The following is a 72,089-nucleotide window of genomic DNA, read 5'->3' on the forward strand; positions in this document are numbered from 1 at the left end:
CGACATGCGTAACTCACATATTTTCGACTTCACGATACGACAGCTCTTCTCCGTTGACATGCGTAACTCACATATTTTCGACTTCACGATACGACAGCTGTTCCAGGGATAATTTCTAGAGTACCTCTCTCACGCTCATCATTTTCTCAATACATTTCTATCTATGATGACCTCCTCAAAAACTTTCCGGACCTTGCTCTACCATGCAACACTATGCGGCCACTTAAACAAAATGTAACACATCACATTGTAACGATTAGGACCGCCATTCTGTATTCGGGCTCGATGACTAGCTCCAAAACGTCTCAAGATAACCCGCCAAGAATTTGACCACATGTTAGACTTCGGCCTCGTGCGGCCATTAGTGAGCTCATGGTCGTTCCTCTCCACGTAGTGCTTAAAGTGACTGCAGGCGACTGGAGTCCAGGTGGGGATCAGCGTTCGTAAAAAAGAAAAATGTGGTCCAAGCCAATCACTACCCCGTACCATATTTCAAGGATCTCTGAAGCAAACTTCAGTTGATGCAAGTATTGCCGCGCGCGCAGCTGCCCAAGCAGCAGCGCACCCGTGGCCGAACGGTTATCGTGTTTGGCTCTTACACAACAAGCCGAAGTTCGATGCCTAGTACGGAGGCACCTTTTGTTATTTTTATAATTGTCGCGTCCTGCTAACTTCGAGAACTCTGTTGCATGTTCGAGGTCAGAATGTTCTACGCCATTTGTTCCGGAAGCCCGCGTGTGTACAAAAGGGGCTCCACGTGGCGATGTGGAGTCAGCCTCGCCCCAGCGTTCGATCCTACTGTTTCGCCGCCATCGACGCCTGCGGCGCTAGACTGGTATTACGTCGGTCTTTAAGGCCCCTGCTTGACGTCGTTGATGAATCAATTCGTCTAATAAAAAGTTCAACTGCGCCTAAATGACCCGCGTGGCTACCCGATTAAGAGTTCCCAATGAGGCCCAGTCGGCCTGGGTAAGGCGCTGAAACTGTGTGCGGTAAATAAGGCGAGGTTGGAATATCGCGCGGACCAACATCCAGGCAATCTAGCAACCCCCCCCCCCCCCCCCCTCCCGTTTCGAGACCCCACGGAAAATGTGCAGCATGCTGGAAGCTGACTTGCGGTTGGCGCGAAACCAAGGTGGCGCTGAGCCAAAGCTAGGCAGTAAAGTCCACGCCGAGCACGCGGAGTGTAGACACCTCCGTCAGCACTGGATCGGCGAGGGATCGTCTAAGAGGATTAGAAGGGAGCATGCGGCGGCCCCAACGATTAGGAATGGACATGAAGGCAGGCTTTTCGAGTGAGAGGGTGAGCCCTACCTAATTTCAGCAGATTACAGTAGAATCCAATGCCACTTGCAGGCTCCGTGTTCGACGTTCCACAGAGGGGTGAGTGGTCCGCACTGTTACATCATTTACGTATATCAGGAAGTGAACATCTGAGATATGCGAGTAGTCCTAAGCCAATGATACGAGTGCTATATTGAAAAGCCGTGGAACAAGGACATATCTTTGTGGCACCCCCCGCTTCAGTGTAAAGTGTCCAAAGCTTGCCCCGCCTAAGCACACCGTTAAGGAACGATGTTGAAAGAAGAGGTGGACGAAAGAGCAAATTTGGTCAGTTAGATGAAGCCGTTGAAGAATGGAAAGGATAGCCTCGCGGCTCACGTTGTCGTACGCCCGGTGTACATCCATGGCGAGCATCGTGCGTATGCGATCGAAGCGACCACCGATGAACACCGCAGATGAAAGATGGTCAAAGCTACCCTCAGTACCCATGTGAAGCCGGAATCCAATCTGTTCCAGGTTGTACCATCCAAAGTGCTCGAGCCACCAATTGTGGCGCGTGGCCACCATACGTTCAAGTATAGTTTGCATAGAATGGAGATAAGAGCGATGGTCCGGAGATTCGCAAGAAGGCCTGAGGGTTTGCCAGGATTGGGGATGGCTACTATCTCTGCATGTTTGATGTAGGTACATCTCCATAGATCCAGATCACATTGAGAGTGTCTAGAATCTATCTCAAAGCCTGACCGTCTATGTTCTTATTGGCTTCGTAGGGGACACCGTCCGGGCCGGGAGCAGTCCGCGCTGAGGCCTCGTCAATTGCTGAGAGTAGCTCAACCAAAGCCTGGATGACATCACGTTTGAAAACGTCTGGAACTCTTTCCACATTAAAGGAAGGGTGGAAATGTGAGTAAAAGGGGGAGGGGCGCAGTCAGAGCCCGTAAAGAAAGAACGTGCTGCTTCAGTCGCAAATTGTGGAGGGTCACGTCCGGAGGCAAGACACGCACTCAAGGCTGGATCGGGGGGGGGGGGGGGGGGGGGGAGGGGAGGGGCGCACTGCCCCCTTCATAGCGCAGTATGTACGCCACACCGAAGTCGTAGTTCTGGAAGGTCCAAGAGACGCACACCACTCAAGCCAACGGTTTCGAGACAGTCGCTTTTTGTGGCGCCGAGCCAAAGCAGTGAGACGGTGAAGTTCGGAAATAGCTGTGACGGAATACGGGTCGTCGGAGGCAGCAGCCCCCACCTAGTTAAGTTCATTCCATTGAAAGAGAAGGTGTAGCTTTGGTGCCGAGCGTGACTCATGTACTCAAGTACCTCTGGTAGCGGCAGAGAATACAGCCCAGATAAGTGAGAGAGGGTCTTCGGGTGGGGTGTCTTGTAAACTTGTATGCAAGGCAGTATTTAGCAGAGAGCCGAACATGTCCCAGTTCGTCACACAACACGGGCGGCGGAGGCACTACACGGGCGGCAGACCTAGGTGGAGGAGATAATGATTACTACCCCAACAGTTCGTTTTCCTTGATCCCAGCAGATGGGGACTTGGCCAAGCCACCAAGACAGTTCAGAAGAAGAGGGACAAGAATGCTGGTAAGCACCACGACATGTTGGCATGTTTGGGCGTTTAAGAGCGTGAATTGAGCGTCTACAAAAGTGTACATCACAAGTTGACCTCGTTGGTAGAGGAATAGCCCCAAGCCATATGGGGGGGCATTCAAGTGACCGGCCACCAATACTGGGCGGCAAGGATATACTTGCCAGAGATGGCGCAGCTAGCCTAGGCGGAGGCGAGCCACTCTTTCACTGTTGTCTCACCGAAAAGTATACTAAAATAACGTCCATGGTGAGGCAGGCGTACAAGAACGACGTGTCAAACAGAAAGCAAAAAGAGAGAGTTATTGAATAAATTTTGTTGCAAGATAAGATTATAATCGGCAAAGAAGCCGCAGATAAGATGAATCAGCGTTCCCTAAATGCAGGGAAGTACCCACTAGTACAGATAAAGAGTAGTGGCGAAAACCTGAGTATAGATAGGCTCATGGATTCCATAATGTTGATCCCGGTATCACCTTCAGAGATTGATGAAATCATAAAAAAATAAAAAAAATGAGTCGGCGGCAGGTGAAGATGGCATTAAGCCCCGACGTATTAAATATGTCGCGTCGATAATAACTCCGGTTCTGTCTAACATAGCAAATAAAGTGTTACAAAGCGGAATTTTCCCAAACAAACTTAAAATTGCCAGAATTCATCCTGTCTACAAAGGAGGGGGAGCAGACAACATAAACAACTATAGACCAATTTTTGTTTTATCGATATTTTCAAAAAATTTCGAAATTACTATTAAGAATAGGCTGGAATTATTTTTAATAAACACAAACTTATAACGTCTTCACAATATGAATTCCAAAAGCATAAATCTACGAAGCAAGCTCTTCTAGATATCAAAGACAAAATAATTGCAAACATTCAAAATAAATTATATACTCTTGGGAGCTTTTCCTGGACCTCAACAAAAACATTTGACACTGTGCAGCACGAAATAATATTGCATAAACTAGGTAGGTACGGTATACGTGTAATTGCACAAAAACTAGTAAAAAGTTATTTAACCGATCGATATCGATATGTAACTAATAATAAGATATTATTTTCCCACTTAAATATACAACATGGTGTTCCCCAGGGATTAATTCTAGGCACCTTATTATTTTTAATACATATAAATGATCTGACCAAAATATCTAGCCCGCAGGAAGTAATCATGTATACTGATAATTCTAACGTATTTTTTAGTGTAAAAACGAAACAAAATATTGAACTACCCGCAAACGCATATCTCTTAAAACCGTCACAATGAATAGCTTTAAGGAAATGAATTGCAATTAAACTCAGACAAAACAAAACACATAATTTTTAAACCAATAAATAAACGGGACGCCGATAGTATAAGCATAAAATTTGAACGCTTGAAACTGGAGCAAGTGAGCGAGCAAAAATGTCTTGGTGTTTGGTTCAGTGAGGAATTGTCATGGAGTACTCATATTACCAAGTTAAAAGGTGACCTGTCCAGAATTATAGGCACTTTGTATAAAATTAGAAATTTTATCCCGTGTTGGCTGCTTAAAAATATGTATCACTCTTTGTTTCTCTCAAAACTAAGCTGCGCAATTTCGGTCTTGGGGACAACAACGGCCTCAAACTATAATAAATTAATAGTCCTTCAAAACAAGATTCTACGTATGCTCGAGGAATACAAGGGGGATTAGAGGAATTCACGTATGAAACCCAAATATATTACATTCAACTGCCTCAATTAATCCACAGAAATAGAAGCTCGTTAACGCCAGAAAGTGAACTAACATCATTGCACGATATACGACGACCAAACGTAAAGTACCTATAATAGGAACAAATTATGGACGACAAACTTTAGCCTTCCAGACTGCTACAATTTTAAATCATGTGTTACTCGAATTAAACTTTGATGTATCAATATTCCAATTTAGGAGATTATAAAACAAATTTACTGTGCAGTGCTCTCACATTTTGTTAGATACTGCTCGTCTTTCTTGAAACTGCAATCATATTTTGTTAGCAATGATCTTTCCTTTCTCGTTACTTCGTCGTTTGTTCGATCTTATCAGTCCAGAAAAAAGTTATTGTATAAAAATGTTATTTGTATTTTGAAATTCTTCCTTTTGTAGCTTCATGTTTTTCGACATCATTTTGACAAATTATATCTTATATAAACTTGTGTAAAACTGTTGTGGTCTAGACCAGTGGTTCTCAACGAGTGATGTTTTGCGGACCCTTTGTATATAGCCGGATATGAGAGAGGACCCGGTTTGTGGTGAGGGGAAGGGAAAGGTATAGGTTAATTATGATATTGGTTAAATTAATGGATATAACCAAGGGCTAATGTGAAGTAGACTTCTCTTTTGACGTATACACTTGAAAACTCACCCGAAAACTGGAACGTTTCTTCTCAAGCTGAGAAAAGACCACTTTTATTGCCGGGATTGGCTGATGAGGTTGTGCTTTACGGACCCCTAGAATGCCTTCGCGGACCCCAAAGGATCCGTGGACCCCCATTTGAGAACTACTGGTCTAGACTATTGGATCATACCGCGTATATGTATCTAATACTTATCTGTTTTAGTATGTCTGGGCTATAAAACTGTATATTTGGCAGTATTATATTTTGCTGTTGAACTTATATGAATTTAACGTATATGTACTTGATATGTATGATGTATTATATGTATATGGTGTATTTTATATGTATGTTGATGCTCGATGCATACCAAGGGGAGGTTAAGGCCTTGCCAGGGACATGTGCCTTTATACTTAGACACCCTCTGCGGAACATGTATCCGCAGACACAGACAAAGAAAACAAGATTCTCCAACAATAGTGCAAGTTCTCAAGCTACACGATGACGAATTCTGGTAACCAAAGCCCAACCAAACCAAACCTACACGTCCACTTTCAACCTATAGGTCAAAATCTAAAAAAAAGAACGCGTCAAATTAATAAAAAAAAGAATTACGGTTGCAAAAAAGTTTGCACTCGTTTTTCTAGCACCACGGAAGGAACACTGACATAATTTTCTGAGGATGTGATTCTAATTGTTTCTTTAACTACGCGTTTGAACAAGTTCAACTCTTTGCTAACAATCACTGTTGAGGTTCACTCAGGAAAACAATTGTTGCATTCTTACAGATGTTTCCCTATTTCAGAGGTAGCAGCCTTTGACAACACTGCCCATTTGTGTTCTAATATTCTCTCGTTGACACAACGGCCAGTCTGCCCAACGCACGAGCCGCAAGCCAAGGGAATGTCATAACCGACAGACAGCTTTTTGGGGATCCACATACCATCTGCGTTTTGTCACACACCTCAGATACTCCCGAGAAAAGAGCCAGACGGCTGAGCAGAAAGTTAATTCTGAAAACTACTGTGACGACATACGCCGCCGCCAGGCACTTTAAATGTTAAGAAGCCGCATGAAAAAAAACAAAAAACGTTAGGTATTCCGAATGGTATGCCTTCTTCCTTTCTTCCCTCAAGCCCAAGCTAACCAAGAGTTTCTTTGCTACACTCACCAGAACTTCCGTGGGATAACCCGAACGAACTAACCGAGAAACCTGATACAAAATCGCGACGAAAATAATCCCTGGAGAAGGGGAACAAGAGGGACAAAGGACAAACACAAATCTCCAAACACACGTTTGGAGATTCATGTTTATCCTTTGCTCCTCTTGTTCCCCTTCTCCAGGGATTATTTTCGTCATTCTTGTCCAGCTCGCTTGCACCTTTGCATTTAATTGAATTATAACAAAATCGCATTACTTGAGAAATGCCTGAAGGACTTATCCAGGGCATTCGGAAGAAGGGGCGTCATCACACTTCTTTTAATAGTTATCTTACTGATCGTCAAAATAGTGTCCGTGCATTGAGCAGTCTATCAAAAGTTCTTGTATCCTCTTCCAGTGTCCCCCAAGGATCAAACCTGGGGCCACTTTTTTAAAATTATATATATCAATGACATCAACTTGTGCGTAAAGAATGCGCAGATGCCTTTAAATGCTGATGACATCAAACTTTTTATGAAAATTCAATCAGAAGATGACTGTGCTCTTTTGCGGGATGACATATTACGCATTTCTGAATAGGGGTCTGATAACTTTTTACTTGTTAACCCAGTTAAAACCAATGTAGTCACTGTATGTAGAAAACGCAAAAAACATTTCTTATCTGTACATACTTAGCAATTGTACCAATCGACATGTTGAACAAGTACGTGACCTTGGCGTTTATTTTGATAGCAGTCTTTCCTTTTCTAGTCATGTTAGCCAGATAGTTGCTTTAGCTTTTTTGAGTGATGGGAATGATGTCACGCGTGACGCATAATTTTTCAAATTCTTTATCCGTCGTCCGCTTGTTTTGCTCCTTGGTGCGAGTTAGACTTGAGTTTTGCAGTGCTGTATGGAATTCGCTGACTGCAGCTGACGCAGAGCGAATTGAAAGGATTTAAAAACGATCTGTTTGAATTTTTCATGTAGGTATTTTGGGAGGAGATGATATTAGGACTATGAGTACAGTCTTAGAGAACTTTCCTTGGGCAAATTTTTAAAGACGGACTGCTCGTAATGTTTTATTTTTACAGAAAGTTGTTCACGGCCATATATATAGTGAATTCGTGACGTCGCTGGGATTTCATGTGGCAGCTCGTGCTATGAGAGGAACGAGTGTATTTTATCCCTCTGTGCAAAAGCCATTGTCACCATTGGTGCGAATGGAAATTTGTGGTAATGAATAGCCGCCTCATGGTAATGTTTTTTTAGATTTTTTTAGTTTTTAGACGAGAGCTTGATTTATACCTTTTCTGCTATTGACCCACACCGTGTTTTGTAACAGTGGCGGACATCTTTATGGATTTTTCTTTTGTATTATGTTTTATGTGCCACCAGATTTTAACGTATTGGTTGTTTTGGGGCACGAATCAAATAAAACATTATTATTAATATTGACTGTTTTCAGTTGACAACTTCGGGACGGTAAGACAGGTTTTGGTCCATCTTTCTCATAGCAGACGCATACCCTGAAAAAAAAAAACTTTCAAGTACAAAAAGGGAAGAGGCCACTCACAGCTTCTCATAAGTAAAATAAAGTTCTAGAGCTTGGCCTTTTACAAAAGCCACCCACTCATTGGCATTTAGCCCCTCGAATACACAAATGATAAGGTTATCAACATACCTTCGTATGATCGCGCAACCAGGCGACATTGACTACAGTGTCGCAAGAACTTTTCAATCCAGAGCGGTATGATAAATCTCTGACAAAACTTGAGCCAACGACGACCCGATGCAAGCACCTTGTTTTTGAGTAATCATGCACCCATTAACTTCTACCTCCGTTTGCCTGAGATCCAGGCACAAACAATGGAAGCCAACTGCCTTTATCAATGGCCCTACACGACTGGAACCGTACTAAGTTGTCCTCTAACAAATCTGGTACCCTACGCATTAGCATCGACCTGTGTAAATAATAATACAAATCGTTTATCTCTACCGGGGGACGCCAACTCATAGTGCCTCGAATTGTGGTAGCCCAAGCTCTTTATCAATTCCTCAGAGCTCCTAAGCGCCAGTGGGTTATCATTATTGAGCACACTTATGCAGTTCTGAAGAAAATACGACAGGGCACGCTGCCACGTTTTATTCTCATAAACCACAGACATCAATGGGATGTGTGCTTTATGGTCCTTATGGTCCTTACCTTTTCCCCTGCGGAAAACAGATAATACATTTAGTGACCACGTGTCTTTCGTGGTGACAGGGGGTCGTCGGCTATGTAGGGAGGCTCTTGTGAATAAAACATTTAGCTGTGTCTATGACTGTTTTGTATACATCCTGTTCGTTTTTGTTTCCGTGTCTCCGGTTTTATTATATTGTCTGACATCCAACGAAAGATGCGTTGCAACCCGAGGTTGATAGTGGTGGGATAGTGATTGTTGCCACCTCGGTGCGTTTGTTTGCGATGTTCCTCATCCTGGTCATCACTTTTAAGGAGTCGTGCGTCGTGTTATATCCTGACTATTTATTTACATGTCTTACACGTTCATTTTAAGGACTGTCCTTGTGGAGCGTGATACGGCTGCCCTCTGACCACATGGGAGGGAGTGCTCGAGCCATTTTGGTGTTTCTTCTTCCTCTGCGGCCGTGTTACATGGGGTCGTCATATTGGCATACGCTTGTCAGAAACATATCAAGGAATAATAAGGTGGCGAACTGGGCCAGTTGGTTGACGTTACACAGGATGGGAAAAACAGCTAAAAAATGCGGACTACAAAGAAAAACAAACATGGCAGGACAATGTCGTACCCGACAGGACAGCATTGTCCTGTCGTGTTTGTTCTCCTTCGAAGTCCGCGTTTTCTGAGCTATCATTTATTAGGTTGCACTAAAAATCTTGATGAGAAGTAAAAATAATTATTTCACGTGTTCAGAATGGCACGTGACGTACGGAGTAGCACGATGAAAATTCAAGTATATCAGCCTACATGCTAACCTAAAACCGTGCAGTATTAAAGGTAAAATGATGTAAGTTAGATTAATATTACAGGAAATGCGTGGAGAAATAGAGCAATTGTAGCGTATAGTAGACATATATTACAGATTTTATTTACACCTCAGCAGTTTTATACAAATCTTAATAGTTCTTCAGAATGTTACGCTGAAGTAAGTCAGGTCAGTGTTATGTCGCGGTGTGTTCAGTACTTCGGCCCTCCCGAGGACGTGCAACCTAAGGGACCATATACGAGAATTATGCGTGCGTGGGTGATATATGTTGTTGTGTCCAGGAGCAGACACACGGAACGACGAGGAAGAAGCGAGCTCGAGCTGACCGACACGAGCCAGCGAGCCAGCCGAACGCTGCCGTCTGCCGATGCCGGAATTACTCTCATAGTAAATACTTTTTTCCATGAGTTTCGGTTTATTCGTAACGACTAAGATCCCTTCATTGCCTTAGATACATAACATATTTGTCTCACCATACGGTGTGAGTAGGTTAGGACAAGGTAGCTGACTCTGTAGGTACGTTTATTTGTTTTGCATTAGTTTGATTAAGGTTGTTTTCAGAATGAGTATAAAACAAGAAAATACCTGTGCGGGATTTGCAGCTACCCGATGACTTAAGAACAAGATAGCACTATTATTTCCCTTATTGGTTAATAAAAAAGGTGAAAATGTAAACAACATGCGGCTATTTTATTTGTGGCCTTACACATGGAAGCAAGTGTGAGGCGTGTTTAGAAACTTCAGTAGTTTTGCGAAGACAAAGAACATTCATAATATAGTTTTGATCTATTTTCTAGATCATTGCTCACTTTCGATTAGATACTTTGGGCATTTTTGAAAATCGTACACAAAGTATTTTGTTTTTCCCCAGCAAATTTCGTATAACAGTGTGCAGATGTATGGAACTTCATTGTGATCTTCCAGATAACTTGTTGGAACCCAGACTTGAAAACCTGTAAGTAATAAAGGCAAACTCTTAAGTCACCCTTGAGCTCATATGGCATTTCTTTTAAAATTTGGCGTTTTGCCGAGAAATATGATATTTCATAAGCTATCATATAACTTTCATAACGCTAACCACGACGAACGGTTAAGTCAGGCTCAAAACTCTGACACACGTTATGGTATAAAGGTGGTTTAATCAATTTCGGTGACGAAGGTTTTACTAAAGGTATGAACTGAAAACATACAAAAACGTCAAAGAGACGTAACAATCCAGCATATACAATTTAAGCTCTTGCGACTTTTCTTTTGTGGAAGCATTGGATGGTGAAGGATCTTTGGCAATTGATAACTGCCAAGTTCTGGACATATAACAGTTTGGAAGATCAAGGGACACTAGTTAAATGGACCTCCGGGCCGGCTAAATATGACTCTTGGAGTTCTCACCTCAAGCATCAGATGTGCGGGGCAGACAGATAAAAATTCATGCCAATTGTGCGGTTTTGATGAGATAAGATGTCTCCAGAACATAACGTCTTTTTGTATTTAACGGAAACTAAGAAATTTAATAATAATTCACGAATTTATGCTTTCACATTGTTCAGGGCGGTAGTCATGAGTCATGATCGACTGGATTTTCCGATTATAGGGGTATTAATTGGACGAACTTTTTTGGGGTCGTTGTTTGCAGCACTTACTCAGAGCTGATTCCATTTAGCGTGTGCCATGAATAACGATTATAGTTGGACAAAATGCACGTTGAACGTGCATAAAAGTACATTCAACCTCGTAAAAATATTTTTTTGCAACCGATAAATGGGAGCAAGTTCTGAGCACTGACGGTGAATAAATAATTCGTTGCTGACAAAGTCAATAAATGATTCTGCTGAGGACAGAAAATCTCACCCTGATATAATATCGGCGATGCAAGTGGGAAGGACCATAGACATTACGATGTAGCTATTTCCATCGATGCGGATCAAAAGTGCCGAATATCCAAGTGGCGACACAAAATCACCTTGACCCAATCGCATCAAGTATCCTTCTAAGGGCGGAGTTAGTACTACGTGCAAACGGCGATGTACGCGATCGCGAATGCAAGACTTGGCGGCTCCTGTGTATACTAAAGTGGTAAAGCATTGGTTTCTGTTTTCAAATATGATCGCATTTTGTTTCAAGTAGGGAACATTTTCTTCAAGTGATGATCGTACAGTGTGGTCTCCATTGTAGCTGTAGGCCGCTGTATTTAATGTGACTGTTGGGAAGGCCCAGGGACAGCGGCATTGAAAGGTGATACGGAACGGTGGCGTATTGGGTAAGGCGACAGTGTGCGGTTGCGGCGGAACAGCGGTGCGCACGTGCGACCACGAAAGCGACGGACACCTGAAGAATGATAACCGTTATTTGTGTTGGGTGGATAAGGGCCGTAGGAAAAGGTATCGATGTTGCAGCTGCGATTCGCGTTACGACGGTCAAAATATAAAGATTGCTTACCCAACATCTTTGAGTACATAAGGATACAGTAACGATCGTTGTATATAACTTGGGAGCGCGTTGAGGATAGTTCAGTGCTTGGGTCCTTTGCTAGAATTATATAAGAAAAACAACAACAGATGCCACCGTCATTTAATAAAATATAGTATACATGTTTAATTATTAGAAATAAACTATACTCGCGGTCAGCTTTCTGTGGCGATGCGGTCAATGCTAGGGGAGAGGGTCCATCAACCGCCGTACACGCGCTTTCCTCCTCGCATCCGATTGCCACAGAAAGTTGACCGCGAGTATAGTGGCTATCATATTAGAGTTTTCCGCGTTTTTATTATGTTTTCGGGGCGAATAAAATTACATATGAATATAACTAACGGCGGGAAAATCTGTGATAAAATAGGGGTTTGAAGTTTCAAACGGTGATTTATACCTTTTTACCACCATCTGGGTAGTTCAATACCGTGAATTTTAGCCGCTGTTTTGTTTGGTGAGCGGCCGCTTAGCGTTTGAGAACAAGCCAGTATGGGTATTACTTCCGTAAATAAAAGTTTATCTGATAGCAAAAGTCATACGTGGTCGGCATATGTAAAATCACTAAATACCAGCCGGTCGTTGCGTCGAAACAACCGGAAGAATAAGCCCACGCCACGCACCCAGTGTTTGGAAGCGAACAGCTTTTGAGTGGTAGCACTTGAGTTATTCCAATGGATAGTCTTCGACGTTAATAAGCCAGAAATCTGGCATCGAAGCAAGATGTCGACGCCTCTTGCTTTAAAACGTAACAGACGGCACCGTATTTACTATATTTGTTTAAGAGGGAGTGTTACCCGCAAACCCTATAGCTAATATATATTTTTTTCGAAAATGCTCCATCATTTTTACAAAATCGACACTCATATACTCCTAAATGTTTTGCTTAAGGAAATGTATACTTAATTGACGCTCTCAATAGTAGTTACTGAAGTCTAAGTTTGAATCTATCTCAAATTATTTCGTAGAATTGGTTGAATTTGCCGGTTATGGAACGAAATAAAATATTTCATATTAATTTTTGGAACCTTCCTAGAACAATATTATAGCACACACGCTTTCATATTCCTTTCTGCAAAAACATCATGCAATGTTAAAACTGTTTTTTTGCTAGATAAAACTTTTAGGTATAAAATAATTAAAAAAAAAAAAACGACAGCACGGGCTCCCTATAGGGAACTTGTTTAAGGCAATGCGAGACATTCAAGCATCTTCTTAACCCATTTACCGGAATAAAATCTAATAGTGTCATCCGAGATGGAATCCTTTCCGTCATGAAGTGTGGAGGCGACAACATGCCCGGTTATCCTGAAGGAAAGAAAATGACATCGAAGTACTTTTATTTGCCTTTGATCCCCATCGCAGTTTAGAAGTTACTTGGTGACACTGCTTCAAGAAAATATTGGAACTTAAGGTAACCTATTACAATCCCTTCTCCAAAAAACTGTGCTTAAAATATCGAAACAAAATAATATAAATGAGAATGCATACCAGCTTTTTAAAATCAGTGAATAACGCGAGTTGATGTTTTCTCAAATTGTGCTTTGTCGTCAGATTTCGAGTATAGTTGGCACAACATTCAAGCACTATACAGTATCACAAACTGCATACATCAGTGGAAGATAGGAGTGAGCAGTTGATCGATTAACCTACCGATTCATCAATTAATGCTTCAATCGGATTAAGCCCTTGAAACAGTTAATTGGTTAAATTTTTAAAAGAAATAAATGTACAAATTAAACACTTCACCCACGTAGACGTGGGCGAGGACACCTGTTTGAGGGCAAACTTTAGGTAAAAGTTTGACCTGAAGTAAACTGCAGTGGCGCGATATGTAACTCCAAACAAGTGGACAAGGTATTACGTGTCCCGGCAAGTTCAACGCCGTGCGAATTTCCGTTAAGTGCAGCGGAGACTATTGTGAACAATCAAAGGAGTTCGTTATCGCCGGAGATTTTCAACGAAGCTCTTTGCCTCCGCGGCTGAAGTGGTAATTTTTGAGTGTGGGTGTCTTTTTAATGTTCTAAACTACAGATTATTGTTGATTTAAAATTCAAAATGGTACATTGCGCTGTTTTTCAGTTATTGAATAAAGCAGTGGTTCTCAACCAATAATGTTTCGCGGACCCCTTGTGTATCGGTGGAGAGGATGGAGGACACCGTTCATGGTGAGGGGAAGGAAAGGGTAAATGTTAAGTATCATAATGATTTTATAAATCAATATAACTAAGTGACTGTGTGAAGTATACTTCTCTTATTGACATACACACGAGAAAACTTCTCAATTAAAAAAAAAATTATTGGCAGGTTGGACTGATGCGACAGGTTTTCGCAGACCCCTAGAATGCCTTCGCGGACCCCAATTTAAGAAGCAATGCACAAAAAAATTGTATATATAGAATTATGATATGTTTAAAACAATTAGACATGGAAAGGAGCGAAGCCAATAATCGATTAATGGATTGTTTTATGGGTTGAACATTTTTATCGACACCCAGACCTAGTTCAGGCTGATGTCAAGGTGTACGAGTAAGAGCACCTCCTAACCAAAACTCCATTTTGAAGTCCCACCTGTTACTACAAAATACCAATATTATAATTGATTACTATCTGACATCGTAGACTACCGCTTTGCTTGAAACGCATGAAGGGAAGTGAATATCTGTGAGATGGTGTAATTGGGCCTATGAATACCTAGGAGATGATATTGCCGCGCGCGCACGCCAAGTAGGCAGCGCGCACGTGGCCTAATGGTTATCGCGCCTGCCTCCCACGCGAAAAGCTAGGGTTCGAATCCTGGAGCGACATGTCTTTTGTTTATTCCTCTAATTTAGTGTTCTGGAGAATTCGAGAATCATGTTGCTTGTTCCAGGCCCGAATGTTCCACGCGTCGAAGTTTCTTCGCCGATTATTCCAGAAGACCACGCATGTACATAAGGGGCTCCGCGTGGCGAGCCGCCTCGCCCCAGCGCTCGATTCTGCTGACACGCCGACTTCGACGCCCGCGACGCTCTGCTTTCTTCTGTTTCCTTCTTTATTTTTGGCACAAGTTCGCCACATTAAACGTTTATTTATTTCTGTTTATTTCTTGTTTATTGGTCACGACTCACCACCCGTGACATTCTGGTGGAGGTGCGGGGTCGCGGGCGTCGAAGTCGGCGTGTCAGCAGAATCGAGCGCTGGGGCGAGACTGACTGCGGCTCGCCACGCGGAGCCCCTTATGTACATGCGTGGTCTTCTGGAATAATCGGCGAAGAAACTTCGACGCGTGGAACATTCGGGCCTGGAACAAGCAACATGATTCTCGAATTCTCCAGAACACTAAATTAGAGGAATAAACAAAAGACATGTCGCTCCAGGATTCGAACCCTAGCTTTTCGCGTGGGAGGCAGGCGCGATAACCATTAGGCCACGTGCGCGCTGCCTACTTGGCGAGCGCGCGCGGCAATATAATGCATAAAATAAAGAAGTAATTAAGGACTGCAGGCGAAATGTTTTGTCCAGAGACACAAAGATCGAGGAGCTTAAGTGTTGCACAATCTCAATTGCCTTAAACTCGCCATCAACAGCCACCAGCTTCCGTTTTAAACTTTCTGTAACATTTGGAAAGGGGCCCGTAATGTACAGGGTAGTTTTTCGTGTGAAACTGAATAATAAATGGCAGGCGCTTCTGTCAATGTATGTTAAAATACCTTGACAGAGGTAACCTTAACATACCTTAACTCCATCAAGGTATGTTAAAAATTCAAAGTTACCTAGACTGATCTCGACAGGAACTGCAAAATTGTAAAATGTCACACGCTTAACAACATACAACCTTCTAAAACGTATGTATGTCATGGAGACTTCTCGCTCCTCTCGTCCAACAACCTTCAACCTCCTTGGTTGCGTAATCATCAAAAGGAAGCTGCAAGACGACGGCGCGATAACTCGCCAAAATGAATGTTAATAATTAAAAAGCAATGGCACTTTAGGGTCGCGTGTTTTAATGTAGCATGCTCAAGTCCAAATAAGACCAAGCTATGTAAAATGGCGTATATTTGTTCATAAACTGCGTATTTAATGCGCAAAATACTTGTTTAAAATTCAATTTCACTTGGATGCCTTGTAAATGCTGTCATTGAGGTTGAACGTTAATAGCGCTTACTCTCCGCAAGATAAAATTGTTTTTTGGTTGTTGTCTGGACATTTATTGCGAGGACGATATAATTATTAAACGTTGCTGTAAACTTTCTGCGTTATTTATTCGTATTTTAGTTTTTTATCTGACGATTTTAAAACTTGATTCTTATGTGTGTCCAACTGGGTGCAGGCGACTTAGCAACAGACTGCACGAAAGCTTAAGTACAAATATTTTTTTTCTTCACAAAGCGTTGTTTTCGTATATAATACAAAATACCAATTCAAGAACTTTAAAGTCATGGCGCTACTGAAGAGACAGGCATCCTGGTCTATGCATATTTATGAACCGCTTTCACTGCGAAGGATGAAGTGACTAACAATTTTTTTGGTTAATTTGGTGATAAACGGCTTAAAAGGAAATTAGTCAGGAATGCGAGTAAAATGCTAAAATGCAAAGTTTCGTGATGGTATGTTCTCAGTACACTATGTTATGTGTGCTGACGACATGATTATTCTAAGCATTTTCTCTTTATTTTTAAAACTTTCGACGAACACATTTGTTGGTTTGAAAATATTATACTTATTGTTAAAAAAAACCATTTCAAAATGGTGCAAACAATTATTATGATATTAATATATAAGCTACTATAATTGATAAATAGTTGTACTTACCTTGTTACTTCCTTCTCTTCGCACTCATAATACTTGTAAGTCACTGTAGCTAACCAGGAACTCCTGTTAAGCTGAATATCTGTTGTATGTAAACATTTAGTCTCTGAGCCAGTTTGCGGCCGTTGAGATTGATATACCAAGGAAAACTTTGGGGGTTTGTGCGCGAGGACCTAGAAAAGTCGTTAGGATGTTTATTTGTTTCCTCGAGTACGGCAAGTAAAGATGCAAGCGCGACCACCCTCCCGCTGAGCATTTGGTAAACGTATTCTTGTGATCTAAGAAGTGCATGCTGCAAATCGGAAGGACAAGATAACTCGGGTTTGAAAGTGCAATTCGTGTAGTGTTTTTTTGTCCTTCAAACGCAAAATGTAGTAATTCAAGTCCAGTTTTTTTTTGTGTGTGTGCGTGTTTTGTCAATATGTGATGTGTGGGAACATTGACATGCAGGCATTGTTTTGAGTGTAGCCTAACCAACATAAAGAACTTTATGTGTTCACTTTTTTTGCAGAATGCGGAGAGACCAATCAAGGGGAAGAGTACAAGATGGCCCAGCTAATGACGAAGCTTAGAAGACAATTAGATCTGATAAAAAAAATCACAATGTGCACAGTGTCAATGCGCAAATCAAACGCCATGCTCGCTGGCCCAGCACACATCGCATGTTTTTGCTTTAATCGTTTTTTCTATTTTATTTTGTTTGCCGGCTTCCTTCTATTTCGCGCCATAATTGGCTGTCTCCGTGTTCTCCAGGAAAGTCAACTCGTAGATGTTTCAAAGTGTAGTCTCTGACAACTTCAAAAGATGCAGAGCATGGCGAGTCCCCGAGCAGTTTATTATCGCACCGCAGCCACTGAGATTGCCGGAATCCTCAAAAGAAAAGCGGAAGAGCGAATTACGAAAAAAGAAGCGTGAACATAATACCCTGCATTTTTTAAGCTGTCGGTGACTATAATTGACAACATATTTTTATGGTTACTAGCTTTATTATTCAAAACGTGCCCATCTAATCGTCCTTAGCACTACATACCTCGCAACTGGACCCATCAGCAGTGACGAAACGTTAAATTTAATTTTCCGTGCGGTGCGTACATTCTAGAAAAGCTGGTGAATTTACATTCCTCCAAGTCACAAAGACAACCAATCAGGAAAAATGCTAGAAATATGTCCGCAAAGGACGAAACTAAGATTGCGTTTAGACAAAAAAAAAAAAAATGCGCCGTGCACTGGGACAATGAGCGTGGCGTTTCATTTGCTCAATTGTCCCAGCGACGTTTCCTTTCTATTTTTAGTTCAATCTTATTCTGAGCATTGTCATTTGTCGGGATGCATTCCTCTCCACGGTTGGCCGCCTTCATGTTCTGCAGGAAAGTGAACGTATAAACTTGTTTTTATAGTCGCTGACGTCTTAAGAAAGGCAGGACGTGACAGTTCCTTAACATCTTATTTTCTATCCTCAGCCGAAGACTTTGGAGTATCAGCTAATAAAAACGCCAAAGAAAAGATCACGAAGAAGCTAAGACATAATCAGCCACGCCGTGGGTCTCTTAAGTTAATACCCATAGTCTGTGAGACACGCAGGACAGATATTTGGCCGGCGATTTTTGAAACATTTAATGATCCGTCAGTTTATTTTGTCAAAGACATCATGCCGATTAAGAATTGGGCTCTTTGATAAGATAAACAAAGGAAAACGCAAAAAAATATTCTAACTGCATGGATGCGGAATACAAAAAAATGTAAGCAGCAGCCCTCCCCCCTCCCTCCCCCCCCCCCCCCCCCCCCCAATATTGCAACTTTAGCAAAGTTTAATTTCTCTAGCAAAGACAAAAAGCTTCACCTTTTTAGTCAAGTTACTTATGAACGGGGTTCCGTGTTTTCGGCAAATATCGATAACTCCCCAAAAAGAACCTCCGAGCCGCTTTCATAAAAAGCGGCGAACACGTAATAACTATAAATTCGAGCTGCCCTTGAATATATATATATATAGATATATAGATATATTTCATTATAACAGAATTTTTGAAAAAAAGTCGTGAAAGCTACACTTATACGGTTTATGTGGGTGAGCTTCACGGCCAGAGGTTCATAGTATAGGGGCCCAATCGTAACGATCAATCGGCTAATTAACTAATATTTGTTAATTAACCTTTTAATTTGTGAAAATACACATCTGGTATCAATTAGAAACTTGCTGAGTGTCATTGAAAACCACTAAATTAACTCTTTCTAGAAAGGTATCACGTAGGGGCAGCGTTTTAGGCATTCCGTAAAAACGCTCAATTCGGACGGGTTGTTAGGTTTCAGTTTATTATGGGAGCGCATGCCTGCGCCCGCGGTCCTGTTCCCCAGTGACCGAGACGCGCAACACACGTGCGCGATCACGGCCTTCGAGATCCCGAAGCGCGCTCGCGAAGGCTTCTCCGACCGCGTCCCATTTGTTTCGCTCCTCAGCAGTACGAGCCGTAATGGCGCTAACTCCTTCGCTCGCCGCGAGGTGGTGATGTCCTTCTAGTCATCACAGAGTGCCAGACTTGGGAAGTAATGCGTTACAAGTAACAGATTACTTGTAATCCGTTCCTTTTTCAAGTATTGTTTTAATTGCCAGGTTACTTTTTTCGGAAGTAATTTGTAATGTAATTTCGTTGCAGAATGTTGTTAACGGATTACTTTAATTGCTCGTTAATTTAAAAAATGAGCCTAATACAGTAACTGGAGCAATACGAGCAGAACATTCAGCTGCATAAAGAGAGCAAGTTGAACAAAATAGGAAACATCAGTAAGGGGGAAATAGCCGAAAAGAAAACACGATATTTTATATGACCGGTCGCTAAGACCACTAGAAAAACGGGCAAGGCATGTACAAATATACGAAAGACAAAGATCGAGTAAGACAGCGCCTAGTAAGCTCTCGGTTGCCTTCCATAGTGTTTTTCTTCTTCTCCAGGGCAAGGGAAAGCTCTTCGTGTTTTTTCTTTTTTTTATCTTTTACAACGTTTCACTCTTTCCAACTTCTTCGACGTCTCCCGCCGCCTGCGCCGACATCAAACGCGGGTCCGTACCCTCTCGATTCGCGGGTTCACAACTCGCAGACGATCTAGCCTCGCGCGAGGGGGCCGAATTCTCTTCGTCTTTGATTTGCGCTACTATATTCTAGCACGCTTTTGAGGCACGGCTGAAAAGCGCACGGCGCGAGGCTAAGAGCATCGTCTTCGAGGGTGCAGACGATATTTCTTTAGGTCTACTTGTCTGGCCATGGTGGTCAAGTCCACTCCTCACTTTACAGTCGACTGTCAACATAAAAGGCGGGGGGGGGGAGGTTAGGCCCTTAGGATTGCCGACAGAGAGAGAGATCACGTAAACGTGGTATGATCCGCTATTGTTTTGTGAAACCGATGGCCACTGCTTCTCTCGCTCCCACGCCTCCCCCCTCCCCTCCCCCCTCCCCCTGGCCTCCACGAATATTGGTAATAAAGTGAGAACCGATGAGCGATCGATAACCCGCAACCGCCACTATTTCTTTGACTGGTCGAGTTTTCGGACATGGAGTGTTCGTCGTCTCCATGGCCATCTCTTAACGAGATGTTCAAAATTCAGGGCATTTAGAAGAATGGGAACCTAGAGTTTCAGTGCAAAGTTTGCTTGCCAAAAATACATATTGTCATCAGCAAGAAGAACAAACTCTCATTTACGGAAACACATCAAGGTAAGCTGGGACACCTGCATTCTGCATTGACTATACATTGTAACCTTAGAACCAAGTTTATCTTTTCTTGTGAATAACAGGGAGCTTCCGAATATCGCTTCCTTAGCTCCGAATCTGGTAGTGAAAGTAGACGCTGTTACTGAGCATGCGCACCGCTAGCTTTGTCTGCACAATTCCAGGGATTATTTCCGGATTTTCGTAAGCTAGTGGGATCCCAAGCAGCACGGATTTTGGCCAAGCAATGGCCAATGTCTGGCGATGGTCCTTTGGCCAGTGGCCATTCATTGGCCAATGCTTGGCCGATGGCTGATGGCCAGTGGCCATTGGCCAATGGCCAGATGAAGGCCAGTCAGCGGCCAGTCTCTGGCCACTGTCTGTCGACTTGGCCAAGGGCCATTACCAGCCATTGGCCGATGACTGGCCAACTCTGTGCTGCTTCGGATGGCGGGTGTGGTTGCAGCTTTCAGGTCTTGGTCAGCTTCCAGGTGAACGAAGTGCACCTACACTGTCTCTTAAATACAATATTTTATTTTTACAAGGACGACCATAATACGGGCGTATGAGAAATGAAAAGTAGTGGTTGCAAGAGATTTTCGAAAAATATCAGAATTGTGTCTACTATCTTCTGGATAACTGTACGGAAAAAGTAACGTGAAAGTAATTTGTAACGTAACAAGTAAAATAATCCGTTAGTTTCCATCGAAGTAATTTCTAACGATAATTCATTACATTCGAGGCTCGGTAATTTGTAATTGTAATCCATTACATTTCTTAAGTAGCGAGCAAAAGTCCGCAGAGCGGTGAACCATCAGCGTCGCAGGCAGAGTTCTACACTGGTACGGGCTAGCCCGCAAGCAACGGGCCGGCCCTGCCGGCGGGCCGGGCTCGCGCTTCACGTCTACATTCATGAAGGGCTCGGGCCGGGTACGGGCTTTGCATTCAAGTCTAGAAAGCAAGCCAAGCCGGCCCTTACACTTTTTTTTTTTTTTTAGCAGCATGTTGATTGGAAGCGCTTTCGGGGGTCCGGGAGAGGAACCACAGTGGGGGAGAAACAGATGCTGAAGCGTGTGTCCGTGTATATGTCTTTGAACGGTTCGGTGTGTGTGTGGCCAACGCTCTTCCAGTGGACTAGCGGCACGGCGTTCCATTCCGTCCCCGGAAGCGCCGCAAACATACCATCGCTTCTCCCCATGAACACGCACACATACGCGCCTAAACGATGCGCACACTTGCGGGCGTAAACCATCTGTAGCTACAAGTGCCTGCATCCCCAATATAGGTTGTATCTTACCGCCATAGTTTTTGTTCTAAACAAGCTTATAGTGCAAGCAAACAACAATATGACCAGCATAGTTTGCGTAATAAATATTAATAAAATATGAAAAGGACGGCACGAGGACTGCAGTTTTGTAGTATCCAACCTTGTACTCAGGATCAAAAATCTACATTAAACAACGTGCAGAGATGACAGAAAAAGTGCAGCATGGTTAGATTTTTTTAACCATGTGGTACTTTTTTTTATAATTTAATATTCTAAAATATGAAAAGGACGACCCTTTTTTATTTCGATAATATTTGTTACGTAAATTATGCTAGTCATAATGTTTATTTGCTTCTACTATAAGCTTGTTTAGAACAAAAATTATGGCGGTAAGATAGACCTATATCGGGGATGCAGGCACTTGTAGATACAGATGGTTTACGCCGGCAAACCTCGTTGAGTTCGGGTCCGTCGCCGACGGACCCGAACACAACAAGGTTCACAAGAAGAGCATTTTTATTGCAGCTCTATTTTGTGTTGATCCCTGACATAACCTCCAACGAACTTTCCGCGAGGCTGCTGGTTTGTTCGGAACCACACCCATTATCTTGTTTTCCTAGGATTCCACAATACGCGCGTATGTTTCCCGGAGGTTTGGGAATCCGATGCCCGCTCTTATTTTCTCGAACATAGGCACCGATAAACACAGATAGTTTGTCCCACACCGAAAATTTACACCGAAAATCACTGGACCTGTGAAATAAAGTATACCCAGAAAATACGGAACCCTAGCGATAACGCAAACAATTGATAGCTTTCATAAGCACACACTGGAAGGAAATAATTACCTCTAGGGCGTCAGGATATTTTCCGATGCGTTCGGCGAACCAGTGCGATCTGCAGGCTGGAGGCAGGGCACTTTGAGAGCGCACTCCTAAAGTCACCAAAAAGAGCAGCAAGAAGTGCCTCATATCTGTGTAGTAGTGCTTGAGGATATTACCAAATGCGTGGAGAGTCACTCTTTCCGTTGATTCAAACAAAGAGAAATAAATATACAAAAGAAGCAACGGCAGCTGCGCAGTTTCGTTTATATGTCTACAATAGAAATAGGGTGCTAGTTCGGCTTGCCGCCTGGCGCCATATTTATGCTCTTTTCTTGGAAACGGTATCTGGAAATGCGTTCGATTGACATCGACGAACACTCTATTTGATGTATAGCGTTCGGTATTTTCGGGGTTGCGCTTTTGGTACATTTGAGAGTAATTTTTTTTTTAAGTGTAATATTATCAGAAATTCGGCGTTCACCGAATTTTATTTCCGCTAAATTTCATATTCTTACTAAACTCGAAGCTTATCTGAGCTTACTTTCTAAGATGCAAAAAATATGCGAGCTCGTGAATGAAACAGATGATCTCCATAAACACAAATTATATGTGGTCCTAATTAGGCCCCATAACGTCTTAAAGGCCTATCTACAAAATCATTTTCCTCGGCATAGGAAAATCCTTTTTGCCACCCTTCCCATTTCCCTTGCTCCAACTACTATCTTGACGGCAAGGGGACTCCTTTTGTTGCTGCATCTTGGGGCTGGATGAGCGGGGATAAGCTCCCGGCATATCCGGCCCCAAAATGCAGCAACAAAAAGAGTCCCCCCGCCATCAAGATGGCAGTGAGAGAGGAAGAAATGAGAAAGGTGGCGAAGAGGATTTTCCTTCCTAGCGGAAAACCTTTTCGTAGGTCGGGCTTTAATTTAAACTACTGCAAACCACTCCAAAGCACATATTCTTCGCTTTACAGACTAACTTTCGAGGTTGTGAATGGACTAATTCGTCATCCCAGAAGAAATCAACGCTGAGACAAATAAATTCCTCAAGGCTTGCCTTAACTTTAATCACACGCAGCTGGTATTGGAACCGATGCGCGTTGCAAAAGGATCGGCACACATTTTAGACCTAATACTTACCAATCATCCTGACAGTCTCTCGTCCATTACTTTCCTCCGGAAAATCAGTGAGCATAAGGTCATTCATGCTGCTTTCGAGTTTTCCCCTTTAGTGCTCCAGACTTACCAGAAAATGCATACGCTTGTACGACAAAAGAAATTACCAGGCGATCGAAAATGAACTGAGCACCCATTCTGACAAAATATCAGAACTTGTAAATAATTTAAATCTAATTTTATTCGTGCCACCTGTGGTTTACCAAATTTCTCAACCGATTACCAAAAAAAAGGGGAAAACATTGTTTTGTGTTGCCAAGCTAAATGGAAAACCTTGCTGATAACCAGTTATCAAATTCCCTTCCAGTGTCATCCGGCGTCCCCAAGAATCGGTCCTTCGTCTCCTTCTGTTCCTCATATGCATCAACTATTTACCGCCTCATGCCTTCTTTCATATCCTGGCTTTTGCCGACGATTGCGTATTTTACCTTTCTGTTACTAACGTTTCAGACCAATAAGCCCTACGAGATGACATCAACAATGTTCAGGATTTGTGAAATTATTGCCTCATGACACGTAGCATCAGTAAATGCAAACTCAGGAGATTCCATCACAGCCGTAACCCGCTTCCATTCCCCTATACCATCTCATACCCCCGTGGAATTAGTAGAATCATATAATTACCTTGGTCCTACCTTGTGCAACAATTTATTCTGCCGCAAGCATTTTACTAACAACATATCATCCTGTAATAGATCTCCGGGTTTCCTGAAGTGTCATCTCCACCCCTCCCCACAGCGCGTAAAATTGCACGTCGTATTCAAATCGCTTATCTGATCAAAGCTAGAATACACGTCTGCCATCTGAAGCCCACATTAAACATATCTAATCAACGCACTCGAAGCTGTTTAAAATCGCGTTACTTGGTTCATTCATTTTCATAGTCACACAATATCAGCATATCATCCTTAAGAGCGAAACCAGAGATCCCGCCTCTCTCCAGTCGTCGCCGCATCACAAAGCTCTCTTTCCTTAGTAAGCTTTCATCCTCCGCCTTGTCAACCAACCTATATTTAACGACGGTGCACTGCATATCGCCGAGCACTGGTCGATCCCTCTAAGGTTCTGGCCCATGTACCCACACTACTACATCTTCTGCTTCATTTTTTTCCCCCGAGCAGCTCTGGACCGCAACAGTCTTTGTGACGACACTGCTGCAACTACCCCGCCCATCAACATTATACATGTTTAGCATAATTTGTTTAACTTAACACTAACACACATGTTTTAAGTATTGCTATATGGTAGCTGCATTTTTTAAAAGAAATGGCGAATATCAGCTTTTTAGGATATTTTTAACGCGTCTGCACCCTCAAAGCACTTGGAAATGCGTAAAAAACACATTAAATATTGCATAAGAACTTGTGAACCAACCAGAAACAGGGTTCATTTTGCAGCCTGATTTCAAACCTTTTTAAAGAGATATTAAATAGACAGCTTTACGGGAGACCCTTCGCAGATTTTTCGACTCCGTCTCCTGTCGTCGCCGCTGCGGAAAAACCCTTATTCCTTTCTGGGCGCGAGACAAGGAAAGTCGGGTTTTCCCCCGTCGGCCACCCCAACATCCCGCCAGTAACGATGCGACGAAAGAAGTGTCTTCCGTGTCGTCTGCTTGAAAGACTTGTTTTCAAACATTACTCGCGTTGTGTGAAATTCCACTTTGGCTGTATCCAGTTGCTACGCGTAATGTTGGATGATTTGAGAAAATTCTACCGCGCTTATCGGATTACTTCACGGATCACCGAGCACTGGTGGTGGCCGTTAGTGCTATCCACGACGCTAACCACGACGGCTATGAGAATTAACCATGTTGCACCTCCTTCCTCAGCACCATTCCACCCTTAGCGCGGCCGTACTACAGCGATTGCTCTCGTTCCTTCGCCTCTTGTTGGCGATAATATAACTTTTTTTATTGTATTTTACCTCTTGTGGGTTGTTTTCCACAAAACATAAAGTGTCGTCACTTTTTTTTATTAAAATTATATTAAAAAAAAGGTCATTGCAAAATTATCTTGGGATATGTACTTTTATATCACCAATAACACATACACTTCTTTAGACTGAATCCGTAAGCGTCGATTTCAGGTCTGGATCGCTTGGCATGGAATGCCCCGTCTGTTACATGGAAAGGGTGCATGGAAGCAGATGAATACAAAATAATATTACGTACAATTATTTCTAATAGTCGAATTTAACGATACAGATGTCCGGCACAACGCCTTTCAGGCTCCTGTATCCAGGGTACCGCCATGTTGATGAGCTAGGTCCGCCAATTTTGCCGCTTGTTGACACGCAGGCACTTAGTTAAATGGGTCGGTGTTGGTGTCGGGGAAACGCTGACGTATGGCGAGGGGCTCCATTGAAGAGAGAACCAGTCATAAGGACCGGTGACGTATTTGGTTCACTTTTTTATTTGTGAGGTATAAAAGAACAGTCAAACATACAAGGTAAGGACTACAATACAGTACACATTCAGCGACATCTACTTAAAATTAAGGGGCTGAAATAGCACAAACATTCAACATATTATCTAGCACTGAACAAAATGAATTCGCAGCACTCGAAATCTAATAGTTATCAAAAATATTATAACTACTATTTATCATTCCAAATCACACATATTCAGAAGGGCGCTCTCAAATTCATCTAAACAGTCCAATGACAAAATATTTTGTGGGAGATTATTTCAGTATTTTACAGTTCTAGAGAAAAAAAGGAAACTTATAAGCGTCAATATTACACTTGGGCGCTTCAAACTGATTAGCGCTAATGTATCTGAATTATCTCGATGCGCGATGTCAATATATTCAACCGTACTCCAAATTGTTTGCTTTCAGAGTCGTCCCGGCGGCACCAATTGGGGTCAGTTTGGACGCCGACGGGTCGACATCCTGGTCGTCGGCTCCACTTAACTCCGAACGAAGACGGGCATGTATTTAAATCGAGTGCAGTCCGATGGCCATTTATGTTTCCTATCACTCCGGCGGACGCGGGCAATCGCAACGTAAAATAACTTGACCGAGCTGGAATGCATTGCCTCCGCACATAGAACGACATAAGGTGAAAGTTCACAGCGTCCGGCGATATTTCGAGCCGGAAGCGGATCACGAACCCTGCTTTAGCAACTGCTTCCGCTGAATTTCGGTAATTGTAATCTGTGCTCCATTAATGTTCAGCTGTGCTGCGTTTAACCGACCACACCTGTCATATCGGATCACTTCAGAAGTTGTTTTCTATATCCACAGCAGCTTCATGATATGCTCTTTCAAGGCACTTTATTGAGTCTTTTTCCATGACGTCAATCGACAATGTTTTTTTAAAGAATTGAACCGGTGTTATGTTGTTAAATGTCAGTGCAATGAAACTGGATGCAGCCCAGCTCATTCACTCTGAATATATTAACTGTTAAATCAAAATTGATCCAACGAAATCGAAACTTTTAGGGACGGAGAAAAGCCGGCGGAGGCGGGGTCCTGATATTGTCACAGATAAAGGGGGACAAGACAATAAATAATGCTATAAAAGCGTTCGTCGTCTTTCATGTGGGCGCCGGAGAATACCGATCGCTTGTACGGTGACCATTTTCGCGATGAGAACTGTATTATGCGACCCATTGTGCTCAGGATTCTGGGGCTTCCTACTTAGAATATTCGGTTGCTGCTAGGGGTTGTGTCGAATATTTTTTCCAAGAAAAGAAAAGCAAAAGGGTTTAGCGAAACGCACGAAAAGCGAAGCAAACTGGTAAGTGAACACGCTGTTAATGAAACACCTAATTCCGCATAAGTTGACCAGTCATTATTAAATGCGAGGTATTTCTCCTTGACCCCGACCACTTCACATTTTGTCGGGCGGATGGTCGGTCTGTCGAATGGTTCGTACGGTTCTATCCCGAATCGCCTGTCAGTCGACATGTACGAGGGTGACTACTCCTCCTCGCTGACATCTTCCGGGTGCCCTTGGTGGTCGAAATCCTCGTCGCTCTCGAGTTCAAAGATCATGGCGGAACGCACCGCGGACTACAAGGGCGGAGATGAATACGTCACGACGGTCATTGTGCAGCTGTGCAGTACTCCGCCACGCCGAGACGCGAGATTGTAACACGCGAAAGCCACCGCGTGGTGGCGCTCGTAATCTCGCCATCCTTTGGCTGTGCTGAGGAGACTGACGTCACGATTGCGGTTGAGCGCCCTCGACGCATCGCACGCCTTGATGGCCAATTCGGAAGCGCTCGCTGGAACTGGACCCTTGAAACGAAAAATATGGCCACCCGCTGAAAATACGAACGTGCGATTGTCATTTACGGATATCATAGGCGATAGTTCACCCATTTCGGAAAGGTTTCCGTATATTTTGACTTTCGTTTCTGTACCCCTTTACGGCAAGTGTTTTTCTCTATAACAAGAATAAACGACAGTGCAATAATTTTTGCGGATTCGATATATTTTATTTTGATATTGGTGTTCCCTTGACAGCCTTTCTGGTGTAAAAGAAACGAAGTGCCCATTAAATAAGTATACTTTATGTATTTTGTGTCATTTTTGCAATGCCGACAAGAAGCCAAACATATACCTTAATGCAGAATGTGCAGAATATTTCTGCCTTGATATTGCGTCGCATTTCTTCACCTAAGATAGGCCTTATATTACCCTCAGATGTTTTCCCGTAGCGTACTAGGGAGAGGAAAAAAGGATTTACAGAGTATAAATAAATCAAATAGCCAAACACACACACACACAAAAAAAACTACCTAGAGTGTCATTTTTTTATTCCTTTTCTTTATATGAAGACGTTGAGGGCACTCCTTCCAGTTATACAAAACCTGCCTTGACTCATCTGTGGCCAGATCATACACAAGAGTGCACAACCAAGGAACTTCTCGGGCATCCTTTAAATGAATACTTGACGCCCACATTTGAATACCTGCAATGCATGAACAAGTAACATGTATACGTTGCTAAGCGATTAAAGACAAACCGAAGTTTATAAAGTTCCATAGACGCCGCAAAATATGCAATCCAGCTTACTTCTGAAAGAAAAAACTGTAGGCTATAATTACTGACACGATTAAAACAGCACGGATACTCTTTGGCATGGCCACGGTGGGAGAAACACATTTAGGTGATGACTCTGGCCGCTCTTCGCGCGGGGAGCGAGTGACCAGTTCGTGCTCGGAACTAGCCTCGAACCAGGAGTAGTTAGTACCGCGCCGCCGCGCAGGGCGCTGCGGTGTGGGGTCCCCTAGAGTTCCTGTATATGCTACCTACGGTAGCAGAGTTGCGCATTCAGCCTCGGCGCGTGGCCGTAGCGCCGGCTTTCCCGCACGAGCTGGATGCTTTGCTCCTCACGTGACTAAATTTGGCGAATAGCGGCGCCGCCGCGCGCGCCGCCGCGCATGGAAAACAGGAGAGGAGGAAAAGGAGGCGGAAAGCAGGGAAACATACGCCGGGGCAAGAGAAACGTCGGCGGAGCGACCGTAAAGGCGGCTTTCTTGCACGCCAACGGATGCTTTGCTCCTCACGTGATGGATCTCGGCGAATAGCGGCGTGGCGGCGCGGGGAAAACAAATGCGCAGCTCTGGCTCCCGTAGGGAGCCTATTCGCGACTCCAGCGACCTATAGGGGGCGCCACCAGCAAACAAACATGGCGGCTGAGTCCAGGTCCCGTCGGCTCGGCCGGGCCGCCTGAACAGGTGGCGCGTTCAATTTAACAGATTTTATTTTGTTTAATGCCCAATTTTATAGGTGTCTGAACTGAGACGGTTAAGTGTAGCCGGCCCAGATAAACTTGCAAAGCATAGTTTTGTTTTGCCGGTGTTTTTTGTTCTTTTCATGTCAAACTTTCGTTTCGGAGATTTCGTTCAAAACCGAAACTATGGGCTCCGGAGAGGCGGTAATATACTAATCAGTTTTGATCATCTAAGGAAAGCGGCAATGACAACAGAATTGTTCCATAGAAAGTAACTTTTCAACTAACTCGCATGCCTCTACCATGCGACTTATCTGTCCGCGAAATCGAGCTTTTGTGCGTATCCGCGTTTAAGAAACAGCTCCAGTCGTCTGCTCGGTCAACAACACAGGCTGCAGGAAAATTACGAAAATTAAGCAAGCGCTTCTTGAGTCAAGCACCATGTTAACCCGCTGGCGCCCCACTAAGCAGCTGATACTCGTATTTCAATCCAGATTTTAGCGAGAAGTCATTTTGACGAGCGGGTTATGTATTACATTACGTAGTATGTCCCCCTAAGGTGATATAAGTATATCTTCGGGTTGAAATATGAGCTTAGTTGACTAGCTATTAGGTGAGCTGCTGAATAAAAGTATATTTGAGAGACAGAGAGATACTACTCAAACTTAGCCAAATGGTTCTATAGCTGGCAGCACGGAGACAAACTGAAGAGAGTCTTCATCGAACATTCACGCAGAAACTCTCTGCATTTAACTTTGCTTCGAATCCTGAACGGAAAAAAATTAGTATTTTTTGTGGCCGGTCAACCTGACCAATGTAGACGTATAATGCTGCTGGCTTCGACGTCCTCGTAATATAAATATTGGAGGCGCGATAGGTCAAAATGCCGTGACAGCATCTTATGTCGCGAGACTCGTCCCCCACCTTTTGAAAACAGATGATTTCCCTCATTCATCATTTGCAGCGAGCAGGCTTTCCTGAATCAAGTAATTGCGAAATCAGCCAAACACCTTCAGTATGGTCCAGAGGCTTTTTCGCCGAAAAGCAGCCAAGATGAATAGCCAACGCCCCGACCGGCGTGAGTGGCTCAATCTTGAAGCTAACCGAACACAACCAAACTCAAGAAAAGCAGCTATCGAACCTTCCCATTCACTTGACTGCAACATTGATGTTTCCTCCAGTGCAATGCCTCGTTTTTCATCCTCAGTTCACTGTTCTACATCCTTATAAAGAAGCCACTTATCAGTTACCAAGTAGTCGTCACTTTGAATGTGATTCGAGACAGAACAAGAAACCAAAACGTTTTTCCGTGATTCCTCCCCATCCAAGAAATCGAAAGCACGCGACCGTGTGTTGTGGAGTAAACGGGCTTTCAAACACGTGATGGAAGGAAACAATCTACTGAGGCCTCACCACACTAATGATCACTCAGGCAAAGTTAAGAAATATTCGGAACTTCGTCAAATTACATTAATTGTTCGCCACCGCGCCGACTACACGTCTCCGCGAAAGCCACCAGAGACGCGGAGGGGCGCGGAGCGACCTGGACCGGCTGGTTCCTGGTTTTCCCGCTTGGTGGCGTCCGTTTTGCTGGAGTCGCGAATACACGTTTGCAAGTCCGGTCTCAGGGCGCCGCCATCTTCCTCAGTGGGGTGCGCTCTCGGGAGCGGCCATAATCCGATTACGACGCCTTAGCAAGGCTTCGTAGTCGGATTATGACTGGTCCAAGCGCACCCCAGACCGGCAAGATGGCAGCGCCCTGAAGCCGGACTTGCAAACGTGTATACAGGAACTCTAGGGTCCCCCTTCGGCGGTCAGGGTGTCGGCGGCGTGGCGTGCTCGCCTTTTTCGCGGTGTGGTGGTGTGCGGCCAGTGGCTGGCCTCGTATTTTGCTTTGGTGCTGTGCCGATCACAGGTGCCGCCATCGTGCAATTTTTTTTCTATATAAATGTCTGACTCGTCTGGAAGGCTTGGACCTTTCAATAATCAATCTGGTTCTCGTGAATACTTAACTGGGCCCATTTCGTCTGGCAGACCCGGGCAACACGTTCTTACAATCACCCACAAACGAGTTCCATGCGTGTTGTTGTGTTTGCCACCGTAATATATCAGTCGGTGGCGAGCGTTACTCTCACTGACAACAAATTTGGTGGGAATAATCCCAGATGACGACTTGCAACGGAAATTACGAGAATTCATCGGTGGAAACAACAGAACATGTTAGACCGTTGGAAAAGAACGCTAACCTCACATAACAACCGCAACAAAATGGCGGCCACTCGCAAAAATGGCAATTTCTCAAGTCTCCACAACGATGGAAATGACTAAATTTGGCAAGAAAACCACCAGCCTGGCAACACTCGCAACATGTCCAAATTGTCTAAATATTTAGTTGAAACCTACTAATTGTATTTAGGCGAGAATTTAGGAGTCATAACTGCATAATCGAAAAACGGCAAAATCAGGAAAAAAATAATTTACAATTCACTTACGAGGATGTTTCGAAAAGTACAATGCCTGTGCATTCATAACCACTTTATAAGACGACTTGTAATAGTATGCTTTGTATATATTATGCGCAGGATAATTTTTCTCTAAGGATCTTTTTCTCCATGTTGACGAACTGAATTCTGGATGATGTAATGAATTTGGGGAGTGTCAGGCGTTGGGTTTTAATGTCCAGAAGGGAAGAAAGCAAAATCGTCGACAAGCAAATGAGTGGCGTCAACTTAAATCTGTGGTGCAGGGTATATGAGGTGTTTCAAAGAGGACACTTTTATAAATATGAAGATATGTGTATTGTCTACATCTTTGCATTATTTAAAATAAAAATCCAGATAAACAGGCTAGCGGTGAACTTGTTCGGTTATGCATTAAAGCAGTCACACAAGCATGCATAAAAAAAAAAGCGAATAGTCGGGCACGTATATAAATAAAAAAAAGTTCTGGAAACGGCGTAGGTCGACCTAGTGATAGTGTGACCATATGCCTCAAGGTAGAAAACGGGACATCCTAGCAAGGGGGGGGGGGGGGGGGGGGGGGGTGGAGGAGGAGGGGGAGGGGGAGGGTATTAAAGTTTGAGATTGGGAGAAAACATTTAATGAAATTTTACATGCGTGCTATGTCTGCATGATTGTACATCCGTGCTATATCCAGTAACTCGGAAAAATATTTCTACACACGCGCCTTCGCGAGAGAAAAAGTGTGGGCAATAACAGTTCTACATTTTACTCTCTGGGTAAATATTTTAAAGTACCTACGGTTATTTTTGTAAAATATACTTGTAACGAGTTTCGGGATGTTTCTACTCGCTTGGTGCAAATTTCAGAACTGTGTACTCCGGCGAAAACGGGACATGATTCTATATTGATATAAAAGGACGGGACGGCAGAAATGGACCTCAAGAGCGGGACTGCCCCGGCCGAAACGGGATGTTTGGTCACCCTACCTAGTGACGTTGACTTCGGTTTAAGAAATCAGATTCACAGGCACCAATCGCGGCGGTGCACTGGTTCGGTTAGGAATTAGAGCAGTCTCATTAAACTGCGAACACGCCACTAACCGGGAAAGTCTCAAATTCGTCACACAAATATGCATTAAAAAAAAGAAAAAAACACTTTGGATATGGCGAGAGTCGACCTACTGACGTTGACTTCAATTTCAAAAGTTAGGCCTAGAGGAATGCGAATATTTTCGCCCAGATTAACGTATTTCGCGACTACAACCGGGATCAGCAGTTGCGATATTTTTTTCCCCCAGGTGTACAAAAATGAGGACTAGGTCCAGATGTATCGGCCGGGCTGCCCCATGGCGCCCATTCACAAGTGCGATCCCACTACTGCAGGACGCGGGAGCTTTTGCCTGCTGCGTTTCCGCCCTGGGCCGGTTCGCTCCTCCTTAGGCGACCTGGTCGCCCCGGGGTCACCTGGGGTCACCATATCGACGCCCAGCTTAGCGCGGACACCCGATCAACATAGGTCGCCAGGGGACAGAACTCCCAGCCTCAACCCGTCCGTCTAGCCCAGGCCTCCAAGCTGGATTACAGGGGCACGCCACAACCCCCAGCCGTCTGCTCTCCTTACTCAGGCGGCTTTTCTTTCTAACACTGCCTACTTCGAGGAATATTATCTGCTTGTCGAGTTTACGGCGTTCCTAGACTTATGATGCGTGATTTTATAGTTTTTTTTCGTTCGTGTTATTCGTTTCGCTCGCCTGCGCTACTGTAAAGAAGATGGGAAGCGAAACCGAATCAACAGCGAATGATTTGTGACACTTACGTTAGATGGCGCCACGTCCCAGACCTGATAGGTAGAGGACCTACATTTAAGAGGGGAGGCAGCTTAACTCGGGGAAACCATAGAGGGGAAACTGTTTGCAACCTAAAAGGCGGACAACTTGGGAGCCCTCCTTGTTGTGAGCCTTGCGAGCAGATTGGTCGCAAGTACGAATACGTTGCGTTGTCGCGTGGCGAAGATCAAAGCGGGTGGAGAGGTAGAGACGCTAGCAGACGATCATTGGCGGTCGTCACCTCCTCGCAGATCGTAATCTAAGCGCGCCACACCGTCCGACCACGTGACCCCGAGCCAGCAGTTGGAAACACTCTAGGCGCACCAAGAAAATATGGAGTTCATCTTTGGTGAACTCGTACTATTTGAGAGTGTTGGTGCTTTTTAAACGTTTAGAATGTGGAGACACATAAAGAACGATACAGACAGGACAATCTTTTACCGAAATCCCGAAGCGCGCGCGCTTCGGGATTGCGGGCTTGTCCGGCCGTTCCATTCGACTCGCTCGTCGCACGCCTAGAGGTGACGCCGTCCGCCCAGTCATAACTCATAACAAAGCGGCGAGCCGTCAGCGGCCCCCGGGCCACGGGCCGGGCTCGCGCTTCACGGCTATATTTGTGGAGTGCCCAGGCCGGGTACGGGCCCTGCATTTAAATCTACAACGCGGGCCAAGCCAGGACCATTATTATTAAAAATGTTTTTCTTTTTTTTTAGCGGCATGCGATTCGGGGCCTGGGGCTGGGAGAGGAACCAAGGTGGGGGAGAAACAGATGCTGAGGCATGTGTGTGTGCGTGCATGTTTTTGTACGGTTCGGTGTGTATGCAGCGAATGCTCTTGTAAAGGACGAGCGGCGCGGCGTTCCTTTTCGTCCCCGGCAGCGACTGAATTATACCTTCGCTTCTCCTCATCAACAACCACGAATACGCGCCTACACAAAGTGCACCCCGGCCAGCGTAAATCATCTGTACGTGCGAGTGCGTGCATCCGCAATATGGGCGAAGAAGTTCCCCCGAAGGGTGCTTTTCCTGAACAATGTCTCGCAGACCGCCACAAAAGACGGCAAAATTGTTTTTTTTAAATTTTGTTTTCGGTTGTGCGCAGCGAGAGTGCGCAATTCAGTACTTTGTCCGTGCATTGTCCAAACCCGTCGCGATGTTTCCCTTCCTTCTCAACTGTGAAAGATGGTTTTGTTTACTGCTGCTTGTCATTTTTGTTTTTCCGTTCTTCTGCGCGAATTTGGTTGCAGAAAAGGACGTCAGGGGTGATTTTTCTTAGCAAGCTGCCCAGGCCTTCAGATTAACCTGTCGTAATAGCAGCAAAAAAAAAAAAAAAGGATGCTTCCAGCATTGACTACTGGGTACCTTAATCAAATTATGTGTAGCAGTGGCAAGCGAGTTTTCCATGCGGCGCGTTTCGTGAGCTATTCATATTGGAGTAAAATGTAGCAGCAGCTGGCTCTTGAAAATTAGCGTCGGGCCTGGCCAGGCCGGCTGTCGGAATGCCTAAAGAGTTGACAGCACTGATTTTTGCCATATTTAGAGGTGCCCCCTCCTAGCGTGCCCAACAAGAGATGACCATGCGGCACAAACTTCGAAGAGAGTAATATAGAAATTTGTACGGCCATTCCTAAACATAGGCACGACTGTGAGAAACAGGGCAGCCTATCGAGAAAAACTGTGTTCGAGGCCACTGCATCGAAAAAGTACTCCGCATCTAATCTCAAACTTCAAGGTTTGGAATCTGTAAATAAAGCAGGGTGAAAGTTGGAATAACATAAACAAACAGGTCGGAACATGGTTAGAATATATAAATAAACAAGAATTATTTTTTTTAGATCTCATTGTCTCTTTGCATAACAAGTTACATCACAAAGTTCTAGCTATATAACGGGATGTGATGGTTTGTGCTACATGGTGCCAAAAACTAGACGGTTACTAGAAGACTATCTACCTGCTGTATTAGTATACTTTCAAATATGACGAAGTTCATAAAAAAAATGGCAAAATCATTGCGAGGCGGTCGTATCTTACCACCATAGTTTTTACCGTAAGCGTGCATATAGTACAAACAAACAACAATATGACCTGCATAATTCACGTAATAACTAATAACAAAATATGAAAAGAAGAAAGACACGATGACTGCACTTTTGCAGTTCCAAACGTTGTGCTTAGGATCGAAAAACTACGTAAAACAACTGCAAATATAAAAAAAAGGTACAGCATGATTGTTTCTATTGAGGAGCGAACCTTTTTTTTTTAGTTTCATTTGCTCTACAAGAGATGACCATGAGGCAAAAAATTCTGGGATTGTGATAGAGAAGTTTCTTCAGCCATTCCAGGTCGACATAGACACGATTATGACAGACAGGGTAGCGTATCAAAAGAAACTGCTTGAAGCCATTGCATCGCAAAGTACTTCGCGTCTAACTTAAAAATTCTAGGCTTGGAATCTGTAAATATACCTGGTTGGATGAACGAATAAGTCAGGTTCGAACGAGGTTAAAATTTATAAATAAATCAGATGACTTCTTATTTAAGATCGCATTGTCTGTTTTCATATTAATTAAGTTACATCACAAAATGGGATACGGTAATCTGTGCTACATGCGCCAGAAACTAGACGTTTACAGTCAACGCCCAACCTTTTGAATCAGAACCTACAATTATCAAGAAGTTTATAAAAAAAAAATGGCGAAATCATTGCGATGTGGTCGTATCTCACCACCATCATTTTTTCCCTAAAGTCCGTGTCACACTGCATATATATCATACAAAAGACAGTCTGCAAACACTTTCGAACGCGAGTCATCACGAGATCTGAGCTTTAAACCCCGCATGGCAATGAGTTCCAGGAGACACTTGACACCGGCGTTCGAACCTCGGATATCGTTGTGACTGATATCTGCAGACTGTCTTTTGTATGATGTATAAGCAGTGGGACTCGCGCTTAGACGTGCGTCTAGTAAAACAAACACCACAATATGACCCGCATAAATTCCGTAACAAATATTAAAAATATTAAAAGGAGGACTACTCGGACTGCACTATATAGCATCCAACGTCGTGCTCAGGCTCAAAAAGCTACGTAAAACAACATTCGGAGGTAATAAAAAAAGTACAGCATAATAAGATTTTGGGGGGGAATTTTATTTTTTTTAATGTAAGGAGCTAAATTTTGTCTCGAGTTTTGCACGCGCTACGGATTGCAGTCAAATATATCAAAAGCCGCGCTTGTAGCTTGCAGGAACATGTCCAGATGAATTACCCCGCTTGCTGCGCGACATGAAAATTTGAACCACGTGGTTAGAGCATGTAGGTGACGACACAGGAGCAATGTTGCCCCTCCGCCGGCAAGGTTTTGGTTTCGGTTTGTGGTAAGTTTTAAATAATGATGTCGCGAAAAGTATGACACTTTATTTTTGAAATAAAGAACGTAGAATCGTTTATTACTTCCCCGAAATATATAATCAACAATTGACTGAAATTTCTTGGAATTGACAGGTGTTGCCCCTTAAGACGATGGAAACAATATAAATAAATATTGTCAAATGGTTGGGGGAAATTTGCTTTCGTTCTTCTAACTTCGGCATCACACTTTGCAAAGTATGTATACGTCTGCATTTCCGAAGAGCACTACGAAAGACAACGCTTGTTTAGAAAATCACATGCAATAAATTTGGTGAAAAAGGTAGCAAAAAAAAAAGACGCTTTAAGATAAAAAAAAAATGGTTGGCGTTGTGTCACTGAGAATCATGTGGGCGCATGAAGCGTCTTGCTTGTTAATGACCGAGCTAGCTCATTTCGCTGTTTTTACTGACTGCCAGAAGTATTATATGCGAAAAGAGTCACCTCTCCATGAATTTCAGAGATGAATAAAAAAATATTACAGAGATCGTCAATTTTAGTTATTTTTTCTAATAACTGAATGGCACTTATCAACACTAGTAATCGAGGAAGCTTGCTTTTACTCTGTTGTGAGTTGAAATTTTGTGTCCAGTCCATAAAAACATTATTTCATTAAAATGCTAAAAAAAATGTTTTGCCTAAATCGCTGCACAGATTTGTTTTATATCTGCGATAGCATTTTGAAGCATCTTGTAGTGCCTAAACTATTCTTTATAAAAACTGATCACTAACTGTTGTATGAACTATGTAAGTATTTTTTGTCGATGTGCATTAACTTGATTATAAACACTGACAGGTTATGAAATGTGGGGCATGGCAAGCTTCGAGCTCCCCCCCCCCCCCCCCCCCCCCCCATTACGTCTCCGCGGCAAATAAAATGCAAAGATTAGCCAATAAGAATACAGAGGAACAAGAACTAAGCCAGGTACATGAACTGAATTAGGCTCACCTAAGGTTCCTGAATAAGAAAGGTAGCGACATCTTCTCCCTCCTGCTCTGACGCGCACACATTTTGTCTTTATGTTCCGCTGTTTTACACCCGCGCGTCGACCGCAGCGCCGGCTGGATCGCCCCAAGTTATACTTGGACTAAAGAGCATGTCTCGGTAGACCCTTTGCGTGCAAGCGGATGAGCCGCGAAGCGCATTCTCGAAGAAAGACGCCGGAAGCCGTGACGTGACACTTTCGGGCGTTACTTGATTGGAGGGCGACTGCTCCTTGCCTGTGTACGCTCCTTTAATTTTTGCTCATTCGCAGTCTTGCGCGTCGACGGTAGCACCGCCTGGATCGCTCGAAGATATCAGGCGGCGTTCTTCAAAGGATGTCACTACTTTTCGGTATAAAGGGACTTTAGGCCCACTCGGGGGTTTATAAGCTGTCAGTGACAAAATCATAATTAAAACCAATAAGCATATTACTGGTCTAACTCTCTACTTCCCTCGACTAACCAACGACGTTTGTTGTAGCATTGCGCACTACCCCCTATATACCAAATTGTAGTAAGTATATAACAGATGCATGGCCGCCTGCCTCGTTGGTTACAAACCGAGCAACGGACCCTTAAGTGCGTCCTGTTCGATAATAAATGCTGTCGCATTTAGAAGCGCCAATGCCTTTTTAGTGTCTTGTGACGCAATGTACAGTGCTCCCAAAACTTATACGGAATTCCTCAATGACCTGTTATCTTATGGTGGAGCTATCCTGGCCACGTCCGAGGAACTGGCTCATGACATAGCGCTCGATAGATCCAACCCTAGCAGGCCAAGCCGCTCTCCCAGCCCCGGAATCACGCCTGGACCATCAATACCACAGCCATTTCGCCTGATGGGCAACCCGTGCTATTCGCCACCCCCTGGTACTACGATGCCTTGGAGACTGTCGAAATAGTTCGTTCCTGAATGACTCATTGAGAAAGAATCATACAATTCCTACTGATTGTGCAATCTTATTACTGACGGCTTCAGCAGTCGCCTATGCACCTTCGTCCTGCCTGCAAACTTATAAGTTTGCAGGCAGGAAAAAGTGATGCAGAGACCATTGTGCAGCTTTAATTTCTACCTTCAGCGAGCGGCCTCCCCCAGCTCTGTCGAGCACCGGGTCATCGAGCAGTTCATCGACGGCCTCTAGGTTAGCGCTCCTAAGAAATAAGGCGTTTGAATGTTCCGTATAAGTTTGGCAACCACTGTACAGGGCTCACCAAACGTATGTGGAAAAGGTGATCTATATGTCTTACGTACTAAAAGCGCTATCCTGGTAGCAGCGTAAACAAGTTCTGTAGGATGTAGTACTCGGAGGAATAGCAAGCGCAGGGGAGGACATTTGCTGAAGGCAGACGTTTGCATCTCGGGGACGCTTTTTGTTAAACCCCTCTCTTTGCGGTACTTAAGTGACTGCTGGAATCATCAGCATGGCTCGATCATTCACTAAAAACATAAATTTCCTACTGATTGTGCCATCCAATCATTGCCAATTCAAGCCGAGCCATGTGCAGCTTAGAGTGAGGGGAATGACGATACGTGGAGGTTGATTGTCTGGAAATATTGCTGCGTTGTTCATGGTCCAGCCTCCCTTTCAACATTAAGCGAGCGGCCTGCCCCTGTTCGGGCTGATCCCCTTATGGCTACGTCATGTAGAAGTTCTTCGGCTGCCGCCAGGATAGCAAAGTCTGATAAGCACTGGACATACCGGGTGTATAGTGGTTACAAAACTTTCAAAATGCCTCGGAGTTCTGGTGAACACCAACAGTCATAACAGCCCGAGTTATCACAACACTTTATTAAACAGAGTCTGGGTGTCTCCACAGTTCAAAAGGTGGAGAGAAATTCATTGCAGGCTTCGGTGTTCTCTAGTGAGCCCGCTGTTGGGACTCTTATGTTTAATTTTAGAACATATACGCCTGTCATATGCAAAGTATTTTCTTCGTCCAGCGCAGGCTTCGAACAGGAATGTGCAAAGGTATGGGATGCTACAGGTTCTGGTTGAAGGATCTCCTTTGACCCAAACTTGGTATCCTATAACAAACCCATGCATATACTTTATATACATACACCTATATTGCGGTTGTTTCTGTAAATACTTTTCAAACGTCTCTACAAAGAAGGTGTTTGAAAAAATAAGAAACTCTCTTCACTAGCGCGAATTAGCAAAATAATTACTGAAAACTTTCGGCTTACGTTTTTAATAAGAAAAAATAAACATATGGCCCAATTGAGAAACTGGCTGATGGTCATCGATAATCCCTAAATCGGTCAATATTAGGAGGACTTGAAGCACATGAAAAGTGCGGGGGCACGCTAAAGCTCCCACTTGTACAGCAGGGAGAATGCCGATCCAAAAACGCCGATATGTTTTATCCGCGTTGTCGTATCGCCAGCCTTCCGCCTGTTCCACGAGCGGAAAGTTTAGTGCACTCTCGTTCTGCATGTGGTTTGAGTCCCCCAAAATTTATCATTTTGGCGGTTTTCGATGACATTTTGAAGTTTCCTAATATAACTGTGTTTCTTTTCACGAATTAAGCCATTAAATAGTTAGTTAATATTAAGTTATTATTTGAATAGTTAGTATGTTCTTTGCTACCCCTGACGTGTCTCGTGGCTAAGACTTTGTTTCCAAAAAGTTCCTTTTTATTTCTTCCGAGTCACACTATTAGTAGGAGACTGAATGTTCTCGCAGAAACACTCGTCATGTGGAAAGAAAAATTGTCATTTTGTGACTAGGTATAGTTTATACATACCATGGTTAGCGTAATCAGTAATTGTTGGCGAAAAGAAAACCAAGAAAGAACAAAATAACATATCTGCAAATTTATTTTCCTAGAGTAAAGTTTTTGTATGAGTGGATAACTCCACTAATCAAAACTTTGAACGCAATTAAAGCTGTCACTTTAATAATGTGCAAGTTAATAGAAATAAGAATAACCCTTTTAGACATGCTTCGAAATATTCGGGAATGCCTCGTTGCAGGGAACACATCATTTCAGATAGGCCGTTTGAACTTGTATTAAAAGTAAAATTGAAATAAAATTAAAAAAAAACACACCATTGAATCAAATTTGGGGTATGTTTTCATATATCATATAACAGAGACCATCGGTCTCTGTTACGAGAGAATTGAATATAAAAAAAAAGATTTCTTATTTTGTTTGACCACATTCCCCCAAAAAATGAAAGACGTTTACAACAAGCTGTAACGCCGAATTAGAGCGCAGCTCTTAAGAAGGAGGAGGGAAGGGTACTGAGGGGAGGGTATACTCCTTCTCCCTCGCAACTTCCTCATCCTCCCTGCTACTCGTCCTCCCCTCCTCCCTCCTCTTCCTCCTCGTCCTCCTGCTTCCTTCCTCCTCATCCCCTCCTCGTCCTCCCCTCATCCTTCAAGCCCTTCCCCTCCTCTCATCCTCCGCCCTCTCCACCTTCCCTCCTTATCCCTCCTCCTCTCCATCTTCCCTTCTCCTCTTCCCCTTCTCCTCCATCCTCCTCCTCCCTCCGTCTCCTCGTTCCTCCTCCTCCCTCGTAGACTCCTCCTCTTCCCATCCTCCCCCTGCTTCTCCCCTCCCCCTTGTCCTCCTCCCTCCTCTTCCTCCCCGCGCAGTGCATTACGGGAAATGTCCCATAATGCACCGCGCGAGACTCTCGTGACGTCACGAGTGACATCACTATACTTCGTTTCAGCTTCGGTCCAGACGCAGCCAAAGCTACAAGCGCGAGCTCCGGGCTTTCAGCATCCCTGCCAAGCACGCGCGCTCGTGCAGTGCAAGCACTGCTCTGGGCCACATGCTCGCGCTTGTAGCATCGGCTGCTTCTGGAGCGAAGCTGAAACGAAGTATAGGGTCCCGCGCGGGGCATTATGGGACATTTCCCATGATGCACCGTGCAGTTACGCCGACGGCGACTGCGACGCCGACGCCGCTCAAGCCGGAAACAGGCACCTAAGAGCTGCGCTCTAAAAAAAGGTACTTCCACAGGCGACTAATTTTACAACTAGATTCCACGCCTATCTTTCCGAACAAAAGGGGGTTTAGATGCTCTCTATAAAAAAGGTCGGTGACAGTTCAAAAACGACGTGGAAGCTCCTCCCACCTCTTTCCACTTTAGTAGAGCGAAGGCTGGAGAGAAGGCGACCTCCTCTCCACCGCTCGCTTTGCTGAAGTGGAAAGGGGTGGAAGGAGATTCCACTTCGTTCTTGACCTGTCACCGGCTATAGTTTCTTTCAAAATATGAATAGGCCACAAAAACATCCCTGTCAACGTTTTATCCTTTCGATTCCTCAGGGGTGCCACTGCAATATTGTATGGCCAATGGAATATTCCGCCCAGGAGCATATAATAGTGGTAAAAAATCGCACGGTGAGGGTTACGATCAGTAGAAAACATGAAAGAAGTTCACAAATCCCCTGAATGCGAAATTAGAGCGCAGCTCTCGAGGAGGAGGAGGGTAGGGTACGGAGGGGAGGGTATGCTCCTCCTCCTCCCCTCGTCTTCTCCTCTTCCTCCTCCTCCATCCCCTCTTCTCCAATCCTCCTCCAATTCCGTTTTCCCGCTAAATGTAGCGTGGAAAATGACGTCACATGACTTGTTGTAACCTCACCCATAAAGAAATTCAGTTTCTCCGCAAGATTTGGCGGGAAAATTGACTTCACGTGATTTCTACAAAAATTCAATTTCTCTCTAAATACAGCATGGAATTGAATTGGCGTTAAGGTCACGTGACGTCAATTTTCCCGCTATATTTAGCGCGGTTACGCCGACGCCGACGGCTATGCCGACGGCGACGCCGCTCAACCCGGAAACGCGCGCCAAAGATGCTGCGCTCTAAAACAAACCATATATGTGCACAATTCACTTAGTAACTAGAGCTTTATAATCATAAGCTATTGAAGACGCGCGCGACCAAAAGTGTCGTTGTGGTCGCAGTTCACGATTGGCCGAACCATAGCTTCCCGTATTATCTATCATCATGCCTGCCATGTCGCCGGTTCACAGCGAGGCAAATCCTGCCAATCACGGCATGGCAAATCCCGGTCTTGACGTCACGAAAGGAAACCATAACAGAGCGCCACCAAAACGTCTCGGCGCTATATAGCTCAGGGCGTGTCTTTCGGATGTCAACATCCCGCACATGCTCGTTGTCATGCGTGGTGCTTTGACTTTGGCGTGCACGCTCGAAGGTCACGAGATACCGACCTGCTATCGAAGATAGGAAAATCACGCTAAAGGCGGGACAACCGGCAGTCCACTCGGCCTTTCTGTTTCTTTCAGTGACTATGGTAAACAGATTTGTCAAAGAGCAAGAAATGAACAAATTTAAACAACGTTTCGAGATAACGCTATGCGTAATATGTTATGTGACACTGTCACTTACCAAGTAATTCCGAATGCATGACTATGCAGGTGTTGAAATTCGTGTAAATTATTTCGCTAATGTCTTGTCTGTCTTCAAATCTAAAATCTTTGCCGCCAACTATAAAAGATGGAGCAGCTTGGTTACCAAATGAATAACAGTTAGATTACACTTACAGTACCGATGATGCATCGTTACTCTGGGTATAGTTGAGCTATTTATTTGACTTTTGATTGAAGAATGCGAAGTTTTGAGTCTTCCAGAAAATTACGCAAACGTAATTAAGCTACGCTCCAAGATTAAAAGAAGAGTAATATCGTCCAATACTTCGTTTCACTTTCAGTCCAGACGCGGACGACGCTACGAGCAGATATGACCATTCAGACAGCGTCAAGAACGCACCATAATGGTCTTCGTCACGTTTCTGTACATGTTTAATGTTCGGTGAACCCATCATAAACAGAAAAAGGTCCAGTGTCTTGAGCTTTTGATGCTGCTTGATTTGTCCCATTAAGCTCGAGGTGTCGGCTGCGTTTGGACTTCAGCTGAAACCAAGCATAGGAGTGTGACCCTTGTTGAGTACAACTAAACATTGGCAGGACGTGGAATCTTTCTCTTTGTCTTATCAAATAGCTTATCTGACCTTTCAAGAAATTTGAATACGAATGATATATCTGTTACTGCTTCTGGTAAAGTAGAATCTTGCTATAGGCAAGCTCCTAGCGTTTTAAGGTGCTTTGACGCCGATTTGTCAAGCTCCTTTTCTGTATTATCTTTGTTGCGAGTAGTGTTGGCATGGAGTAAACTAAGAGCTACACCCACACAAAATATAATAATGCTATCCGGTCGTCAAGAAAGCATTGTACCATCATAATTGAAAAAGAAAAAAAAAAAAAAAGACAAGGGAAAGGAATGGACAAACACAACGAAGTCTGTGTTGGTCCCTTTCTTTCCCTCGTCTTGGGATTTTTTCAAGTATGAACGTTCACCAGCTAGCCTGCGCCACAACTCTTATTTCTGCTATTCTACCATAATGGTTTCTGGTTGGTTTACATGGCTTGGGGCTTGTCATGCTCTTTTTCACAACTTTTGAACATCGTTTTTGTTGTAAAAGCTTAAGGTACTATTATTAAGCAAACCCACAAACTCTTCGCGCTTTTTTTTCTGATGCATCGGTGGGGGAATTATGGGTATAAGGCACTTTTTTCGCTGAATTTACAGTGCAAATTTAATTTTTTTTTTTATTTTTTTTTTTGTAAATTAAGAAAGGGGAGAGAAAAAAATGAGGGACTTGGTAGTTTCTTGACAAAGCCTCTGCCTTTCTCAATAACAACACCAAAAGCAGACCAGAAAAATAAGGAAACACAGTTTAACAGAATCCCAGTCATAAAAATATAAGAAAACAAATTAATGTACAATAATAGTAACATGCATTCAGTTTGCATTCGAGTATTTAAACTCTGACAGATCCCTAAATAAATATCTTGCCTATATATTTTCCTAGTTGCACAAATATTATCTATTCTCAGTGTGTCTAAACGATTTAAAAACAGGGGAGCGCATACCGTAGCATTTGATTTCCGAAGTTTCTTCTGGAGTGCGGCACTATTTATTTTTCTACAGAACGGATTTTGTGAATCACGTTCCAAGTCCTTTCCACAAAAAAAAAAAAAACTGACATCTCACCCGCCTTAAAATAAAAATATTTATAAGAACAGTTTTACTACGGATATCCAAAGTAATTATTTTTGCATCAGTAAACTAATTCCTCTGTAATTTTGTACTTACAATGCATTCGACATAGAAGTACATTACCTGGCGTTAATCCATTTGGAAGTAACGTAGTTTCTATGGACAAAAATGCTTTATTCGTCATTGGCTTGTCATTCAATGTCGATTTCGGGTGCCATTCACAACACAGGCGTCGTGCGGTTTTTGTTCTAACGTTGCGTTTTGAGATAAACCTCCTGGACACCTATATAATTTCAATTTCAGCGTAACTAAATTAACAACAATTTGTTGTTGACAGTTTGCAGTTTGTAGTAGACATTGCATGTTATTTACCTCGTAGTTTGTATGTCGTGTTAAAGGCGTCATCAAAAACGAGGGACTCATTTGTTTTAGTTATTCCAACCTCTACGTTGCCACTCCACCTGTAAAAAACAAGAGAACGATATTTTGTAAAGCTGATACTTTCTTGGTATGAATTATTTGTAACAGTCTTGTATTAAAATCCCACTTTATAAGACACCCCTGACCTTAATTTACGACAAGTAGCAGGAAGATGTGCAAGTCGTTAAAAAAAACTGTCTCCGCGTTGAATATCACCTAACACGAGTGTTTGGACCAATCAGGGAAACCTGCAAACACCATCTAGCAAATCTTCAACTAAAAAAAAAAAGGCTTTTATCTCAAAAATGCCTTTTCTATAGCGATATTGAGGGTGACATTTCCCTTGCTCAATCTTCATGCGACAAACATATCTTAAACATAAACCTTCATTTTCCTCCCGGAACTTTGCTAGACACATTTTGAAGGTTACCTTTGATTGTTGCTGTTCCGCGTACTCTGCGGGGAAGTAGAAGTGTAGGCATATTTAAGTCCATATACGCTGAAAGTAACACGCTTTACCCAGAAGGCACTCACGTGTTCCCCCAACCCAGTTTGAAGGTAAAGTTGGCTATGGTGAAACCTTAGTTTATCTTTACAATGTCAGGGTAGCCTGATGACAAAAACAATAAGTCATCCACAGTTGTTATAATAACTACAATGACCCTGGGCTGCATATGATAGTTTTTGTTTTTCATTTGTCCAGGGTCATATAATGCTTACGTACAAAGTGGTATTGTCCAGTGTATGTCCGTAGACTAATCTGTACATCCAAGGCTTCGTTTGTTCGATGGTACGGCGAATTGTGTGCAAGCATGTTTGGCTTGATCCCGTTTCTGAACTGAATGAATAAAATGCCAAAAAGAATTGATCTGCCGTGTTGTTCAGAATCTGAAAAAAGACGTGCTTGCATTAATGACCTTGGTAAATATAGTAACTCGCTGTGTGTAGTGCATTCCTCGAATCGAACCATGTAAGCTGGAAAACTCGATCCGGCCTTTTTCTGCTCGTGCAATTCTCATAACTTTCCTTTACCTCTCATTGTGTCGTAGAACTCAAATAATGGGATCCAAGCTCGCGTCCCATCAAATAGTTTGAACGAAGTTCTTTTTTAAACCTGCAGCAACTCCAGAAAATGATGGAGGTATGTTACAGTTCATATTGTACGGGATAGTATACTTTGTTCGTTCGCGCTCACCTGTTTTACGAAATGTTGTCATCTGGTACGACACAGATGATAAAAAGTGATTAGTCATTGTGGGAATTCTAGATAATGATTGTACTCATGATTATTTAAGAGAAAACTTTAGGATGTCTTACAAACGCTAATATGCGAAGGTGCAGCATTGTAGTCGTTACCAAGAAAAAGTACCGACATACGTTACTCATTACTTGCAAATAAAAGGAACGCCTTACCGACCTACGTTACTTCAAAGTAAAAGGAACGCGATACCGTTACCGATAAAAAAGTAACGCAGGTTACTTTTGCGTTACTTGTTCAATTATAAACTTACCCGTTTTGCAGCTTTGACGGTACAGGTATGCTTAAAGAGACAATAAAGACGATTTTATTTAATTTTTTAAACTGTGTTTTTAGACTTCTTGGAAACCTAGCACGCTGCCTAATTTTTTGCAGACATTTGAGACGCGTATTTCTGTGCCTACGAAAGAACTGAAGAAACCGAAACTGAACTATCTACATTCTTATTTCTGGACTTCCGAAAACGGAGGTGACGCAGGGAGTGACCTTAAGTATCAATAGTCGGTACCGGTAGTATTTAGGAGTACGAGACTCTGGTTACCGCGGTGGGTCATAGCAGCGCGGTGGCGCAGTCGTTTCGTCGAATCTGTCAACATGGACGACAATGCCGCTCTCACGAGCGAGTTCGGGCTTCCGTTCAGTGACCCAACATCAACGAAACGGGAGTACGTGTGTGGCGGCCTCCGCCATCACCCAACGGAGACCGCCCAGCCGGCAACGAGCGGCCCGTAGGCTCCGACAATAGGGAGTTTTCGTAGACCGCGCTGCCTCCTCCGCTAAGCGTTCCGCAACGAAGAAGTTGATACTGCGCCTGCGCGCCCGTAGCCTTGACTATGGAATTCCCGCTATCGTAGCGGGTTGCGGAGGGCCTTGCGGGACGGCGAAAACGATCTACGAAAACTTCCTATTCGCGCGGGCGAGACGAGAGCGGCGCGTTGCCGAAGGACAGGGACGCGGGGGAGATGTCGAGGGGAAAGTGGCAACGACCCGGCCGTTCCGGAAACCGGTTCCTCCGCAGGGGACGCTCCCCAAGAAGGAGAAAATAAACAGCACCATTTATGGTTTTCACCGAAGTTGGACGTCCTCTCTTTTCGTCGTCAAAGAACACGTACAGCAACACACACGTGAAACTAGCGTCGCCCGAACAAATACTGGTCTTCAGTCGACCGTTAGAACAGCCATCTACAGCGCACAAATTTGGCATGACTACGATTTTGCAGAATCCTTCCCGAGTACAGTGTTCCCAAAGTAAACACGGCACCGACATCTGAAACCGTGTTCCTTTTTTATGTTATTTTTTGCCCATAGTTGCTCGTTGCCCGTTTCGCGTTCAGCGTAGCAAAGAGAAAAACAATTATGCTGTTTGGTTTAGTAATCATTTCCGGTCCGATTTATACTTTTCATGGTTATTCAAGCGGAAATTAGAACTTGTTTCCTAAGAATCGCGAACCAAAACGTGACCGAGGGCACATCTCTCATTTCGACCAATCACTGACGCGTCTCTTGTGACGTCGCACTTCTTGGCCCCGCATCGGTCACGTGAGCTCCGCTTCTCCTGGCTTCTCTTGCAACTCTTGGGGCGTCGCCCCAGTCGATCCCGGTACGATTATTATCTTGACTGTTTAATTGATTTGTGTGGCACACAAGCGCCGGTTTCGGCTGAAATTTAGGCAACGTGGCCTAAGGCGTGCGTGAAACCCTGTTCAATCAAATCGCCAAAAAGATATCCGAAAATGCTTTCAAGAAACAAATGGTCCCATGTCGAAACTAAACATAATTACCTTTTTTTTTTTTGACGGCTTCACCTAAATACTCACGAAATGAAACACAAAGAAAAACGCAGAAACCTCGAAAATTCACATGAATTGACGCCTAGACAGATAAAAAATATTTCAGTGCAATTTGTTTTTAAGTTTTGGGAAGTATATGTACGTAAATACGTTACACATTACTCGAAATATGTAACTTAAGTATGTTACCCGTTACTGTATTAAAATGTGACGGGTGCGTTACCCGTTACCGAAAAAAAAGTAACGTGCTACTTGTAATGCCGGTACTTGTAACAAGTTACCGCAACACTGCGAATATGTTAAGAGATCGCCTACTTCGTAGCTATTCACTGAATGGTTTGGATGTGAGAACTCGCTTTTCCTTCTTTTGTTTGTATTTTCTATATTGTAAAATAGTATGCTTTGGTTCTAAAGGTAAACGTGATTAAAATTGTTCGTAGGATATTTCATGTAAAATATGTTTTGCTTACAAGACGTTCCCAAAATAGGTTCACATTCTTAATTTAAAATACACTCCACTACGTATGAACGAAGAAAAAAAAAAGAAAAACGATGTGGGGATAGATAGTGTTCGCGTTCTTTATTATTGTGTCTTAAATAATGCTCAAGACCCGTGTGGAAGCTGCAAAGTGGTAAAGTCTTTAAGTTCTAGTGAAAAATTTAAATCATTGAAATACCCCTTTTTTAGAAATAGACGGAATATATCTCAAATTACTCTTGCAGTAAAGCCGAACTTAAATTGAAACGTTATATCTTAATTTGTATTAAAAATAACGGAAATTAATGTTCATCTTTTTACCAATTTACACGACCTTCAGATGCACCTGAAACACATCAATGCATTGTCTCGTTGAACTGTGATGTAGATTAAAGGAACGAAGTGCTATTATTCCTAAGAAAAGAAAGAAACGATAATTCTGAAGTCTTTATCTGCTCATAACCTCAATTTTCATTCAACTTGTTTGATGATTTAAATAGCTTTTATATCAATCATAAATATGATAAGGTAGAAGTCGTCCATCGGGACTTACCCTCCAAGCGTCTGGGTACCTTCCTAAACGTTCGGCAAATAGTTCTTTGCGACATCGTGTCGTCCCTCCAACTGTCAAAACTGCGATTCCCAAAATACACTGAAACACAGGATTACTCATGTCTGTTTCTTTAGATAGAATAGCGAGGAATGATGTCAATAACGGATGTGCTCCTAAAGCAGGAAATTTCAACAAATCATTTCTTTAGAGCTTTTTGTATTTTTGCTAACTGATGACGCGAATGTTCGTTCATTTCGGAAATATTTGTTTTCTTTTTTCACGATTTTTCAAACTAACATTTGTGATATAACTTTCCATTTTCTTGCTATATTGCCGCATCCTTTGTTTAGGATTCTTGCTTTCTATGTACGTGGCAATACTAGTCCTCGACGTGGAATGTGCAAGCGCTCAAATGGTAACTACCCTGGATCAAGGCGAGTTTTTTTGTAAGAAAATGTAGCCAGCGCATTGCAATTAAAGCCACGTCATTGGAACGCTAGACGAGTTTTTGCAATACCGAGTTGATTTCCTAAATAGCTTCGAATTTGAAATACAAATTACCACTTTCACATGTACGGGAGTTATTTCTGTATTTCTGTCGTTATAGGAAACAATATGTTGACGGCTTCGGCGGAATTTGAGTTTCGAAAACACTTGCTACGAAAACAAGCTGGCAAGGAAGTTCCGCTTCTGTTCATAACTCCGCCTCTCATCCTGTCAAGCCTCTAAATGTCAAGTCTTGCAAACGCCCTAAGGATCTAAGTTCAGTATTTCTGAGTTTCAGCTATTCTTCTTAGACCGGATATTTTATTTATTGTATGCGGTGAGAAGTGGGAGCCCATCACCGATAGGCAGAGTGCTATGGATATTTTAACTTGGTGCCGTAGACGAACTTTAACCCACATTATTTGGAGATAACGAGTCCAGGCGTCAGCGCATGCCAGTCGCTTCTCGTTTTAGCTAGCTTCGCCACTGTGACTGCGATAAAAAGGCGTCTTGAACTGCAAAGGTTCTTATTTTCAGTTTGCGTACAGAGAAGAGTAGAATTTCTTGTTTTGCTTCTTAAACCTCGAAACATTCACAGTGGGTGCCGTGTTCTTCCAGATTCCTGCGATCAAAGCGTTTTCTAAATTCATTGGTGCTCTATAGTTAGTAGGAACGAAAGTCAATGACTGGTCGCTGAAATGCCTGTTTGAGAGTCACAGGACGGATGTTAAAACCAATATTTTGACCTACTCTTTTTGCTTCCAGGTTCATCGAAACACACTTTAAATAAATCAAATATTGAAAAACGAGAGGAAAAAGAATTAAAGACGTTTACAATTCTCTGTAATGCCGAATTAGAGCTCTGCTCTTGAGGAAGAGGAGGGGAGGGTACGGAGGGGAGGGTATGCCCCTCCTCCCCCTCTCCTCCAGATCCTCTGCTCCCCTCCGGTTTAGCGGGAAATGCTCGCTAAATTTACCGCTAAATTTAGCGGGGAAATTTGTCCGCTAAATTCAGCGGGGAATTATTTCAGCTAGAAAGTTTTTGCGCTAAAGTTTGCGGGAATATTTTCCCGCTAAATTTAGCGAAAAAACGTTTCCGCTAAATTTAGCGGAAAAAAAATCCCCCTAAATTTAGCGAGGAACTTTTTCCGCTAAATTTAACGGGAAAATTTTCTCGGCAAATTTACCAGGGAAATATTCCCGTAGGCGCCCTGTGACATCACGTGTGACGTCATCATGGGAACGTCCCATAATGCAACGCGCGGTCACGCCGACGGCGACCGCTACGCCGTTTAAGCCGGAAACGGGCACCTAAATGCTGCTCTCTAAAAAAAAAATCAGCTGAAGATTTTTACGTCATCCAGAAGTGAACTAAAATAGTTCTGCCTCGCTATCGGCAGTACAGTAACGCTGTTCGGTCCTTTTGTATTGTTAGCTGGTTTGCACTAATTTTTTTCAAAATGGCAGAAATCCATGCACTAATAGACCTATTTAATGCATTGTAATGTCGTCACCACTTAATCCCCGGAAGACTATTATCCCCGGAAGACTTGATGGTTCATCACCGTTGACTCAAACTTCAAACGTATCCTGCGAAAGAAAAAAATAAGATGCATAATTATGATTGCCAGGACCAAATCTGTCGCAGGGCCATGAAGCCGCCTCGGTGGCTCCGAGGCGAGAGCGTCGGCCAACGGATCTCCATGTGGCGGGTTCGAATCCGGGCGAGGTGCCCGCAATCTAACGGAGGCTTATTGCGGAGAAGACGCCGTGTAACCGAGCTTTCGGTTGCACATTAAAAGATCCCCAGGTGGTCCAAATTAATACTCAGTCCTCCGCTAGGGCGTGCCAGATGCCCGTCGTTGGTTTGGCACCTAGAACTCCCAAATTTGACTTTGTCGCAGGGCCGTGACGCCGCTCTGAGGCAGTTATCCGAATTGCAGTAAGAGCGGCATTGGACGTACATTGAGTGAATTGGAAACATTTTAAACTACTGAGTATTTACGCAGTGTCATATAATAAATTATTTAAAAAAAGAAAAACATTTTTTTTTTTTTAGAATTAATACAAAAAGCAATTATTCTGCGTTCGGTATGAAACGCCCCGCTTGTACCAGACCGTAGGCACTAATTTGTTTTTTTATTTTAAGGTATGCTGAGATTTGTAATTTCGTCGTTTCTCGAGGTTCCTCTGTATATGGCAGCGATTGGCTTTCCGGCGTGCATTGCTGAAAACAAGGCGATCCCGATACCTTAGCCTGTAGAAATTGCTTCCAGAAAACATCGAATAATAGGAATCATAATCTTTGCATCAATTATAACGAGAAGAAATCTGGGCTTATAAGAGGAGCGCGTACAATGAGGAGTTAAACTTAAGAACTACACTTTTTCGTGATCGCGGCCTGCTTGAATTTTGAATGAACGATCACCCTTCAGTTCCATCTAAAGCACGTTGTTTCATTGATTTTTCAAGCAATGTGATTTTTACTGTCATTGCTCTATGACAAGCTCAACATTCTGTTTGAAATTTTCGCCCGTTTGGACGTGATGCCAGGTATGTAGCTTAGGGCTAAGTATGTACGTCTCAAGATGCAAACATTATAGTAGCAACGCAGGAGCATAAAATGCAGCTTAATTATTTGCAAATAGCTCTGGAATTTTAACACGTCGATGCGGCTTGATTGTGGGTGTTTTAAGGGAATTATTTATTAAAGCCGATGGCCATCGTGCATCGGCTAAAAAACTTGGAGGACGCTGAAGCTTCACCTTTAAGAGTTGAACGAAATAGCCTTATCGGGCCCCCTTTCACAGAGCCTTCTATATTTCTTCTCACGCTCGGAGATGCGATCTCACTCCGAGACGAGAGACGCTATCTCATCTCCGGATTGTCTCGTCGCCACTGTCGCCTCCCTTCGGCTAAACGGGAACAGATATAAACATATAAACATATAAACTCACGCTCGCTCTCAAGCATGCAAGCGTGGTAACATGTCTGGCTCCCAACCGAAGGGTCGTGGGTTCGAATCCCGCCTAAAATTCTTGAAATTTTTCCTTTAGTGCAAATGAATTACTCTATATAGTGAAATTATTTGAGGCATGCGGCGACCTTTAATTCGATTGACGTGCCCTGCTTTTTAATCACTTTCATTTCAAGCGTGACGTTAGGTTTCACGTGAGCGTTGTGGGGTGTTTGAAATTTCCGAGCGAGGCTGTGACGTCGTGACCCTATCGGCCAATCAGGATTTTCGCGTCACGCCAGTGACACCGGGTTTTCTGGGACGCGAGCTCCTTAACGCTATCACGCTTAAATTGAGGTTCCGTGCGGCTTCCGTCTTCGCTCTCTGCCTGTCGTCGACGTCGACCCTAACTAGTGTGCCTAGATATCAGAGCGCTTCCAACCGCTCGATTGTGGATACGCGGTTTATGGGCAGCGTTTCCAATAGATGAGTACTAGGAGTTGGCGATGGTGTCGATGCTCTGTAAGCGTCTCCTTGCTCAACTCGGCCTCTCCACTCACTGTCCTCCTCACCACGCGATAACTCAAGCGCGTGCTAGTCCACCGACGTTTTGTGGGAGGCGTCCGCGATTAAAATGCAAGAGCTCTCTACGGCTTTAGTTGTTTTCTCTCGCAGATTTAGGCACTCTATCTCTCCCTCCGAATCGCTGGCTCCATCTTCCGGATGGCTCTTCAACCTGTCTAAAGTGGTCATGGTTTCCGAGATCCCGGTCAGCGACGGGGAAGAGTGCGAGAAAAAGTCGTATTACGTCGAGTTACTGTAGCTTCTATTTATAACTTTTTGTGTTTCGGGTAGAAATGTGAAAAAACTGCTCTGGAGAAGTACATATACAGGTTGTGATGCTTATTTTTTTTTTTTATATTCATCTCGACATGTGGCGGCTACCGATACAAGCGCGCCCCTACAAAAATGATCAGTGAGTTTCAATTAAGTTTCTAATGTGTTCCTATAGAGTCAATTTAAACTCAATATAAACTAAGCGTCTAAGGAGTTTGATCACAAGAAGCTCAATATCGATTCTATTGAATTTACTCATTAGGAAAGCAATCGCAATTGGTCATAAGAAACTCAGTACAGATTATCTTGAATTGACTTATTAGGAATGCAATTAAGTTTGGTTACAAGAAACTCAATATCGATTCTATTTAATTTACTCATTAGGAATCAGAGATGGCAATAATGACATTACTGTAATTTAATTACAGTAGTTAAATTACTTTTTTTGAGTAGTGAGTAATGTAATGAATTATTTCTTTAGGCAAGTAATGTAGTAATGGAACGAATTACTTTCGGGCAGTAATTTCGAGAAAATTACTCATTACTCTTCAAATTACTTTTGTTCTAAAGATGAAAATTCAGTTGCAAGCTTTAAGAAAGACGAGAAACATTATTTTGTATGGTAAAACCTTTGAAAGAGCATCAGAGGAAATAATCCACAGCCACCTGAGAGCAAAGTTTCGTACCAAGAGCTGAACAGACGCACAAAGGAGTGCTGGAAAGACGAAGGAGAAAAGCTCGCGTCTAGACATCGCTGAAGGGCAACCGCTTACGAACTCCAGGCAGGACAGATTCACGGCGTCGCGTCATCACGACGATACTATACTTCGTTCCTCTCTAAGCTGACAGTACTGTGGGAGCCTGCAAGCTAACCAGAACCAATCAAACACGTCCGTTAATCACGCGTCTTTCCTTTTTCTTGCGCGTGGGTATACGAACGAGAGCGTGATTACGTGGCGAACGATAGACGTCTGACTGCTCCAACAAACACGTAGCTTCCACCGTCCATCCCTAAGCTGACAGTGCGTCAGCTTAGGGATGAACGGCTCATAGGCTACAAGACGACGGGCACATCACCAGTGAGTTAAACATAATTTAAAACCCGAGAGGACAGGACAAACAGATCCCGAGCCTTGTACTTTCGTCAAGGTCAAACCATAAGCTTCGACCATTGTGAACAACAAACGACCGGAATCAATAGCGGAACCTTTTTCCAGTAAGGAGCGCCTCATGACGGTTTCGCCGCCTACTACAAATGGGGGGCAACCGGACTCGCCTTCTCCCATGGAAACAGATTAGTGTCGCAAGAAAACAGTGCCCCCCAAGAATGGCGAAAGGGCGGTCAAGGTCAAGGGAAAAGGGTGTGCGCGTGCGCAGACGCTTACTGGAAAAAGGTCCATTCCAAGTGCCTTGTCAAAGCCCCGGAACGTTTCGTGCGTCCTCGAGCAAAGCAGGTGCCACTCGCGGTATGCCTCGCTGCCTTCTCTTGGGAAGTTTATTCGGGAATAATCCTATAAGTAGATGTCGCCCCCCGCTTGTTGGGTCCCCAGCTCGCGACGCTTCTGCTTAGCAAATTATCCGCGCCCTTTGTATGAAAATGCGCAAAAACTTGGACTCTTCGCGCGTTTCGGAAAAAGGCCCCTTGAAAGGGATGACGCAGTTCAAGGTATAGACACGCGTTCGCTCTCCCATTTTGAGCGCTGAATAAAGCTGTGCGCGGGCTCTCCTCCTCTTCACTGCATCGTCAAGAAAATTTATAGAATTAGATTGCGTCCGAGGAGGAAGGGAAATGTTTCACGTGACGACTCCTTGTAAGAGCAAGCTGCCATTGCCCGATTTAACAAACTGACACGGACTACAGCTTCTACATCAAGAAGACGGAAACATATCACCCTTTTAGTAAGAACTTTCACCGCTGAATGAACAGCGAAACCGGTGAATCGACTGTATTTCTGAGTCACATCTCAAGAAGCTGTTCATCATGTTTAACGCTTATGTCGTGTGCGCCAGCAAAACTACTGTTCAGTATGGTTCACTTTGAGGCACATAAGATAGTTGCGGTGTAAACAGGAAGATCTGAGTTTTGGTATATATAAACGAACTCAGCTCTTTTACGTCACATCACTGCGGTGGCGCTGCTGTCGGCACTGCGCATGCGCAGCGCCTCGCTTCTCCTGGATCTGGTTCCTGCACACGCGCTGTGTGGGCAAACGAGGGCTTGTTTCGTACACACTGTGTTGGTGTATAGGGTAAATAAAATGAGCGTGAATTACTGCCTCAAGGTATTCAAAAGTAATGTCAAAGTAATTTCAAAGTAATTTCGTTACTTTTAGAAAGTAATTGTAATGTAATGTTCTTACCTTTAGTATGCGATAATTTGTAATGTAGTTTAATCACATTTTTGCAGTTTTGGAGAAAGTAATTAGTAATGTAATTCCTAATTACTTTTCTGAAAACGATGTTCATACGTGTACTACCTCTGATACAGGTGTTGCTGGGCCTTTCGGTGTCTTTACTGTCCGTGGACCTGCGCCTGCCGCGTTCAACGTCTTCGGTGGAACACGGGCGCCTGGATTCGTTTCCCGCCTTCTCCCTGCTGCCGAACGTGATTACGCCGGGCGCGAACATTTCTGCATGCACCGTCAACATCGGAGATTTCAACGTGGCTCGTCTAACAACATCGCAGCCCTGTGACGCACTCGGGACTATTTAAACAGCTGTCTTCGCTACGCCACTTGGGGCACGACACCGGGTCCGGAACGATGTTCATACGTGTACCTGTGATACAGGTAGGTTCACGTTCATATACATGTTTCAAAAGTGATGACTTGTTCTTTATTACGGTGTCGTGCCCGACCCATTTGCGTTTTTTGTGCCACAGGCTTCGTACCCATGTTTGTTCCTTGTACATGCGTCTCCTGCTTCTCGTATGCGGAGATACTGAATGCAATCCGGGTCCAACGACTAAGGAACAGGCGGAACAGCTGGCTTCCGTTTTCGCCATTGCCCAGCAGCTGCAAATAGGGCAAAGGAACGTAATCGAAGAATTAAAGACACTCAAAAAAGATCTGCAGAGTACAAATAAATCGGTTACCGAGCTGTCCTCTAGAGTTACAGTTATTGAAACGCAAGCGTCCGCTTGCGCTTCAACACTAAAAGATTTGCGTGGAGAGATTGTGACTTCTGGGACAGTGTTATCTGGTGTGACGGGGCGCCTTTCTGTTCTTGAGGCTCGTTGCGAAGATGCGGAAAATAGACAAAGGCGTAACAACTTGATTATTCATGGCTTACCTGATACAGATAGTGAAACGTGGGCGATCACCGAACAAGCGGTCCTAAAAATGTGTTCAGAGGAGCTTGGCCTTAGTTTAGATCAAAGCTGGATTGAACGTGCCCACAGACTGGGTCGTTTTGGTCCGAACAAAAACCGCCCAGTAATAGTAAAAATTTTGTCTACTAAGTACAAGGATGCAAAAATACTCCAAAAGCCGGGAGACGTCATAATTAAAATAAGAACGCCGACTTGACATAACAGAAAAAGCAACTTCATTAGACGTTTCGCCTCCCATGCGGGAGGCATCATCAGTAGTTACACAGCAAATGCAGGGTTCAACCTAAACTCAACGCTATTTATCACGAACGTCCGTGTAAGCTTCGTGGAGAGGGCCGCGGTTTTTGTTGCACACGGATGTGTCCCTGCGAAGAAACCACGATTCTAGAAGCTTTCGGGGCCCCCATCTGTCCTCTCTCGCCAAGGTCGTCGCGGCCGGAAAGTCGAAAGAATGCCCCATTGTCCACGCATGGTCCACCAGTTCAGTCTTCAGTCGCGTCGCGTGGGATGCGTACGTGACGTCACGCTTGTGTTCTTTGAGTCTGGTATCTCTCCTCCGTCCGGTTTCACCAATGTAGGACGCTGGGCAGTCACTGCAGGGGATCTTGTAGATAACGCCTCTTTGGACGTTTGCCGGGGTTGGGTCCTTTGGTTTGGAAACGGAATTTCCAATAGTTCTGTATGGCTTGAAAACAGTTCGGATGCCAAGAGGCCTCAAAGCGCGACTAAGAGGTTCGGAGACTCCTTTGACATAGGGGATGCTGAAAAAAGTTATGTTCCCGGTCAAATTTTACCGCCGATATGTGGATGACACTTTCGTCATTTTAGATAAAAGTCATGCTAATGATTTCCACCGGGAGCTAAACAGTGTTCACCCCGCGATACAGTTTTCTTGCGAGGCAGAACAGCAGGGCAAATTGCCCTTCCTAGATGTATCTGTAATAAGGACAGGCGAGCCGAACCACAGGATTGAAACGGGGTGTACCGCAAACCATGTGAAACAGATAATTTTTTGGATTTTTTGTCCCATCACCCAGTGCAACACAAGAAATCAGTAGTGCGATCGTTTGTACAGAGATCAAATACCGTGTCATCTAATGAGCTCCATGGCGCAAATGAGATGACTCATTTACAGGAAGCTTTGGTAAAACGTCACTACCCGAGGCGTTTTGTTGACGAGGTCAAAAACAAAATGAAACAAAATGTGGAACCGTGCGAAAGGGAAAGAGATAAGAATGTAGTGTGCATCCCCTATGTCAAAGGAGTCTCCGAACCTCTTAGTCGCGCTTTGAGGCCTCTTGGCATCCGAACAGTTTTCAAGCCATACAGAACTATTGGAAATTCCGTTTCCAAACCAAAGGACCCAACCCCGGCGAACGTCCAAAGAGGCGTTATCTACAAGATCCCCTGCAGTGACTGCCCATCGTCCTACATTGGTGAAACCGGACGGAGGAGAGATACCAGGCTCAAAGAACACAAGCGTGACGTCACGTACGCATCCCACGCGACGCGACTGAAGACTGAACTGGTGGACCATGCGTGGACAATGGGGCATTCTTTCGACTTTCCGGCCGCGACGACCTTGGCGAGAGAGGACAGATGGGGGCCCCGAAAGCTTCTAGAATCGTGGTTTCTTCGCAGGGACACATCCGTGTGCAACAGAAACCGCGGCCCTCTCCACGAAGCTTACACGGACATTCGTGATAAATAGCGTTGAGTTTAGGTTGAACCCTGCATTTGCAGTGTAACTACTGATGATGCCTCCCGCATGGGAGGCGAAACGTCTAATGAAGTTGTTTTTTCTGTTATGTCAAGTCGGCGTTCTTATTTTAATTAAGTACAAGGATTCGATGCCCGCAAGTTAAAAGGTACGGGATACTCCGTAAATGAGGATTTTTCCCCAGCAGTGCGGTGAAGCACGACGGATGTTGCTTATTTTTGCAAAAGCTCAAAGTGAAAGATTTCAGCTTCGTTATAATAAACCTTCCATTGGTAATAACGCTTTCGTTTATGATCTTGTGAGCAAAACTGTTGTGCCTGAGATTGATTAACTATGCGTAGCGCCTTCACGTATCTCTGAAAAACCCATTTCTGTTTTATTTACTAACATAAGAAGCCTCATGCACAAGCGCGATGAATTACAAAGGTTTATTGATTCCACCTGTGCTGATATGATTGTTATCACAGAAACATGGCTACATGATTCTATTGATGACAGAGCACTTTTTGACTGCGTTCCCTCTTTTAACATTTATCGTTGCGATAGGATTGATCGGCGCGGAGGAGGCGTCTTGATAGGAATCAGAAAGACCATCGCATCTGCTTCAGTTAACATAGCCCCTAACCTCGAATTGCTTTTTATATGTATAAATACCAAAGAGTCGCGCCATCTTGTCGGAGTGTGCTACCGCCAGCCGAATTGCGATGCCTCTTTCGTTGATGCGCTGCATGATGCGCTTGCCGGGCTCGTTGCCAATTATCCCAATGCATCCATCACACTATTCGGTGACTTATTTTCCTACCATTGACTGGACTAATCCTCCTCTGCCACAAAGAAAAGAACCGGGAGGGTTTCTTGAGTTGTGCCTTGAATTTAATCTTACCGAACTCATTAAAAGTTTTGTTAGAATTACCCCGGATTGTAGCGCTATTTTAGACCTTCTTTTGACTACCCTCCCTGACGTGTTTTCAGATATATCATGCCACGATGACCTAAGCGACCATAAGCTTGTCCACCTTCATGCCATGTTCCCAGTGCCTAATAATGTCACTTCACGAAAAGTTATCAAAAATTACGCAAAAGGTAACTATGATGCAAATAATGGTAATCTGACAGTGTTCGCTGAAGATTTTCTTTTCGATTTTTCTTCACGTACTGCGGAACACAACTGGCTACTGTTTAAAATACAATCCTTGACCTAGTTGAATAATTTGTTCCCATTATCAGTATAAAAACAAATAATTTTGCGCCCTGGTTTAACCGGGACGTGAAGCTAATACTAAATAAAAAAAAGCGTCGCTTCAGGAAAGCCAAGCGAAGCCGCTCCGATTCTGACATGGCGAGTTATAAGGAGTGTCATCGTTTGTACAAGGGGAAGAGTCGGGAAGCTCGTAGAAAATATTTTACTCAAGATTTGCCGTCACTTCTCTTGAATAACCAAAGAAATTTTTCGAAGGTGGTTAATCCGAAAGCTAATGCCTCACTTCACTTAACTGATAACGGGAACATTGTATCTGAGGAAGGGTGTGCTTCGCTGTTGAATACGACTTTTCGTGACGTGTTTACTAAGAAACACTGGGGGCAATCCTTTCCTTTTCTTCGTATTTAAGCAATAACATGCCTAACGTAAACATTACACCGTAGGGTATTCTTAACCTCATTAACAGCTCTAAACTTTCTACATCGTGAAGACGGCATTAGCTCGAAATTATTGATGTGTACTAAGGACATTAGCTGTATCATACTATCCGCAATATGTTCTCAGTCATTGCTAGAGGGCAGGCTGCCCAATGATTGGAAAATCGGGCGAGTCGTTCCTGTCTTCAAGGGTGGTGATAAATCATCTGCTAATGACTACAGGCCAATATCTATAACCAGTGTGTCATGTAAATTACTTGAACAAATAATCTATACTAACCTTGTTACTTTTCCTGAGAACAATCATTTCTTTTCACCTCATCAACATGGTTTTAGAAAAGGACTGTCTCGTGAGACACGCTAGCTGGTTTCTTACATCATATTCACACTAATTTGGACAGAAATGAGGTTACTGATGCTATTTTTCTCGACTTTTCTAAGGCATTTGATCGCGTTTCTCATCAGCGTTTGCTCTCGAAATTACCTGCAGTAAATATTGACCCGCATGTATTCAAATGGATTAAAGACTTTTTACCCAGTACACTATCGCTTACAACCATCGTTCAAATCCTGTTCCCGTCACCTCCGGTATTCCTCAGGGTAGTGTGCTAGGCCCGCTTCTTTTTTCTATCTATATTAACGATTTACCTAACTCCTTGACCTCACAAATTCGTCATTTCGCCGATGACTGCGTTAGTTATCGTCGGATCAGTAACCCATCAGACTCTACTGCCCTTCAAGAAGACTTACTAAATATTGTCACGGGTGGTGACTAATGAACAAGAAATAAACAGGAATAAATAAACGTTTAATGTGGCGAACTTGTGCCAAAAATAAAAGGGGTACAAAAGAAAGATAACAACAGAGCGTCGCGGGCGTCGAAGGCGGCGAAGCAGCACGATCAAACGCTGAGGCGAGACTGACTCGACAAGGTCGCGGGCGGCCTCTTATCTAGAGTACGTCGCTATCTCGAAGATTCGGCGAAAGCGGCTCGAGCGTCGCGTCATCGGGGCGAGAATGAACACGCACTTTCTAGAAAACAAAAGCAGAAGATACATGGATATAAATAATAGAAGTTACGTGCGTGCGACCTGAAAAAACGGGAACTTTCTGGAGGTCCGTGACCGAGCGTTGCTTTCTCAGCCCTGCGCGCGGCATTACTCCCCCCTTTAAAAGTGCATCGCCCCGATGCAGTGTAAAACAAAACAAAATAAAAAAGAACGATAAACTCAAGAGTCTTTTGGAGCATGCACATAAAGTCCACAGTCCTATCGAGCGTAGTACGGCTTCAGGCGCACGACGTGGACAACCTCAGGTCGTGGTGGGCGGCGTGACGATGTTCGTGTTCCGTCGGGCATCACCTCGTAGTTCAGCTCGCCGAGGCGACGAAGTACCTTGTATGGTCCAAAGTACCGTTTCAGCAGTTTCTCACTGAGGCCGCGGCGACGGATGGGCGTCCAAACCCACACCCTGTCTCCGGGCTGGAAGTGAACGTCCCTGCGACGAAGGTTGTAGCGGCCCGCGTCGGCGCGTTGCTGGTCTTGAATCCTGAGTCGGACGAGCTGGCGGACTTCTTCGGCCCGTTGAGCAACCACCTGGGCGTCGTCGCTCTCACTGTCAGCTGGCTCATGGGGCAGCATCGCGTCCAGCATGGTCGTTACTTTGCGCCCATGCACCAGTTGAAAGGGTGTCACTCCGGTGGTCTCTTGTACGGCCGTGTTGTAGGCAAATGTGACGTACGGCAACACCTCGTCCCATGTCTTGTGCTCCACGTCGACGTACATGGAGATCATGTCGGCGATGGTTTTGTTGAGTCTCTCCGTCAGCCCGTTGGTCTGCGGGTGGTACGCCGTGGTGCGACGATGGCTGGTGTGGCTGAGACGAAGGACTTCTTGCGTCAGCTGGGCCATGAATGATGATCCACGGTCTGAGATCAGGACTTCGGGAGCGCCGTGCCGGAGGACAATGGACTCGATGAAAAACTTGGCGACTTCAACAGCCGTTCCTGATGGAAGGGCTTTTGTCTCGGCGTACCGCGTGAGATAATCGGTTGCGACGATTATCCATCGGTTTCCTTGCGTCGACGGTGGGAAAGGTCCGAGTAAATCCATACCGATTTGCTGGAATGGGGCAGATGGCGGCGCAATAGGCTGAAGAAGTCCTGCCGGTCTCGTCGGTGGCTTCTTCCTTCGTTGACACTCGTGGCAAGATCGGGTGTAGTGGTGTACTGTCTTCGCAAGCTTGGGCCAGTAGTACTTTTCGCGTATCCTCGCAAGAGTCCTGCTGTAACCAAGGTGTCCCGCCGTCGGGTCATCGTGGCAGGCTTGAAAAATTTCTTCTCGAAGACTGGAAGGGATCACCAACAGCCACGCCGTGTTGCTGTCGCTGAAGTTCTCCTTGTACAGTACGCCTTGTCGGATGGAGAAGGTTGGCAGTGTTCGAACAAAACCGCGGGGAACGGCGCTTCCTTGCCCCTCTAGGTGTTCGATGAGTGCTCGCAGCTCAGGGTCGTCTCGTTGGAGTGCTGCCATGTCGCTTACATCCAGAGCGCCGAGGAAACACTCATCGTCGTCCTCTTTGGTGCAGGCAGGACCGGCCTCGACTGGGGCCCTTGACAGGCAGTCGGCGTCATTGTGCTTCCGGCCGGACTTGTACACCACGGCCATGTCGAACTCCTGCAGTCGTAAACTCCACCGAGCGAGGCGTCCGGAGGGGTCCTTCAGATTCGCCAGCCAGCAGAGCGAGTGGTGGTCTGTGACTACGCGAAAAGAACTTCCATACAAATATGGGCGAAACTTTGTTATTGCCCATACGACAGCGAGGCACTCCTTTTCGGTCGTTGAATAGTTCCTCTCCGCTTTAGACAGCGTCCGACTTGCGTATGCGATAACTCGCTCGGCTCCGTCCTGCACTTGGACTAGTACCGCACCCAGTCCGGTGTTACTGGCGTCGGTGTGGATCTCGGTTTCAGCAAACTGGTCGAAATGGCCAAGAATCGGGGGCGTCTGGAGTCTTCGTTTGAGCTCGTCGAATGACCTCTGGTGTTCTTCTGTCCACTCGAACTTTACGGCGTCCTTCGTGAGGTGTGTCAGCGGTGCGGATAGCTTGGCGAAGTCTCGAACAAAGCGCCTGTAGTAGGCACAGAGTCCGAGAAATCTTCTCACGGCCTTCTTGTCAGACGGCGGCGTAAATGCAGCTACGGCGCGGGTCTTCTCGGGGTCAGGTAGAACACCCTTGTTGTTCACGACGTGGCCAAGGAACTTTAGTTCCCCATAGGCGAACCGACACTTTGTTGGCTTGAGTGACAGGCCGGCGGTCTTGATGGCTTGAAGCACGGCTCGAAGTCGTCTGAGGTGTTCGTCGAAATCTCGTGAGAATACCACGACATCGTCCAGGTAGACGAGGCAGCTCTGCCATTTCAGACCTGCCAGCACGGTGTCCATGACGCGCTGGAAGGTGGCTGGTGCTGTACAAAGTCCGAACGGCATCACTTTGAATTCGTATAGTCCGTCGGGAGTGACGAAGGCAGTTTTCTCCCGGTCACGTTCGTCGACTTCAATCTGCCAATAACCACTCTTCAGGTCCATCGACGAAAAATATCGGGAGTGGCGCAGTCGGTCTAACGTATCATCGATGCGGGGGAGCGGATAGACGTCCTTCTTTGTCACGGCGTTCAGTCGACGATAGTCCACGCAGAACCGCAGGGTTCCGTCCTTCTTCTTTACAAGGACGACTGGGGACGCCCATGGACTTCTTGAGGGTTGAATGATGTCGTCGTCGAGCATTTCTTGGACTTGATCTTGAATCACTTTCCTTTCCTTTAAGGAGACCCGATACGGCGACTGGTGGACAGGAAGTGCGTCGTCGTCGGTAACAATGCGATGTTTCGCCATTGGTGTTTGGCGAATCTTTGATGTCGTGGCAAAACAGTCACTGTATTCGGCAAGGAGATCAATCAGTTGCCGGCGCTTCGTAGCTGGGAGCTCGGGGTCAATGTCGAGCGGCGGCGGCGTCGTGCTTTTCTGCTGTGGCGACGAGGTTTCCTCGGAGATTGCGGTGACCACCGCTGGCGCTTGAAGCTCCTCGACGTGGCCCACGGTGGTACCCTTCGTTAGGTGCTGCGGCTCCTCTCGAAAGTTCGTCACAAGAACAGTTGTACGTCTTTCTTGGAGATCCGTTACGCCTCTTGCGACGCCAATTCCTTTTTCGAGGAGCAGTTGGACGCTGCCTTCCAGAAGAGCTTCACCGTGCATGGCGGCGTCGGCCATAACGGTGACGAAAACACTCGACCGCGGCGGTAGGTTCACATGGTCGGCGATAACTCGGATCGCGGTTGATGTTGTGTTGGTCTCCATCGGCGGTAAAACAGGTTTCCGCAGCGTCAACTGGTTTGCCCCGTGGTCGATGACGGCGCCATACTCGCAGAGAAAGTCCATTCCGAGGATAACGTCCCTCGAACAGTCTTGCAGAACGACGAACTTCACAGGGCACGTTTCACCGTGGATCTCGACGCGAGCAGTGCATCTCCCGACTGGCGTGATGAGATGTCCTCCGGCGGTTCGTATTTGGGGTCCATCCCACGGCGTCATGACTTTTCGCAGGCGGCGAGAGAGCCTCCCACTCAAGACTGAGTAGTCTGCTCCGGTGTCCACGAGTGCTGATGAGTCGAGGCCGTCAATAACAACGTTTAAGTTGTTGGACACCGAAGCAGGAGCGTCGTTGTGATGCGTATCGTCGGGAGAGTGGGAGCGCTCCGTCGTTCGTGGAGGCTCTTTACGTCGGTCGTCTTCGGCAACTCCACCTCCAGGGGTTGCCGCGCCTAGTTTCCCCGGCGAGGAGCGAGGGGCGACAGGCTTTCACGTCGGGGTCGGTGCATCGGCGAAGCTGGACGTCGCGGCGATGGCGACCGGAACTCTCGGCGGGACGCAGGCTCGGGGGACTGGGGTCGTCGCAGGTACTCGTCGATCTCCCGAGGGCGTTCACCATACCGGGGGCGCGGGTCGTTTGGGTGGAACCCGCGCAGCCCGAGTCGTCGGTATGGGCATCGGCGGTACACATGGTCGGGTTCCCCGCAGTGGTAGCAGAGCGGGCGTCGGTCGGCCGTTCGCCACACGTCGGTCTTCCTCGACGAGGGTTGCTCCGGGCGGACGTCCTGGACTTGCCCTTCCTGGCGTCGAGGATACTGTGGCATCGGAGGGTCTCGTCGGGGTGGCGCCGTGGCCTGGCGGTTAGCTTGCGGCGGTCGTCGGGCCATGGCGGCGTAGCTCAAAGTCGGCTCCTCTGGCGTCGACATGTTGATCGGAACCTCAGGTTGGAAGGCCCGATGAACTTCATCTCGCACGACCTCGGCGAGCGACAGGGAGGACGGGCGATCCATAGCGGGGAGCATCTTGCGGATTTCTTCCCGGACGACTTCACGGATGATGTCACGGATGCCTGGGAGGTCGGTACCGAGGTTGTATCCGGATGTCGCCAGAGTAGTCACGCCAGGGTGTCGCTCGTAGTGCCTGGCGCGTGCTAGTAGGGCACGTTCCATACTCGTCGCCTCCGTGACGAACCCGTCCACAGTTGTCGGGGGATTGCGAATGAGACCTCCGAATATCTCGCTTTTCACACCCCTCATCAGGTGTCGCAGCTTCTTCTCCTCTGTAGCCTGAGGATCGGCGCGGGCGCTCAGGCGAAGAACATCCTCGACGAAGCCGGTGACGCTCTCGTTGGGGCCCTGGGTTCTGGTTCGCAGTAGGTCCTCGGCTCTCTCTTGGCGGTGGTGGTTGCTGAACGTAGCCTTGAGATCGGTCTTGAACATGTCCCACGACGTCAAAGAGGACTCATGATTCTCGTACCAGTGCTTGGCGGTACCCTCAAGCGAAAAATAGACGTTGTTCAGGCGCTGCTCGTCGGTCCAGCAATTGTGGCGGGCAACGCGTTCATACTGGTCAATCCAGTCTTCGACGTCTTCGTACTGCTCGCCGTGGAATGGAGCCGGTGTCCGAGGAGCGACGGGTAGGTAGACGACGGCAGGAGCGGCGGGGGTCTGCGACTGGTTGGCCATCGTCGGCTGCCTGGTCCTGGGTGGTAAAGGTCCGTATTCCGGGTGTAGCCCTTGGGTTCGGCGACTTGATCGAGTCTCGATCTGGTCTTCGTTGGGTCCTCGGGAGCTTGGGTTCGGACTTGCAGTGCGGGAACTTGGGGGGCTGCGCTGCACGAACATGCGGTACCCCGCACCTCCACCAAAATGTCACGGGTGGTGACTAATGAACAAGAAATAAACAGGAATAAATAAACGTTTAATGTGGCGAACTTGTGCCAAAAATAAAAGGGGTACAAAAGAAAGATAACAACAGAGCGTCGCGGGCGTCGAAGGCGGCGAAGCAGCACGATCAAACGCTGAGGCGAGACTGACTCGACAAGGTCGCGGGCGGCCTCTTATCTAGAGTACGTCGCTATCTCGAAGATTCGGCGAAAGCGGCTCGAGCGTCGCGTCATCGGGGCGAGAATGAACACGCACTTTCTAGAAAACAAAAGCAGAAGATACATGGATATAAATAATAGAAGTTACGTGCGTGCGACCTGAATAAACGGGAACTTTCTGGAGGTCCGTGACCGAGCGTTGCTTTCTCAGCCCTGCGCGCGGCAATATCAGCTCATGGTGTACTAACTGGCTCATGATTTTAAACTCTTCTAAATGCAAGCACGTTCGTTTCATTGGTCCTAATAATTCTTGTTTGTACCCCAGTCAATATCACATTCAAAATACCCCGTTGAAATTAGTCCAATCTTACAAATACCTAGGGATTCACGTAACCTCCGATCTATCATGGAACATGCATATTAATTACATTCTTTCAAAACCTAACTGTAGTCCCGGTTATTTAAAACGTAACCTCAAATCTGCCCCATCTTCTCTTAAACGACTAAAATACGTCACGCTTGTTCGACCGATCCTGGAATACGTTTGCAGCATTCGGAACCCTCATTATCATTACTTAGCTGCCTCACTGGAAGCACTCCAAAACCGAGCCGTTCGTTTCATTTTTTCTGATTACTCACGTCGTACCAGTGTAACTAACCTTAAAACTCGTGCTGACCTTCATTCACTTGAGATACGCCGCAGGGTATCAAAGCTATGTCTTCTGCAGACAATTTACTACTCACCATCCACTTCATACATCACTTCTCTTTCAACCGTTTTATGTTGCAGCCAGCATTGATTGACTCATGTAAGATTAAACTTATTTCTTGTAAGTCATCCTTGTTTTTCTGCTCGGTTTTGCCATCCGCCGTTGCTGACTGGAATGACTTGCCCGATAACATTGTTTCTCAACGTAATCAAGTTCTTTTTCGCCAAGATTTAACTACTTTTTCGGACCCTTCTTGCATGTCTACTTAAGTGTGGTTGATTTTGTTGTTTTCGAGCTCTGTACTTTTGATTTATTCTGCTTTGTAACCCCTCCCCCCTTACATAATGCCCCTTGAGGGCGTGTAAGGTATTTAAATAAAAATAAATAAATAAATGTAATTTAATTACTTTTTGAAAGTGATTTTGCCGTCTCTGTTAGGAATGACATTGAATTTGTCATAAGAGCATCATCATCGATTCTATTGAATTTACTCATTAGGAATACAATTAGGTTTGGTCATAAGAAACTCTATATCGATTGTATTTAATTTACTCATTAGGAATGCCATTGAGTTTGGTCATTAAGAACTCAATATATATTCTTTAGAATTTACTCAGTAAAAATGAAATTGACTTTGTTAAGATTTCACTAAATATTCTTCTGAATTTACTCACAAAGAATTCAAGTGAGTTTGCTCGTTATGAACTACCTATTTATAATAATTTAGTCATCGGATGTGTAAACCAGTTTTATCATTAAGAACTCAATATCGATTATTTTGAATTTACATATTAAATTTGCAAATAAGTTGCATTATTAAAATATCAGTATTGATTAATTTATGTTTACTCATTAATTATATAAATGAGTTTTGTGATCAATTATTTTGAGCTGTCCCATGCCATGCACTTGAGCATTGTTGATTGACAGAAATTTCTTTATCTCCGCTACCGAAAAAAAGAGTATCACTTTTAGCTAACTGGATTAGGGAACAGGAAGTCTAACTAGATCTCTTGTTGGAATCATAAAATCCAGTTAAATTTTCTGTTCCATAATCCAGTTAGCGGAATGTTATACTGTTTTTCGGTAGGGTTCTCATTAGATTCAAACGAGTTTTTTTTTTTTTCATTGAGTAGATTGCATTCAGCTGATTTGCGCCCTTTGCTGTCGAGTAACCCAATGAGGGCACACCTGCAGACAACCATGTCTCTCATGTCTCTCAGAATAAACATATTTGCTCAGATTCATTTCTGCAAGAAATGAAATCCAAAACTTCTGACACCTTCGAGAGCATAGCATGCATTATAATAACTATAAGGTCACTAACAAGGTGAGAACAACCGGGAGTGACTTCGCTTGTCTTTCCTCAAGCTTGAATCTCCCGCTCAAGCTTGAGTCTCTCCGTCAAAAACGCTTCAAAGTCTCGTGGACAAGCGCGCTCGCGCTTTCAAAACACGATGGAAGGCATGGAGCGCATGCTGAAGGTCGGGTGTTAGAAAGACCCATTATGCCATTCTCACTCTGTCAGTGACTATAGTGACTATAGTGACTTTATTAAGCCTATTCTACTAGTCACTTCGTAAGGAAGTGAAGCAATAAAATATTTTAAAGCGAACAATGACCGTGCCTTGTCTTGTCCTGAGTGGTGCTATACAGAGAAGCGAAAACAGATTAGCTGCGAACCTCTTTTGCGGATTTAACGACTGCACCGAACGATTATCGCCTGTACCAATGTTTTTACTAAGGGATAGAGGCCAATGGACGTCGAAACGCTGTTTATAATTTATTAGAATGTCGAGGAGTGAATAGCATACTGGGAACATTAATAAATGCTAACGCCAACTGATTACCTTGCATACCTAGGGTAAGTAATACGGCGGAGTAGTCGAGGGAGGGGGATCGATGGACAGTGGGCTAACGCGTCTCGGCTCGGAGGTCGGAGTGTAGAACCTCCTGGGTTCGATCACCAACCCCAGCCCTTTTCGATCTGGGTGATATTGGTACTTCAGTAGCACCAAAATCACCCAGATCTTTTGGTATTTTAGTAGTGATTGCACGCGTTCCTGCAATCCCTACTGCGTGGTGCAAAGTTAAAGACCGCAGGTTAGCGGCTGTACTGCACTGGCTAAATTTCTCATCCCCAGCTAAGAGGCAAGCCACCCGCTGGGGGGCACTAGCATTCAAGGCTGTCTAAACATACAATATCTCTCTCTCTCTCTCTCTCTCTATATATATATATATATATTGTAGTCGAGGGGAGCGTGATTAGTGTGTTGTGAGTGTTTTATGGTGGTTGTGTTCGTTTCCTCCATGTTTCATGGTTTCAGGAATTATAAGACAAAAATTCCCGACAAGTTGCAGAATATTTTTAAGCGCAGTTGCAAAAAAAAAAAAATGTTTTTGCAGCACACTTGCAAAAACTTTGTTGAAACTCAACTGCGAACAAATCCATTCAAACTAAATTGCAAGAATTCTATTGAAACACTATTGCCAAAAATTCGGTTGAAATGCAATTGCGAAAACTTTAACTGAAACACGGCGGCGATTCTATAGAAACTCATAAGGAAAAATCGATTGAGTTTCAATTGATTCTCAACGCGGTGTATTAAGTGAATGCTTTACACTTTCAGTTGAAATTCGTTTAATTTTTTGGAAGGGTTATTTTTTATTGCAATCTTTACGCGAATAAAACTCAAGAAAACAATTCGCTCCCTACACAAACAAATAAAAAATTGAATTTTCCCAAATAAAAATGTTGTACTTTTTTTTGTTAATATTCGCACGTCGTTTGACGCAACTTTCCGAGCTTGAGCGAACAGCCCGTGGTCCGAGCACCCGAGCTGCCTGCGCAACTGGGAAAAGCTTGTTTGTTTCGAAAAAAAAAAAAAAAAGCTCAACGCCATTTAAGAAGAAAAGGCTACAAATAAATCGCTAGCGAAACCTCTCTAACTTCATAATTAGTAAAATTTAACGCATGGTTCTAATTAGAAAAGTGGATGATCGTCATCATAGCCACTAAAGCAATAAATTTGAGCAAAGACTGTGTACGTGAGAAGCGCGATATAGGGAGTATTCACTGGGTGCCGTAGATGTGTGCGCGACTGCTGAGTGCGTGCTCACGCCGAGCTTCCACAGCTATTTAGAAACGTGCGTTTCACACCATCAGGATTTCCTGTCTTATCGACCTATTCATGGGAGCTCGTTCTGAGCATGTGCTCTAAACAGCGCGCTCAAATATGGCGTCCAGTGAATGAGCCCTAATACCCGCAAACAACCTTCTGGGGCTATGAGGTGAAACGGGTGTTTCTCAAAACGCCCCATTCGTATTTGCGCCTATTCGCATTTGGTCCCTTCGCACTGCGACCGTATGGAATGTGGTACATTCTTAACCTAATTACGTCGTATTTACAAGCGTCTTACCAAAATTTAGCGATCGAGGAAACGAAAAATTCGAGTTTACGATTCTTCGACTCTCAAAGGCAAAGACAAAGCTTGCCTAAAGACAAATCCGGTACAGTTACGGTTTCCTCAGCCGGCACGAGAAACGGAACAAAGTATGTGTCTACACATAATAGTAACTACTCAAAAAAAGAAAAGAAAACACAGGTACAGAGAAAATGGGACAAAGACAGAAGTTCCGTTTTTTTTTTTTCTTGTCGTATTTGCCACCATGCCTAAGTACCAACTAGCCCAACTCGCAGTGTTCATGCGTCTACGGTTTTGGCATTCGACGAGAGTCAATGTTTGTTCTGCAATTCATTCTTTTCTGCTCACAAAGCAACAATCACTCACGTTCACTTCGATTTTTCAAACAAAATGTCACACTTGTCGCCCACAATCTGCGAAGAAACGAAAGCTTAGCTGTTGCACGATCGCATAATAGGGGTAGGTCCTTTATAGCCCCTGTACTCAGATTACTATCGCTCAATTTTTGCACCACGGAAAAAGCTATCGGAATTTCTAAGAATTTTATATCCCGTCGTAACAATGACAGGCACAATAGCCACGCGCAACTCGTCACAATTGGTTCCCGACGAGTAGGCGGCAACAACTGCTAACAGCAGTGAACAATGAGAGAGCCTGTATTACAGAGGCTTTACAACTGCTCGATTAGGGTCACGTGGTTTAGGGGCCGCGTTTGCAACACGAGCTGCAGGTGACGAACGCGTTGGTCGTCCGCGAGCGTCTCTGCCTTTCCGCCTGCTTTCCTTCTAGACAGGCGATAACGCTGCGCATACGCACTTGCGACCAACCTCCGATGGAGGCGTCCGCCATTAAACTGCAAACGCTGCCCACGGTTTCAGTTGCGCCCTCTCTACAATATAGGCTCTCTGCAACTACAGCGTTGGCTACGAGAGCTTACCGGGCCCCAAAAGTATCGCGTACCTCGCATCTTGCGTGAAGGAACCATTGCCAATGTCCGTTCGGAGACTGACAACACACTCATCGATAAAACTATAAATCTAGATGATCTGTCACGCGACCACTCGCGTAGTCACGTGATGTTA

The 72,089-nt window shown here is 44.5% G+C and overlaps 2 protein-coding genes across 2 annotated transcripts; both read right to left on the reverse strand.

Moving 5' to 3' along the window:
• Positions 1 to 10,166: 10,166 nt before the first annotated feature.
• On the reverse strand, positions 10,167 to 23,725 carry LOC115319450. The gene is made up of 5 exons (XM_040216585.1): positions 23,696 to 23,725; positions 16,626 to 16,795; positions 13,060 to 13,139; positions 11,805 to 11,894; positions 10,167 to 10,321 (listed from the first exon to the last, which is right to left on the reverse strand). The coding sequence occupies exons 1-5, from the start codon at positions 23,723 to 23,725 to the stop codon at positions 10,167 to 10,169; spliced, it is 525 nt and encodes a 174-aa protein (XP_040072519.1).
• A 16,064-nt stretch (positions 23,726 to 39,789) lies between these two features.
• LOC115319463 lies at positions 39,790 to 49,612 on the reverse strand. Its single transcript, XM_029979468.2, has 5 exons — positions 49,493 to 49,612; positions 46,138 to 46,301; positions 45,366 to 45,454; positions 43,323 to 43,421; positions 39,790 to 39,977 (listed from the first exon to the last, which is right to left on the reverse strand). Exons 1-5 carry the CDS (start codon positions 49,610 to 49,612, stop codon positions 39,790 to 39,792), a joined length of 660 nt encoding a protein of 219 aa, XP_029835328.2.
• Between the last annotated feature and the right edge of the window lie 22,477 nt (positions 49,613 to 72,089).

Source organism: Ixodes scapularis, unplaced genomic scaffold (genome assembly GCF_016920785.2).
Source record: "Ixodes scapularis isolate PalLabHiFi unplaced genomic scaffold, ASM1692078v2 PGA_scaffold11__112_contigs__length_91849675, whole genome shotgun sequence".
NCBI lineage: Eukaryota > Metazoa > Arthropoda > Arachnida > Ixodida > Ixodidae > Ixodes > Ixodes scapularis.

Excerpts from the sequence above, each read along its gene's own strand:
- LOC115319450 (XM_040216585.1), bottom strand. The coding sequence starts at position 23,725 with ATGGGTGCTCAGTTCATTTTCGATCGCCTG. Across the intron at positions 13,140-16,625 it reads GAAGAGAAGGAAGTAACAAG|GATAACCGGGCATGTTGTCG; the intron begins GTAAGTACAACT and ends TCTTTCCTTCAG. Across the intron at positions 10,322-11,804 it reads TATGTACTCAAAGATGTTGG|GTTTTCAAGTCTGGGTTCCA; the intron begins GTAAGCAATCTT and ends TATTACTTACAG.
- LOC115319463 (XM_029979468.2), bottom strand. The coding sequence starts at position 49,612 with ATGAGTAATCCTGTGTTTCAGTGTATTTTGGGAATCGCAGTTTTGACA. Across the intron at positions 46,302-49,492 it reads GGTACCCAGACGCTTGGAGG|ATTCTGAACAACACGGCAGA; the intron begins GTAAGTCCCGAT and ends GTCTTTTTTCAG. Across the intron at positions 43,422-45,365 it reads CACGACATACAAACTACGAG|TTGGCGGCAAAGATTTTAGA; the intron begins GTAAATAACATG and ends CATCTTTTATAG.